Here is a 72,089-nt window from a genome sequence, read left to right on the forward strand (position 1 = left end):
GAAGCAATATTTGAAAAGAATGATGGCAAGGGAATTTTTCTGACCTAATGAAAGACATGAAGCTACAGGTTAAGGAAACCATACCCAAGAAAGAAAGGAAGGAAGGCAGGAGGGAGAGAGAAAGAAGAAAAATCTTCATTTCAGAAAATAACAAATTATCAAAGAAAAGGAAGATCATAAAGTTGTTTAAAGAGGAGAAAAAAGTTTATCCACACACACAAAAATTACATTGATGTTAGACCTCTCAACAGTACAAATGGCTGTGGAACAACATTTTGTTGTAAGACAGACAAAGAAAAGGAAAATAAAATCTTATGAACCTAGGTTTATGTATCTATTGAAACCATCCTTCAAGAGGAAGAACAAATTAAGTCATTTTTGAGACAAGCAAAAACAGGGTTTTTAACCAACATTCTCACTCAGGTTTTCTTGTGATTCTCAGCAACATCAGCACTACTTGGGAATATGTAAGAAATGCAAATTTGGAAGCCCCACCCAGACCTAGAGACCAGAAACTGGGGAGGGGGGTGCTCAGTAAGCTGTGTTGGATCAAGCTCTCCATGGGAGCTAATGCTACTTCAGCTGGAGAATCACAACTCTACAGAAAATATATGAGACAGAAGAAAGATGATTTCTGATGGAAGGTCTCAGATATAAAATGGAATTTTGATCAAATTATTTAGTAAGCTTTAGGTTAAACTAAACCAATGTTGACTGAGTAAAAATATAATAATGTCAAATTTGGGAATAAAAATAAGATAGAACTAAAATATTGAACGACACAAAATGTAAAACATAAAGTGATTGTGGTTAAAATAGCCGCGTCTTTAAGAAGGACAGAAATTGGATAAAATTTTTCTGATTATTATATTCAGAATGAATGAATAATTATTAAACAATGTGCTCTAAATGTTAGCAGTGTTAATGATACCTGTAATGTTTTATCTAAAAATTTTATGTTAATACTTTCCTAATGCTTTCAAATGCATTATCTTATTTAATCTTCATAACAATCTTGTTAAATGAGTAGATCAAATATACTCTTTTTTTCATCTTTAAAATCTTTTATTGTTATTCAATGTTATGCAATTCATTAGAAGACAATTATAATCTTTATGATACCCATAATTCCATTTGACTTTTAAACAAGTTTGTTTTAGTATCACTTTGTTTTTTTAAAACTTCTTAAATTTTAATTGTGAATTTTTTAAAATTTCAGAATATTATGCAGGTACAAACCCTTTGGTTACATAAATTGCCTTTGCACCATCTAAGTCAGAGCTACAAGCATGCCCATCCCTGGGACAATTCCCACCATATCTGTTAGGTATGAATTTCCCTATCCTCTTGTTCTCCCTCCCACCTGCCTGACAACACCCTATGAATGGAGTTGAGGGATGTTACAACTTAATCAAAATCACATGATTGGGATGTGGCAGAGATAGAGGCCAAGTCTTTGGATTCTGGGCCACTGTCCTGGCTTTTTCATTTATCTTACTGCCTTTTATCATTAACAAAAATTTCATGTAAGTGTGCTCTTTTGTTAAAAATATATATATATATATATATATATATATATATATATATTTGGAAACAATTTAAAAACATTTTTATCATCTTTTATATAATACAAATAGGAAACAAAGCTGATTTAAAGAAAGAAAACTTTTCTTTTTTAACCTTGAATGTAACAAAGCTGTAGTCTCACTGTACATATGCTTCCATGATTTATATGGCATTTTTCTTTCCAGAGGAATAGGTTCAGAGGGAGAGGATAGAATGATAACATTTTTCCCCAGTATGAAGTCGAAGAAGACTTGGAAAAAGTTCCTCATAATAATGTTCTTTTAAAGATACAACTGGTCTCCATCAGTCAAATGGAGTGGAGAATACAAATGACAGAGTTAATCAAGTTCATCTGCTTTGGAATATCAGACTGAGTGTCTCTTGAAGTGTCTTTCATGGGTTCTGTAGGATGGTGACTATTATGCTGGTTCCTCTGCCTGCAAACCATTGCAGAGAATAAACAGGTAATTCTCCTTTCACAGATTTTAGAGACAATATATGTCTGTGTCTAAGGTTGGCCATTATCAGAACCCTTGGCCTTATATAGTGCTGCAGAATTTTCTGTAACCTTTATCTACAATTAGATTTATATTTTAAAACTAAAAGATCTTTAGATTTTAAAATTTATGAAGGGTCAAAACCTGGTGAGACATTTATGGAATTTTTTTCCTATAATAATTGAAGGAATTTTCCAGTTGAAACAAATGCCAGGATGAATTTCTTGGCCTACGGTGACATCTTTCACATAAAGGTTTTCATGTGCACTGCAGACAGGAGCTCATTAGCTTCCTGACAGTCTTGGGAGACAGGTAAGTGCTATCAGATGTGGAAACTGAGGTTTAAAGAGATTAACATGCTGCCAATGCTGGTCCATCTTGGATTCAAATCAGGAACTCAGCAGCTTTCCTTGGAACACAGATTTTTATTTTTACAGGGCTTTATAATTACATATTTTAGATTGCTCAGTATAGTTTGAAGTGACTCAAATATGGAAACATTCATTACATCTTTTGGGAAGCGATTTTGATCTTGTGGAGGACTTTTTCTGTCTAACTGGGTTTTATATATTTTGACTCATTAAATCTCATTCCATCTAAGAGAGCTATTTTTCTCCCTAGGGGAAGAGACTGTTTTCTTTCTAGTCTCTCTTTAGCTTAATAACTTTTTGAGACATATATTTATTCAGTTTTCTTGGTGAATATTGGAGAGCACCTACTATGTCTTAATTCCTTTGGTACATCTTGGTATCTAAAGCTGAGTTAAACAGTCTTTTCTGTATTGGAAAAGAAGGTATGAAGTTAATTCTGTAGATTGGTTGAGAAGTAAGGGGTTGAGAGGTAAGTAGCTCTGGCTCAAAGTAGACTGTGAAAAGACTTTTTCCAGTGAAGAGTATGACTTTCTTTATGTCTTTGCCACAGGAGAAGGTGGAGGTTATCTCAATGCTCTGGAACTTATGAATATAGTTTAGAGCAACAAAAATAAAATGGGGCCCATGACTGTAAGAAAATGGGGTAGAGACTGGAGACCAAGATGCCAAACCACTTAAGTTTTCAGGGAGAGCCTTTCACTGCTGGGTAAAGAAGGAAAAAACAGAAAAGCGTTTGAAAGAGGAGATAGACGGACATCTCCATGGCTCAATTCTGCATTCTGACACACTGTTTGACTAAGTCTGCAAGATGTGTGTACAGCAGAGTTAGTGGAGCCAAACATTTGTTTATTCATTAAATATTTATTGTGGACCAACTCTGTCTCATGCAGCTTATGTTTTCCTCAGAGGGTATAGAAAATAAATAGTAATGAGGCAAGATAAATTCAGATAGTGATAATCAGCACAAAGAAAATAAAATAAGATGATGTGATAGAGATTTGAGGAGGTTTAGTTTTATAAAACATAGGAGTCATCTTTTTAGCTTAGACTTTCATAATAAGGAGCCAGACATAGGAGTTACCAGGGACACAGTATTCCAGACAAAGGCAACAGTCCCTGGAGAGACTCTAAGATGGGAGCTAATTGGGTATGTTCAAGGAATAGATAGAAAGTGGAATTGTAGCCAGGGTGGGGCAAGAGGGGAGCGGTATAAGATAGGGGCTCAGAGATTATAACAGCTAGTAGATCATAGTGAGGAGCTTGGATAATATTCTAAGTCTGGTGGAAAGTCATTGAAGTATTATAAGCAAAGGGATGACAGGAGTTTTAAGTGACCTGATTAGGAGTAGAAAAGGTCATTTTGAATGTCATATATAGAAGGGTTGATTGCAAAGAGGCAAGCAGGGAAAATGAGACACAGGTAGCTGATGCAATATTTTAAGCAAGGGCTGTGGCATTTTGGATCAAAGCTGCAACAATGGGGATGGAGGGAAATGAATATATTTGGTGAGTGCCACTGACAGCTTGTTTATATCATGTTCTGTGGTCTGAATGTGTCCCTCAAAATTCCTGTGTTGGAAACTTAATTCCCAATGCAACAGTGTTGAGAAGTGGGGCCTTTTGGAATGTGTTTAAGTTATAGGAGCTCCGTTCTCATGAATGAGTTAATGCTACTTATAAAAAGGGCTTGAAGGAATGGGTTCTCCCTCTCCTGCCCTTCCACTTTCTACCATGTGAGGACACAATAGGAAAGAACACACCAGAGTCTGGCACCTTGATCTTGGGCTTCCCAGCCCCCAGAACTACGAGAATAAATTTCTCATCTTTATAAATTATCCAGTCTGTGGTATTTTGTTATACCAACACAAATAGACTAAGACACCATCTCTTTGTGTATATTAGAAAAAGGTAAGACTTACTCAAGTGAAAATAAACTTTGAGTTAGAATATTATCGTAGAAACAGAACCACTTTTTGGACTGCCTGGAATCCAGGTTAACTTTTTAACAATCCAGGTGGGCATCAGCCTTGGCTGGGACTTACTCACACCCACTCACACACTCCATGGGTATCAGCCGCATTTCCCTTAAATATACATCCCTTGCCCCCAGGTGAGGAATTCACCCAACTTTTAGAGTTGTATGGGTGAAGGGGTGTGTGGGAACCAAACTTCTCAGAATTCTATTGGGATTGGGTTTAACTGCTTATACACAGGTGTTTTGGTGAATTTGTGTCTGTGTTCTCTTTTGTGGGTGTGTGTGCATGTTTGCGTGTACATGATGCTGTGTACTAATGTGGGATTATATAGGAGGAAGCTCAGCTTTGCTGCTATAGGCTGTGGCTAGCAGGCCACAAAGAAGCATGTACTTCTTCAGAAGTATGAGTTTATTCAGGGAAGGATGAACTGTTCTGAGGAAATGATCATTGGGCTGAAATTTGAAGAATAAATAGGGTTTAGGTATATGTAAATGGTTCAATTGTGCCCCCACCCCCCAAAGATATATCTAAGTCCTAAACCTTAAGTGATTTCATGTAGAAAAAGCAGTCTTTGCAGATGTTATTAAATTAGGGATTTGAAGATCATCTTGGATTAATAGGGTAAATCTTAAATCCAAGGAAAATTGACCTTGTAAGAATAAGAAATATCCCAGAAAGGAAGATAAACACAGACAAAAGAGGAGGAAGGCCATACAGAGGTGAAAGCAGAGGTTGGAGTTATTCAGCTACAAGTCAAGTAATGCCAAGGAGCCATCAGAAAAGGAAGAGGCAAAGACACATTCTCCTCTGGAGACTTCAGAGAGGGCATGGCCCTGTCATCATCTTGATTGCAGATTTCTGGCCTCCAGAACTTGAAATAAAAAGTTCCTTTTATTAAACCACCAAGTTTGTGGCCATTTGTTATGGCAGCCCCAGGAAACTAATAGAGTGGTGAGAGGGGTGTGGGGAGATGATTAGTGTTTAGAAGCCAGAGACGAGAGAATAAAGATGGATTCTGTGGTGGGATGAAGCACAGTGTTTAAAAACAGAAAAGTAAGCATGACTGGAGCAGGTGGAGATGAAATTAGAATGGTAGACAGGAGCAGAGAACTCTCAGCCTTATAAGTCTTGCTAAGCACCGTAGTTTTTAATCCAAGAGTCTCAGGTGCCATTGAAGTGTTTTAAGTGAGGAATGGCAAAATTATATTTGTTTCTTTAACACATCACTGTGGCTTTATTGGGGAGAACGAATTGGAGGGAGACAAGAATGGACAGTGAGACTGGTTAGAAGGCCATTGACTGCTACAATCCAAAGTGGCATTAAAGGTAGAAATACAGCACAAATCCAAGACGCATTTTGTGAGAATAATAATATGTAGGTCTTGGCTACATTTAGGACAGGGAGGGTAAAGATGATGAGATCAAGGAGTCAAAAATGCTGTTTCAGTGGGTGGTGGGGACTCCCATGACAGTTAAGCCACAAGACTTGTTGAAGAAGGTTGAGAGATCAAATGGACATTTTGGGGTTGTGGCCTCTAAGACATCCAAGCAGCTGCCGGAAGCATGCTATTGGATATGTACGGCTGGAGATCAGAGGAGAGATCTAAACTCTAGGCATAAATTGAAACCTATTTGTATATAAATGGTCACCAAAGCACATGTTGGTCATATTACTTGGGAAAGAACAGAAATAGAAGAGAGAAGATCTATCACAAAGCTTTGAAGACCTGTAATATTTAATGGATGGGTGGAAAGGCATGGGAAAGCCAGAGAATGCGGATCATGGAAAATTAGAGAAGAGAGTTTCAGAAAAAAGGGAATGTACAAAATTCTGGAAATACTGAGAAATCAGATAAGATGAAAATAGAAAGTGACTTCTTGGCTTAGTAATATCGAGGTCTCTGGTGGCCCTAGTGAGAATGGTCACGTGGAGTCACGGGTAGTGAGTGCTGAGAACCATCAGGACCTATGGACATCTGTGGTTGCCAAGAGGGTTGATGAGTTTTAGTTGAGAGAATTTATTATCACATAAAAGCTATAAATGGTAACTTTAAGGAAATGATATGAGGACAGGGATTTCAAGGCACCTCAGTGCATCCCCATCCTCACCCTTTCCTTACTACTGTGAACAAAAGTTCTCTGAAAAGGAATTTGGAGGAAAGAGACTTTATTCCAGTGAACAGTTTGCAACTGGGGAGACATAGCTTTTGGTGTAAACCAAAAATCAGTTCCAGACCACAAAGCGAGGGCTTGTTTTTTATAGCTGAAGTTCTTGCCCAGGTTGTCAATGAGGTCCATTTATGTAAATCAAAGATTAAAACATGCTTAGCTCTGATTGGTTGACACGGTTGAGTTTAATAGGTTGATTTAGCTGAACTCTGATTGGCTGAGGCAGATGAGCTCTGATTGGTTCAGGTGAGCTCTGAAAGTTCCAAAGTTAAACAGAGGTGTGGGTTTTCAGGGAACTCAGAGTATGTATGTGACCACTACGTGGTCCCATTGTGGCCACTTGGTCCCATTCTAACTTAGACCCAGTTAGCAACTCAGGATCCACCTTGAAATACTAGCTCTTTTAGGTTCATACTCTCATGCCCTCCAAATATAAAACCACAGGCTTTCATCATTCCAGTGACTAATACCAAAATTCTACCAGCAAGAATACCATTCTTTGGATTCACATTGGGAGTCAAATGCCCTAGGGAGAGAGAATCTTAATTACATTATTAGATTCATTTCTGCTTTTTTAAATGTCCTGATTCTATGATTTAAGCATTGATTAAGGCAACGTATGAGAGTATATGTGATAGCAGGAATTGAAAAAGAAAAGAAAAAAGATCAGTCCCTTGAGCAGAAATGACAGACACTAAGAGCAGAAAGTTATGCAAAATGGGATTCTGTGGCTGCTTCTGGCTCCATCTGCCAAGGGATCTATTACATTTAGGATATTTTGAATGTTAACTTCCTAGAGTAAAGATCGTCTGAATATGCCACTGGATTGGACTATGTCAGAAAGTGGAGGGACACCAACTTCATTCTGGAGAATGTTTTTTATACACACACACACACACACACACACACACACACACACACACATACAATATATGTACATGCCTGTCTATACAGTATATATACATATGTAGTTTCATTAGATTTACATCATGGTTTTATGATATCAGTATTAATATTTCCATTTTACATATGAGTAAATTGGGAGTTTTTTTAAAAGTCACATACTCTCTACCTATTCTGAGTCTTGGTACTATATTTCTTAAATTCCAGATTATTAACCACTGTTTAGTTATACTTACTGATGAAAACTTGCTAGAAGTACTTTTCTGTGGGCAAAACATGTGCCCAGTTCTTCTAGGACAGAAAGAATGAAGTAGAAGTTTTCAGATGTATCCAGGAGGGTGAATTAGGAATAGGTTCACATAGCTCCTGGCAGAAGGCTTAGCAAATCCCAGGGTAGCCAGCATGCCCAGCCAATTTCTTTCCATGAACCAGAAATAAAGAGCATAATTCAATATTTGGGGTTGTGTGGGTCTCTCACGGTCCTGAGCCCCGCCCCTCCATCCCTGTTCGCGTTTTGTGGTGCAATCTCTGTGCTAAATTGCCAGAGGCAGACGAGCCAGAGTGGGAAGCAGAGTTAAACAGTCAATGCCATAGTTCTTGGATTTTCCAAGTTTTACATCCAAATGAATTGATGTCATTGTTCCCTTTTCCTGAGCAAGGAGAGAATGAGTTGCTTTATTCCATGCCCCTCCAGCCCTGCTTGAGTGTTTTTTTTTTTTTTTTTTATTTTTATTTTTCTGTCCTAGCGTTTATTAGGGCATGTACATAGAATATGGTTTTGTCAATAAAACATTTAGGCAGAGAATCAAGGATGCTAAGTTTCTTTCTTGGCTCCTTCTCCGACACTGAAATAAGAAGAGAGAGGATTTATCTCACTTTTACTAATTAGGATATTGAAGTAAGGAGAGATTTAATGATGGAATCAGGATGATAAAATTGTCAGTAACTTGTGCATGGACTCTCATATCATTTCCTCTTTTGGAGCCTCAATTTTTTTCAGACTGTTATTATGAAAAAAAAAATTAAGCACCTTTATCACAGAGGTGGGGTGAAGAATAAGTGCAAGCAAAGGTAAAATGGTAAAGACAATTAATGTGACCATTAACATTGTCACCATTATTCTCCCAGTCTTCTTTTACAACTTGCCTTTAAGAGAGAAACAAGAGCTCTTAATGAAAAAAGTAAATCTCTGGAGACAGACAGCTCTGGGTTGGCATCTCAGCTCTATATCTTCAACCTTATTCATTGGTTGAGATGAACTTTTCTCAGCCCTTTCCTTTATCCAGAGATAGTAAGAGCTACCCACAGGTTTAATGGTAAGATGTAAGAAAAAACAGGTGCATTTCTGACAATAACTGTATATTTTAGTTGGATCTGAATTTGATTATATAATTTTGTATGCTACATCTGGATGCTTTAAATCTGGTTTGCATCTAGTTTGAGCAAAGAATCTCTTTACACACTTTGTGTCTTATGAAGGCTTCTGACTGTAGCAGGTTTTCATGCTGCTTTAGAAGAGGTTTCAGAGCTGACATACAGGTTGTTACTATAAGCCGAGGGTTTGGTTCCAGACCACTGCAATAAAGCAAATATTGCAAGAAAATGAATCATGCACATTTTTTGGTTTCCCAGTGCATATGAGTTATGTTTGCACTATACTATAGTCAATTAAGTATGTAATAGCATTATGTCTAAAAAAACAATGCATGTACCTTAATTAAAAATTTTATTACTAAAAAAAAAATGCTGACTATCATCTGAGCCTTCAGTGAGTCATAATCTCTTTTTGGTGTAGGTCTTGCCTCAATGTTAATGGTGGTTGTCTGATCGAGGTGGTGGTTGCTAAAAGTTGGGGTGGCTGTGGCAATTTCTTAAAACAGGACAACATTGATGTTTGCTGAGTGAATTGACTCTACCTTTCACAAAAGATTTCTCTGTAGCAATTGATGCTGTTTGAAAGCATTTTACCCATACCAGAACTTCTTTCAAAATTGGAGTCAATCCTCTCAAACCCCACTGCTGCTTTTATAACTAAGTTTATGTAATATTCTCAATATTTTGTCATTTTAACACTAGTCACAACATTTTCACTAGGAGTATATTCCATCTCAAGAAAACACATGCTTTGCTCATTCACAAGAAATAACTCCTCATTCATTAAAGTTTTATCATAAGATTGAATTAATTCAGTAACATCTTCATGTTCCACTTCTAATTCTAGTTCACTTGGTATTAGCACATTACTTCCTCCACTAAAGTCTTGAACCCCTCAAAGTAATCATGAGGGTTGGAATCAACTTCTTTGAATCTACTGTTAATGTTGATATTTTGACCTCCTTCCATGAATCACAAATGATCTTACCGACATCAAGAAGAGGGAATCTTTTCCAGAGGTTTTCAACTTACTTTTCCCACATCCATCAGAGGAGTCATTATCTGTCGCATCTATATCCTTACAAAATGAGTTTCTTAAATAATAAGATTCAAAAGGCAAAATCACTCTTTGATGGGCTGCAGAATTCATGTTGTGCTAGCAGACACGAAAACAACTTTAATCTCCTTGTGGATCTCCATCAGAGCTCTTGAGTGACTAGGTGCATTGCCAGTGGGCAGTAATAATTTTGAAAGGAATCTTTTTTTCTGTGTAGTAGTTCTCAACAGAGTGCTTAAAATATTCAGTAAACCATACTGTAAACAGATGTGCTGTCATCCAGGCTATGTTGTTTCATTTATAGAGCATGCGCAGAGACTATTTAGCATCATTCTTAAGGGCCCTAGGATTTTGGGAATGGTAATGAGCATTGGCTTTACCTTAAAGTCACCAGCTACATTAGCCTCTGACAAGAAAGTCTGCCTGTCCTTTGAAGCTTTGAAGCCAGGCATTGAATTTTCTCTAGCTATGGAAGTCCTACATGGCATCTTCTTCCCATAGAAGGCTTTTTTGTCTACACTGAAAATCTGTTGTTTAGAGCATCCATCTTCATCAAGTATCTTAACTAGATCTTCAGGATAACTTGCTGCATCTTCCAATCAGCACTTGCTGCTTCACCTTGAGCTTTTATGTTAATAGGGACAACTTCTGTCCCCAGACCTCATGAACCAGCTTCTGCCAGCTTCAAATTTTTCTCCTGTGGCTTCTTTAACTTTCTCAACCTTCATAGAATGGAACAGAGTTAGGGCTTTGCTCTAGCTTAGGTTTTGGCTTAAGGGAATGTTGTGGCTGGTTTGATCTTCTATTAGGACCGTTCAAACTTTCTGTGTATCAGCAATAGGGCTGTTTCGGTTTCTTATCATTCATGTATTCACTGGAGTAGAAATTTTAATTTCCTTCAAACACTTTTTCCTTTGCATTCATAGCTTGGCTAACTGTTCCATGCAAGAGGCCTACCTTTTGGCCTATCTTAGTTTTTGACATGCCTTTCTCACTAAGCTTAATCATTTCTAATTTTTGTTTTAAAGTGAGAGACCTTTGACTGTTCCTTCCACTTGAACACTCGCTGCCATTGTAGTGTTCTTAATTGACCTAATTTCAATATTGTTGTATCTCAGGGAATAGGGCGGCCTGAGGAGAGGGAGAGAGAGAGAGGAATGGTTGGCTGGTGGAGCGGTCGGAACATACACAACATTTATCAATTAAATTTGCTGTCTTTTAGAGGCACAGTTTGTATACCCTCAAACCATTACAACAGTAATATCAAAGATCACTGATCATAGCTCACCATAATAGATATATAATAATGACAATTTTGAAATATTGTGAGAATTACCGAAATGTGATACAGAGACACGAAGTGAGCATGTGTTGTGAAAATGGTACTACTAGACTTGCTTGACGCAGTTGCCACAAATCTTCAATTTGTAAAAAATATAATATATGCTAAGTGCAATAAAGTGAAGTGCAATTAAAGTAGACAGGCCTGTATATCCTTGGGAGAAGGCTATGGTTTTCCTATGCATACGTCTATGTTGACTCAAAAAGCAAATGGGCAGCTGCATGCAGTGTGTGTTAGTCAGCTCTGGTTGCTATAACAAGATAGACTAGGTGGCTTATAAACAATAGGAATTTATTTCTCACAGTTTTGGTTCTGGAGGCTGGAAATCCAACATTAATATGCTAGCCTGGTCAAATTCTGGTGAGGGTTCTCTTCCAGGTTGCAGACTACTGACTTCTATTGCATCCTCCCATGGAAGAAAAAGAGAAAACTAGTTCTCTGGCCTCTTACCAGGGCACTAATCCCATTCATGAGGGTTCCACCCTCATTACCTAACTAGCTCCCACCTGTGCATATCATCTCACTAGAAATTAGATTTCAACATATGAATTTTTTTGGGGGGACACAAACATTCAGTCCATAAAACAGGGCTATTTTTGTGTATATGAAACCAAAAGGAAAGTCTTTCCATCTGTAGGTCATTTGGAAAGCATTGAGTGTATACGATAGAATTCAGTGCATATTTACTCTTTAACATCTTCCCTTGGACATGGAATGGACTCAAGTCTTGCTCAAATAATGAATTAGGATCTCCCCCTTTTCAAGGCAATGCTGTGACCAACAGAGTGGAACAGCCCAGACAGGAATAATGCTTAAATGTTGTTTGTTGCTTCCAATAGTCCTAAAAAACAGCATAACTTGCATGATCCGTATTTAGTTACTTGCTATTCACACCACCACCTTCCTGAGGATGATTATAGTTTTTCTTCTGCTTTAACCTTTGAAACCACTTAATTGACTTATTCCCAGGGTTGGCCAGTTAGCACTGATTTGAAACTAGAGGTCTCCAAGCATCTCAGTGATGGAGGCACTGCACATTGGCACAAACCATCAACCAGGCAGCTAGTGTCAGGCTTTCTAAACTTAATGATTCAACCAAGTGGTGGGGTGAGGCACTGAAGAAATCATTTATTAGATATCTTAGTGACAATTACCAGTCGTATTAGTTGGTTGAGGGCCAACCAAAATGCAGGCCAACTAACTTTTCCAATTTGCAACTTGTTATATCATCCTATAGGTGAAGTAATAGGCTCTAGTTTCTAGCCCTCTTCTAAATTCAAACTAAATTACATAAGCATTAAGAGAATCTTTATCACCTTGGCTTATTCTGCCCTCCAGGGCACAGATACAGAAAAAGGGAAACCACCAGATGTTAAGCTCATCATATCTGTAGAAAAGACATATCCAAGTGTTGTGTGCCAAGGGGTTTAGAGACCCTGCAGTCATATCACTTTGGCTACAATCTCATTGGATCTTATAAATAAAACAAGTGCAGACCAAGCCAGCACCTGGATGGCAGATGCAGAATCTCCTGGGGAGATGCAGTAAGTAGCTCTAGGAATCCAAGCATCATTTCTCCCTTTGTGCCTATAATAAATCAGTACCCAGTAGGAGGCAAGAGATTGGCTTTTAATGGGCTCTGTCTCTATACCCGAGTTTCTTTCTAGATGGTCCATAAAAATGACTTCTGCCTTTACCTATATTTTGAGATGAATTGCTTATTCATCTCCAGATAAAATTTCCTTTTTCTTTTCCATCATTTATCATTGAAAGAAATTATTTGATCACATTCTTTTCTTGGTTGTGGCTACAAAGGTGGGTCATGACATCTTTTTGTTTTTCCAAGGAAATGGTAAAGTTTTAAGGTGAATGATTGAATTTCCCCTAATATAGGTAATAAAATGCCTTTGATCATTGGATGTAAAAATAGCTGTAAAAATGCAAGTGTTGCTCTGATGGTCCATCTTGCTTTTTTATGGGTTTCTCTACTGCCGTTGCACAGGTAGAGTTCACATTGAACTGCACAAATTCCCCCCATTCACCTGCCTCTTAGAATCATGAATGTTTTATTCTAGTTTGAATTAGGAAAGCTTCTGATGGTTTAACTTTTATGGTAAAAATAGCTAACCATAACCACCTATACCTTTACCTGTGATGATCTATTATTTGAACAGGGTTTCAGTGTATCACTGAATATTTAATGCTATGTCTTCTTAGCTATGTCTCACATAACCAGCTTCTAATTTCAGTCTCTGCCTAGTTAAAACACTTTGTCAAACTTCCCTATCACATTTTTTTTCCTCACACACATCATTTCATCCTCACTCCTGAAAAATCTGCTAGTGACAATTCCAATATTGGCAGGGTAAGAGTGAAAAAAAAAACTATAAAAAGGGAAAACTGAATTTGAATGTCATCATTGCAAAAATGAAACGTTGATTGAACACCCCTATAGAAAGGGCACATTACATTCAAGATATGTGTGGGCTGTTTAGCAAAGAATTATTACATAAAGGTTAAATAATATGTCATGCATTAAAATAAAATGAATCATTTACGTATTTATTTAAATAGATACTGCTCCAATACTTTTAAGCCTAATTTACCTATTATTAATTAATCATGATAAAGATTCTGCAACAACATAAAGCATGAAGAACTACTGCCAATTAAGTTTCAATAAAAATGAAGAGCACATAATGCTTAAAATGACAATGTTATTCACTTGAAAAATGTAATTCCATTTTTAAGCACCTTTTTCGGGAGCATATCTACTACAAAAAGTACTATGTGTGATTACTTAGTTAAATAGCTTTAGACGATGTAGAATGTATAAACAGCATATTTGCACAGGAAGGACATCAGGAGACTTGGAGGTGGTATTTAGTCTGGATTTATTAAGTAACATCTTTTAGATGATAAAATGAATTCTGGGGGTGGAAATATGTGAGGGAGAAAATAACAGATCTGTTTACAGAGTCGATAAGAGCTTAAATACTTATAGCAGAGCTTGGGAAAATAAGGGCTCAATATATATTTTTTGTTGAATGAATGAATGAAGAATCTCCCCAAAGATACTAAAATGGGAACGATGTTTGTTTAACTTTTAAATGTTACTAGGTTTTCATTCATTCGACAAATATTTATTGAACACCTACAATATGCTTGGCACTGTACTAGGTGCCATGGATACCAACTGAATGAACAAGAGAAACTTAATACTCCAAGGAGACGACGATCCAGTTGGGAAGACATGCACGAAAGGTGTCATAACTAATGCAATGATTGCTACATACACTTGGTTTACGCAGAGAGACCTAGCCAAACGAGGCATCAAAAATGGTCTCCTTGAGAACATCACCTTTGGGTTGAGTGCTGAACCATAAGAAGGTGAGGAGGATAAACTTGGGGGCAGAGTAAGCATCACGTGTGGAGTCACAAAGACCAGTGAGATCATAGAATGTTAGAGGAACTAGAAGGTGTCTAAAAGCTAAGCCTACAGAGCAGGAAGGAAATTGGACAGAGGTGAGCTGAAGGGCAGCCAGGGGCCGGCCAGGTGCAAGGAAAATGAATGCAGTTAGGTGCAGATCTTTCCTAATTAATTCTGAAACATAGATTTTTGGAATTTACCAAAAGGAATGTACTTATAGCAATATTTTTACACAAATACTATTATTTATATCGAATTAATTACTGTGCTTTGATATTTTAAGCTCATTTTTGGGGAACCATTGTTATGGGGTACATTTGTTTATCGATTTGTTGATCCACTTACCTATCACTACACACGTGCCAGATACAAAGATAAATAAGACAGTCGGTGCGTTCAGGGAGGTGATGTTGTAGTGTGGCAGGAGTAGGAGACAGTAGAAGACTGAACCAGTTAGACTAAGGAGGTGGGATGAACGTCATTAGATCACTGTTGTCTTCAAAACTTCTTTGTGGCCAATACAAACAAAATTGCAGACCCCTGCCATGGCGCTCTCATCAGTAGGAGGAGACTTCTGTTTTAACAACTGTTTACTTTTGGGGCATCTCCTAGTTCTTTTTGAGAGTTAGGGGATGTGAGAATAGGGGAGTAGCCTGTGAAAGCCATTCGCTATCAATAAGTTGCTTTATACAACTCCCGGGGCATCATTCATACTCCATTCTGTCAATGGGGTTGTTGTCCACAGGTGCTGTTTTCAGATTATGGGCAAGAAGTCCCTGGAGTTTGCGGAGCTAACCCACATTCCCCTCTGCCTTTCAGGACACTCTTCTATAGTCATTAGCCACCATACCTAGGCCAAGTTAAATGGTGAAGAGTATATTTGTGGAGTCAAGAGTTATCCATTAGGTAGAATATTCTGGATTTCTTGTTTAGTGCTCCGAGTTAGGCCTCTTTCAACTCAAAGTTGGTCATTTTGAGGGAACAGCTCTTTTGTATAGATGGAGGCACATACAAACTTGTGCACGGACACTGCCCTCACTCACATCAAGCCTTGCCTAATTAACCCCACAGAATCTCATGCTCTCTTGGTTTACTGAGACTTTTCTTTAGTTTTTCCTTTGCTCACTCCCTCAGCATACAAAGTCTTCTGGCTGCTGGTTGACTTTTTTTTCCAGTCTTTCTCTCCCTGATTGCACATGAATATTTATAACCAAATTTTTATCATAAATTACATATAATATTAATAAATGGCCCTAGCTTATAGCCAAGAGAAGTACACTATTTAATGGAAACAAGAATATTTATAATATTTCCCCTGTTGGTGCTGGTACACAGAAACAGCACTTGACCTTACTATATGAAATCACCCACTAGTCAGATTTATTGAACTTTATGACACTGTTATTAACCATTTTGGTTTTACTGATTTTTCTTGAGACTTTTCAGAATTTGTGTGTGTGTATTATTAAATATATCCATATCATCAGAAACTGTTTAGAGTAAGAGTAGACCTTGAAAAATGGGATATAGGGGTGGAGTTGGGATGGGGGGTAAGGGGTGATTAGCAGCACTGTCCTAACAGTCTGGGTGGGATGACAGTCCAGATGTGATGCAGCACGAACTGGAATCATGGCAAAGGCAGTGGGAATGGAAAGAAGATATAAAATGGAAAGAATCTTGCATAGGCTAAAATAGAAAGGGACCAGCAGCCAGAGAGGAATTCAAGTCGTGCTGATGTTTTGAACCTAGGCCAAGGGAAAGATGAAGTGACACTCACATAAACTAGGTAGGAAGACAGAAGGATTTAAAGATGGGATGCAAAATGACAAGTTCAAGTCCTCTATTTGAACTTTGAGGTGCTGACAGGAAACTGTGCTTTGAGGGCTGAGCAGAGGCTGAAGCCCATCCAAGCTATTCCCTCTCCCTTTCTTCCCCCTACTCACTCTCCTTTGACTACTGTCTTTTCTGGAGAGCTCTCAAAAAGGTGATAAGGCCTGGCTGCACTACCTCCTATTCCAGTTGGAGCTCAAGGGCATTTGAGTGCTTGGGCGCCGCGCACACCAGACCCAGCTGCAAGCTGCAGCAGTCTAGCTTTGCCAATTGGGAACACTATTAAATATTTGGGAATTTGGGATTGGAGCTCAAGAGAGAAGTCAGATCTCTACTTAGCTATTTAGAAGTCCTCTGCTTAGAGATAATTTAAATGTTGAGAGTAAATACATTTTCCTAGAAGACAGAGGATAGAAAAGAGGATGGAATAGACAACTCCAGGACATCTATGATTAGGGCAGAGAGGCAGGGAGATATGAGGGATTTCTGGAAAGTATCCAGCTATTGCTAACATAATGTGTTCATATTACCTGGCTGGGTACTTTCTGGACAGCCCTCATAGACCTGAGATAAAGCCATAGAAGCAGCAATTCTAGGGAAGGAAGAAAAGAAGAAGAAAAAGAACAACAAAAAACCCTAAGGATGAAGAGTGCAAGGAAAGAGATATTTCTAGAAATAGGTGCTGCTCAGTGTGATGTTGCAGAAAGAAAATGCGATTGAAAAGGTGGGTGGGTTCAGTAAGGAGAATGACTGATGTCTATTAAAAGTGGGGTTTCACGAGTGGTTGAATGCAGATAGTAGAACGTAAAAAGACAGTAAGTGGTAAAGAGTTGAAAATAGTGAATGAAGAAGAATTAGAGACTGGAAGGGTGTCTTGAGGCATTAATAAGAAAGTATGTTAAGTGTTCAATGCTTATACACTCTACAGAATGCATTCTGGCTAAGGGGAAATATGCAATAGAAAGGAAGAATTTAAATACATAGTGGAGAGTGGGAATTATTGAGAGATAAGTGTGGGTGTGTTTGTGTGTAGTTATCCTCCAATAACTCATATATTATCTTTGTGCAAATTAGACAAATGTGCCTCTCTCCTGGATGGATGGGGCCCCTCATCAGAGTGAATGGCTTGGTGAATAGAAAAATGAAGGCCTCATTCAGCCCCCACATGCAACTTGTAACCTGTTCAATAGTACATAGAAAAACTGTTTATAGACACCCCATTAAATCCCACTTAGAAAAAACTACCCCAGCCTGGCACAGTGGCTCATGCTTGTAATCCCAGCTACTTGGGAGGCTAAGGCAGGAGGATCACTTGAGGCAAGGAGTTTGAAACCAGCCTGGGCAACATAGTGAGACTCCATCTGTAAAAAAAAAAAGAAAGAAAATTAAAAATTTTCTGGGTATTGTGGCATACTTGAAGTCCCAAGCTACTTGGGAAGCTGAGGAAGAAAGATAGCTTGAGGCCAGGAGTTTGAGGCTGCAGTGAGCTGTGATCATACCACTATACTCCAGCCTGGGTGACAGAGGAAGACCCTGACTTAAAAAAAAAGAAAGAAAAGAAAGAAAGAAAGAAAGAAAGAAAGAAAGAAAGAAAGAAAGAAAGAAAGAAAGAAAGAAAGAAAGAAAGAAAGAAAGAAAGAAAGAAAGAAAAGAAAAAAATTTAAAAAGAAGAAAAAGAAAAAAAATGTCCAAGGACATTTTACTTGATTTTTCCTCTGTGCTCAGCCACATTCATTATTTTCCTCAAGATACATGCTTGTTCTTATTTATAGCCAGAAAATCAGTTAGTCAACGTCCAGTGTTGAGTTCTTTCCAAATTCTCCCTCCCCAGGGTCCACAGACGCATTCGTGTAGAAAAGTCCACAGCTGAAGTGTGTGGTGGCCAATAATCACATTATTAAGGACACTTTTTCTTTGTTGATGTTCCCCATCAGCTCCAGTTCTGCCACTGCTCACTAGACCTTAGGGACAGCTTTGTGATGTTGGTTATGTTTTGAAAACAACAATTTTTTTCTCAATATGAGTACGTAGCTTATAATTAGAAATATACAGTTTAATCACAGTTATGCTAGAAACAGGAATTATATATATATATGCATATATAAATTTTCCCACTTGGTAGTTAGGGAAAAAAAAGAGTAGAGATAGTTATGGGTATTATTGAATTTTCTTGAGAGGACACAGGCCATCAAATATTTAAAAAAAAATTTTAACATTTGTGCTTTTACTTTGTGTGAAAATGTCGCATATATATTTTTGGTAATTTCTTCAGGGATTTTAAAGAAGAAATTTTCTATTTTAATGTATCTTGGTGACAGTGATCTGGATAAGAATCCACTGGGGAATTTAGCAAAGATTCTGTCAATGAACAAAGAAGGTGGCGTGAGCTCCAGAGCTCCCCGGCTCCAGATAACACGGCCACTCTCCTAGCTCCCTCCTCTGTCTCTGTGTCACCATTTGCCAGAACAAAGAAGGGACTCCAAAACTGTGAGCTATCCTGCTTGAATGACATCCCTCCCTTTCTTGCACATGCACAGCCTGGCCTTGAGAGTGTGATTCATTCTTTATGTCACATAGCCCTGTTTACATCAGTCAGCATAAGAAGCTGAGAACTCCAAGTCATGTCTCATTCCCCTCATTTTAATATTCTTTGCCCCAACCCCTGCAGGACCTATCCTCTTCACCATAAATATATTTGGCATTTTATTTATTTATTCGTTTTTGTCTTTTTTCCTAATTGCAGTGTAAACTGGAAGTTCTGTCTGTTTTGCTCACTGCTGTCTCTCAGTGCCTGCGTCTGTGGCAGGTATAGCTATTCTCATAATTATTTTTTGGGTGAGCGAATGAAAAACAATTGATACAAATAGCATTTGAACTTGACATGAGCTTAGAGGTGGTCTGTGAGAAACCACAGAGACCAAGCAAGAACGGCAAGACTGTGGGCCTGAAATGTTTGTAGGGTCATGTACACACTAGGAGAGGCAGTAGTACCAGATGACAGGCACAAAACTAAGAGTTCTCTTACTGCAGAAATTGATCTGATATTGTGAGTGGCCATCTTATCAGTGCGACATTTACTACAGGCAAAATATTGTTTAAAACCAACAACAACAATAAAAACCTTCCAAGCTCTTGAATTGCAGCTGCTATCTATGCAGTTCTTTCCGGCAAGGAAAATTTGTAAGTGTTTTTTTAGGTCAACATTTGCTTTCATGGAAGCTAAAATGGTATGAACAAAATGCAAAACTAACAGAAGCTCCCAGCATATAGATGTTGCTCAACAGAAGCTTGGGTAATCAGAGGTATTAAGGTCTGGGCAGAATTAGGCAAAATCTATCTTCCATTTCAACTTTGCAGAGCTTTTCCCCCTCTGGGAACTTGGGTCTGCTCTTCGGGTCCCTCAACAGACTGTTCTGAATACTACACATCCTGACAGGGTCTTTCCCATACAACCTAACTTCTCCCTTTCCTGTCTTCCTTCCCAACATAATTATTTGACTTTTAGACTCTCTTCGTGCAGAACCATGCTTTTTTTTCAAAAGTCAGCAATATAGGCTTAATCTGACAAAAGAATTCCTGCAAATTCCTTCCTTGATAAACCATAGTGTTCAAGAATGACAATGCCTAAAACAAAAAATGATAAGGTTTCTTATGAGGTTTTAACCTCATAAGAAATAATGCTTATATCAGAAATTCAAGCAATGTAGGAAGATAATGATGTAAATATTTATTTAAGAGTGATTGAACTTTTTGGATTAAGAATTTAAAATTCAACCAAAAGGGCTAAAGGGGTGTGTAGATGCAGAGGCCATTTTTTCCTAAGAGAAGGGTACATTATCCTTTCATTTCCAGTAAGAGATTTGTGGAGGACAGCCAGGCATCCTGGTATACACTATAATCCAGTATTATTTTCATATATTCTTCTTAATATGAGAAATTTCAAGTTTAAATGTCGGATCTCCCCATATTCCTACAAATGAGGAGTAGATTGAGCATGTGTCAGACTCCCTAAGATGCATGTTTTGTGATTTCTCTAATGTGGAAAGAATCAGTGCATAGAACACACTCTTAGATAGATGGCCAACTGAGAATGTCAGTTTAGATATAATTTTCCATAGTTCTTGTTATATGGAGGTGGTAGACTGAATTTCATCATTTAGGGAAATTGCATGGACTCACAATCCATTTCTGCAGCATAAAAGAACTGTGGCACAAAATTTTATTAGAACTATGTGTGGCACTTTGGCTGTACTCTCCCCTCTGTGCAGCAGATGAAAACAGTACAAATATATTTTATTTCATGTTATCTCAGAGAAAATTAGTAAATTTTTCTATCAAAATTTGTTTTTATTAAGAGATCATTTAAAAATGTTTCAAAATGTCTAATATATTCTAAATTTCCTAGATGACAATTATGGTTCACAAATGGAAAATGTAAGGGGAAAGATAGTGGGTAGAGTGGAGAGAAGATAAAAGAATAAACCGTTTTGTGTAACTTTTAAGTTTTAGGTACATTCTCATATATTCTCGGAATTGTCACAGTGTGACTTTGTGGGGTAGGTTTGCTTAGAACTTCCAGGATGTCCTACCCCTCATTTAGGAGGTAATGTCCCCTTTTTAGCTGCCAACCTCCCTGAATTTTCTCCCCTCCCTCTCAATCAGTCCATTACACAAAAGTTTATGAGAACAAAACTGGACAACAGGAAACTTAGGATTTCCTCTGTTCAAAGAAAAATACTTATTTTAAAAATGTGATGATGATTACTTTTTATTTCATTATTATTATTATTATATTTTGAGACAGAGTCTTGCTTTGTTGCCCAGGCTATAGTGAGTGCCATGGCGTCAGCCTAGCTCACAGCAACCTCAGACTCCTGGGCTTAAGCAACCCTGCTGCCTCAGCCTCCCGAGTAGCTGGGACTACAGGCATGCGCCACCATGCCCGGCTAATTATATATATATATATATATATATATATATATATACACACACACACACACATTGGACAATTAATTTCTTTCTATTTATAGTAGAGATGGGGTCTCACTCTTGCTCAGGCTGGTTTTGAACTCCTGACCTCAAGCAATCCGCCCTCCCCGGCCTCCCAGAGTGCTAGGATTACAGGCGTGAGCCACTGTGCCCTGCCGATGATTACTTTTTATAATCTATCTTTCAATTGGTCTATAAACATTAACAGAAAGAAAATCCAGTCACCCAGAAACTCTTATGAGAGCTCTAAAAATGAAGACTTGAGTGTTATAAGTTTCCCCAAACTGTTATCATTTTCACTAAAACCTGCCTCACTGGAGGAAAAGTGGCAAGTTATACCTAAGAGCCCCTAATTATCGTATAACTTTTTCTTAATTAAAAAGAATTGTACAGTCCCCAAAGGAATGGGACTGTGAGTTAAATAGGTGATGATAGTTGCTACTCATGTTTTATGGAATTCATTATTCTGTAGGGGATAAAGACATTTTAACAGATATTTGATATAGTTTAGCTAATATTTCCAAGATTTTGTCTAAATTGGTGGGCAAAAAATATTCAAGATGAAAATTGCCACTTTGGTGAATTCTGTTATGCCCAATAACATTGCAATGTAAAGCAAACAACACCAACATCCTTATTACATTTAGGTTTATTACTTCTTTGTTAATTGGGCTGAGGGTACACATTTCCAACTTTGAGTCTAAATCACTGATTCTTGTCACTTTCTGTAATTCTAATTTAGTTATCATTATTTAAAAAAAATTGTTCTAGATGATTGTGATGCGAAGTCAAGTTCAGTGGAAGAGTAGCAAAATGACAGGTGAAACAGTGTGTTCTGAGCTGCCATGAAATCAGAACTAAGATGGCTAAAGCAAGGAGACCAGATAGGAGAAATAGACAACTTACAGAATGGGAGAAAAATCAAGCAGGTGAGATATGGGAAGAGGGGATAAGTAAATACACACCTAATGGATACGTAACTTCAACACAAACTGTACAAAAGCAATTTATGTAATCAAAACATTTATACCCCTGTAATATTCTGAAATTTTAAAAAAGGAAAAAAAAAGGATACAGACATAAAATAGCATACAGATATTGTGAATATAAAATAATTATTAGAAACTAACAAAAAAAGAATGGAAGAAAATATTTACAAATGATACATATGATAAAGGGTTAATAACCAGAATCTAGAAAGAACTCAAGCAAATCAGCAAGAAAAAAAAATCAAACAATCCCATTAAAAAATGGACAAAAGACATAAAGAGAAGCTTTCAAAAGAAGATAGACAAATGGCCAATAAACATATGAAAAAATGCTCAATATCACTCACCATCAGGGAAATGGAAATTGAAACCACAATGAGATATTGCTTTACCCCAGTTAGAATGTCTTTTATTAAAAAGCCCCAAAAAATAGATGCTGGCATGGATGCAGAGAGAAAGGAATGCTTATACACTGTTGGTGGGACTGCCAATTAGTACAACCTCTGTGTAAACCAGTCTGGAAAGTCCTCAAAGAATTAAAAGTAGACCTACCATTTGATGCAACAATCCCACTACTGGGTATTTACCCAAAGGAAAATAAGTTATTTTATCAAAAAGATACCCATGCTAGAATGTTTATTTCAGTACAATTCACAATTGTAAAGGTGTGGAATCAAAATGCCCATCAATTCATCAGTAAATTAATAAAATGTGGTATATGTATACCATGGAATACCATTCAGCCATGAGGAAGGATGATTTAATGCCTTTTGCAACAATCTGGATGGCCCTGTAGATCATTATCCTAAGTGAAATATCTAAAAAATGGAAAAACAAACACCACATGTACTGACCATTAAATTGGAACTAACCAATGAGTACATACGTGCATAGAGGGAAGTATAACTCAGTGGGAGGAGGGGAGAGTAGGGAATGGACAAAACCCTACCTAATGGGTACAGTGAACACTATCTGAGTGATGGACACTCTTATATCCCTGACTCAAGCACCATTTGTAGCTCCATGATACTTTAAAATTAAAAAAAAAAAAGGTGGGGGTGATGGAGCAAGCCATTAAACTATCTGGGAGAAAAGTATTTCAGGCAGAGGAAACAGCTGCTCCTGGCAAGGCTCAGAGGGAACAGCGTGCCTGGAATGTTCTAGGAGCAGCAAGGAGGCCACTATGTCCAGAATGAATATGAGAAGAGTGGTAGGAAATCTGCTCAGAGAAGTTAATGGAGGACCTTGTAGGTTATAGGAAGAGTTTTGGCTTTTACCCTGACTGGTATGGAAGCCACCAGGGGTTTTGAATAGAGAAAGTAAAGGTTCTGACTTGGTCATGCTCTGGGCAGCCACTCACCTCTCCATGAAACTGTCCATGATTGTATTAACTAGCATTTATTTGTCCCTTGTGGGTTCTTGCAGTATTTCTTTCTATTAGATTACCACCCTTCCCTTGTTTTTGATAACAATGGGTATAGTTTTCCTTCTTTTTTCCTTGGGTCACAAATATCTTGAAGGTGCCTCGTTTATATTTATATGTCCAGTGGCATCCAGTGTACTCTCTTCACATAGCAGGTGAAGGAGTTCAGGAAATTTTACCTCAAAATATGACTCCTTCATATAAAGAGTATTTTGAATTAAAGGCCCTTAAAGATCAATAGGTGTTGGAAGGGGCTTTCCCTCCATCTTCAAAAAAGTTTCATTTTTATGAAGTTTCCCTTTACCCCCACATAGGCAATTACCAAATATTTGCTGTCTTTATGTAACTTTTCAACTTTGTTTACGGTGAATCCAATTATGAAATGTCACACAAGCACAGAACTAGTGATGATGACTATAATTTGTTGACATGACTGAATAACACTCGTGCATCATTTATTTTAAAAATTTTGCCTGTACTGTTTGTTTTTCTTAAGCAATAAATTAATATGTTATTCCACGGATAGCCATAAACACTCAATCAACTATCTCACAGTCAGGGTTTCATTTATAGGCATTTGAAACAACCTTGCTATTCCTCTGGAGTTCATTCTGTGAACTATAGCACAGAAATTAGTCCTGTGAGTGTGATTTGAAGGTATTGAAAGGCCTCACTTGCCCTAAAGTATTTCCACTATAAAGACTGCTCCCCCACCCCCACCCCACTCAGACCTTCAACATTCAGTTCCTGCCCCTGGTGCAATTCCTTTCTTTCTTAACAAAGGAAAGCATGCTGCTCTTAGAAAACCTCTACAGAATGCACAACTGGTCCTAAGCAATTGGAGTCACTTAGAGCACAGCCTAGTGAGGACTTCATTAAAAACTATACTTCACTTGCACCTCTCTTAACCAGCTGAAGACATGACTGGTATTTTATATATTATTTATTTATTTATGCAAGATCCTCTAACTCTGCAGACTGCTATTGACATAGTGAATGTCCCATTTCTGCATGAACATCTATTGGATAAAATGATTTAATCAGCTTTGATGATTTGGAATAACAGGACTTTACCAAGAGACTTGACTATTCTGATTTGAAAGTAAATGTCTTAACCTCCCTCGACATGACATTTATTTTCCATAAATGGTGCTGGCTTTGCCTTGGCATTCTTTTAGCAGCAGGAGACCATTATCATGTGAGAATGTTCTCTCCCCTTTCACATTATCTCTTAATTATTGCCCTCTTTTCTATAGGCATTGCCCTTAGGAATTTTCATGTAATTTCCCCGCCTCCATTCCTCCTCTGACTTGTCCTGCCATGGGAGAGGATTTGGGTGTTAACCCCAGAAAGTCCAGAATAATGAATCTTGTAGACAGTTGGCTCAGTATCCAAGGAATCCTTTGAGAGGGGGCTGAGATACTGTGAGCAACGTGCAAGGCAAATGCTTGGGAACTAAAAAATTTGCATTGAAGCCTTCCAGGGAAAGGAGAGGATGACAATGGAAATCTCGAGGCTGGCAGGAGGAGGATGGAAGGTTTAGTTTTTCCCACATGCTAGTCTCTCAAGACCATCCATTTTATTTATTTATTTTGAAGAAAAGGTTTCATCCTTCCCACTAACAAAAATAGCCCTCCCTTTGTAAAACCCATCTCTGCCTTTTTGTTGAGTCTGTAGCCAGCCCGGTTAAAACAATGGCTGCAAAAAAAACTGAGAACTCCCTTGATGCATCTCAATGGCTGTTTGTTAACTTCAAAGCTGACCATTTAAATGCAAACCCTATTAAGTAAGTAATCTCAAACATAAGCACTCAGTTTGAGTCATATAGCGTTTAATTATCTAACATTGTTTGTTTTTAATTTACACTACAGTATATATATGTATACACATACACACTTTTAACATTCACTTTAGAATACAAGTTTACGTTCAGGCATAAATGCTTCTCTTGTATTATTTATGAATCTATGGGACCCTGGGTGAAGGTTACTATTTTCTACACAGGCACATACAAAACCTATTAAGAAGAGGTTCCCCACCCCCAACCCCAGTGCATTTGGATGTTAGCTGAAAGGATCCTTGGAATTCTGTTAAGTTTGCCATCAATATTTATTGACTATAATTGTGATGTCATATAACAAGGCACATTAGCTCTGATTGCAGGCATTTCTGGCAACAAAAGAGTAGGGATTTAAGTCTTTTTCCCATTTCTTTGAAAATGCAGGAAAAAAAATTTCCTGGTGTTTTTTCAACATAATATAAAGGTCACTGACAATAGCCCACCTATAGATGCTGATGTGTGACATTTAAACTGAATACAAAGAAAGCATGATAAGCATTAAAAAGAACTAGTTGCTCTCAAGATAATGCTATTTACACAATCATTTCTCCTTGGGAAAAAAAAGTAACATTCCAATTTATTTCTCAGATATCGCTTGAAAGATATACATATATAGCACCTTTGAGAATGTGAATAAAGAAAAAAGTGTCTATCACTGACATTTAATCTACCAATTCATAAATATTATTTAAAAAAATATGGCCTGGGCTGTGCAAACTAGAAACTGGGGAAATATTCTTTGGATTATATAGTCAGTTGTTACGTTTTAGTGAACAAAATTGAGGTGTTTATGTAACAGGAGCTGTGTGTACATGTTGCCAAAACTACCAGTTGAAAAGAACGAAGTCATTTAGAAAATTGTTCTATGTTTCCCATATATGTAGGACATTAATAACTGGCTAGACTGATTTGATTTCTGTGAAATGAAATTGTTTAACTATGTTTATAAAATTAGCCCTTGTTTTAGCATTATGTTGCCATAGTTGAATCTGAGTTTGGGTGAGTGGTTAATAGTGTATAAGTCTGTAAAAGAAAATAAAATTTTCTAACTCTCTAAACATATTATGCAAGGAATAAGACCTGGAGACCAAATCATGTAGCATATTTGCGACTTCTGCTTCTTAGATTATAGATTAACTCTCTTTTTCATGCTACCAAAAGTTTGGCACTTGTCCTGGAGCCTGCATCAGAAGAATTAGAGCAAGTAGTTTGAGAAGAAGGAAAGAGAAGTTGATTAATTTTGTTGGCAAAGGAGGAGGATGGAGACTACTGTCTGAAAAATATCATTGTCCTAATAATAAGCAGAAATACAGAGCTTTTTAAAGGTGGGTTCTCAGCTTCAGGCAATTGCTGTTGAACTATATTGGATGACCCTGATTGTCTCATCTTCATCCCATGTCCCATCTCTGTCCCATCTCACTGAAGACAAACCTGTGGCCTCCACCCAGCACATCTCTCTACCAGGTCTGGGCTGAGCCATCTCCTATAGCACAAAGAACAAAAGACATTACCTTGCCCCTCCCAACTATTGGCCTGAGGCAGAGAGGCAGATTTTAGTTCTCATAAAGGGGTGGAGGATATTTTAAAGAGAAAGAAAATATTTTTGCCATTTTTTTGGGCTATTCCCTCTGTTACATATTCCCTACTCTCAATATTTCCCTTCCATGTCTATGGGAGGAGGAGTGACTACTCTGTTACACTCACTGTTCTGACTGAGGAATGCTGTTACTGAAAATGTGGCACTTGTCCCCAAGGCCATATCAGAAGAACAAGGACAAGTGGTTTGAGGAGAAAGAGAGGGAGGTTTATCAATGTGCTGGCAAATGAGGAGAATGGCAGACTTGTGTCTTAAAGTAACATATTCTTATTGTTAAGCAGAAATACAGGGCTTGTAAAGGAAGGGTTTTCAGCTTCAGGCCATTGCTGTTTAATTAGAGTTGATAGTTCTGATCCATCCCATCTCCTGTGAAGACAATCTAGTGACTTCTGCCAGGACAATTCCATTGAGTCATCTCCCATGGTACAAAGAAAAAGGAAACTTTCCTGCCCCTCTGATTACTGCCCTTGGACATGAATGCAGGTTTTAATTCTCAAGAAGAGTAGAGGAGGTCTTAAAGACACAACTTTTAAAACGTTTTCCCCTTTTTCATGCCATTTCCTCTGTGACAATGCAACCATATCTGGATGGACTTTTTCACAAGATAATATATGTCTCTTGGGCTCATTCAAATTCCACAGAGGATCATTTACAAGTTAATTTACCTCTCCAAAACAATACTTTTCTACCCTTCAAAAGAATAGTCTACATTCCCCATCTCCTCTTTCCCCTGTGAAGGGTATATAAGCAACTGTACCTCTCAGGGTTATTGGGCAGTCATTCTCCTGTGATTACTCTGTGCTTATGCACATTAATATGCCTTTTTTCTCTTAATCTGTTTACTGTTAATTCATATTAAAACACTTAGACTTGAACTTTCAGAGAAGTTTGAATTTCCTTACAAAAACACTAACATAAGAAGTGTAAGAAGAGTGAATTACCATGGGCAAGAAATTCTGGATTTGCATAGAGCATAGATTCAGACCAAATGGAATTAAAATCCTCATCATGATGTTGTATATTTTCTTTGAACTTTACATCATTTCGTTGCTAAACCTTCCTAATAGCATCTTGTCTGTATTATGTAGTTGTACAAAAATTTATGCTAATTTGAAAGGAAAACACAGTGAAATGTCACTCTGAGACCTAATGCTCAGAATGATTACAGAGGAAGGGCAGCTCACAACCTCTGCAACAAATAGGAGTCCCAAGTATAAACAAAATTCTATGCTGACAAAAGTTTAAATTTCTAAAGCTAATGACATATGATGGGAATTTTAATATTTTATTGTATAATAAAATAAATATATTTATACTTCTCATTTCAAAGCCCTAATGCAACATCTTCTATGTGACCTAGGTTTGATTTGTGAGAAGTCTCCTTTCACATTGACACCACTGAAGTTGTTTAAGAGAAGGCTGGAGCAGCAGCAGATTGAATTTCTATTAGTGTAGTAGGGACACAGGATAATCTATTTTGAAACAATTGCTGTTACATTTTTCCTTTCCATTTTCTCCCCCATGCAACCCTTTAGCTTTAAGATTTGGTTATGGGATTGCAGGGTGCAGAGGGGGCTTGCCTGTGCCAGAAGCCCTCTGAAAGGCTCATGTCAGAATTACTCCACTGAGAGGCAAGAAGGCTGCAGTATTTACCCATTGACTTGGGTCCCTTTTTGGCTGAGTTTTGCTCCAGTAACACAAACTGTGATTTATCCTGCTCACTCCTTGGCTTTAGGCTGGTGGAAGCCATCAGCCTGTATGGGAGCTCTCTGGGGATGACCTTACTATTGACAAGATCATATGGGCAGGACACCAATTGTCAATCAGTAAAATTGATTATTTAGTTAAGAATACTGATTAGCAACTTTTGTGTGCATTTAGGCATTGTATTAGCATGCTAGGGTTGCCATAAGAAATACTATAGACTAGGTGGCTTAAACAACAGAAATATTTTCTCACAGCTCTGGAGGCTGTACATCTAATATCAAGGTGTCAGCTGGGTTGGTTTCTCTTGAGGACTCCCTTCTTGACTTATAGATGGCCATCTTCTCTCTGTGTCTTCACATGGTATTCCCTTTGTGTATGTCTGTGTCTTAAATCTCTTCTTATAAGGACACCAATCATATTAGGTTAGGGCCCAGCAAATGATCTCATTTAACTTAATTACCTCATTATTAACTAATAACCTCTTTAAAGGCCCTGCCTCCAAATACAGTCATGGACCACATAATGACCTTTTTGTCAATGAAGAAACACTTACATGATGGTGATCCCATAAGACTATAATGTAGCTGAAAATTCTTATTGGCAGAATGTCTTAGTACATAGCACTACTCACATATTTGTGGTGATGCTGATGTAAACAGACCTACTGCCCTGCCAGTCGTATAAAAATATAACACATACAATTATATACAGTACATAATACTTGATAATATTAATAAATGAGTATGTTTTTGGCTTATGTATTTTACACTATAATTTTAGTCATTATTTTAAAATATACTCCTTCTATCTATTGAAAAAACGTTAACTATAAAACAGCCTCAAGCAGGTCCTTCAGGAGGTATTCCAGAAGTCTGCATTGTTATCACAGGAGATGACAGCTCTGTGTGTGCTATTGCCCCTGAAGATCTTCTAGTGGGACAAGATGTAGGGATGGAAGAGAGTGATGCTGATGATCCTGACTCTGTGTAGGCCTAGGCTGTTGTTTGCATTTATGTCTTAGTTTTTAACAAAAAAGTTTAAAAAGTAACAAAAAAAATAGATACAAAGAAAGAATATTTTTGCACAGTTATGTAATGCATTTCTGTTTAAAGCTAAGTGTTATTACAAAATGGTCAACAAGTTTAAAAAGTAAAGTTTATAAAGCAAAAACATTCTTAGGGTGGGGAACCTGTGGCCTTCTGATTTCAAGATTGTTCTTTTTTAAGTACCAAAGGAGACAAGAAAACCTTCATCTTTACTGCATGCCTTTTAATAAAAGGATTTGTTCTGTAAAATTTGGATTCAGTCAAAAAGCTGCACTTAAGGACCTAAAAGGTCACAGGTGGCTTTAAGGCTGCAGGTTCTTCACCCCAAAGTGACTGACTCACTCAGAGCAAGTTCTTGTCCTGCAAGCTCCATTGTGGTAAGTGTCCTTTACAGAAGTAGCATTTTAAAAATCTTTTATACTGTATTTTTATTCTACCTTTTCTATGTTTAGATATGTTTGGATACACAAATACACTTGGTCTTCCATATCCGTGGGTTCTGTGTCTGTGGATTCAACCAACGAGGGATGGAAAGCTTTGAAAAAAATAAAATCGTGTTTGTACTGAATGCATACAGACATTTTTTGGTCATTATTTCCTAAACAATATAGTATAACAACTATTTACATAGCATTTAAATTGTATTAGGTATTATAAGTAATATAAAAATAATTTAGAGCACTGTATATGAGAAGATATGGACAGATTATATGCAGCTACTATGCCATTTTATATTAGGGACTTGAGCATTTGCAGATTTTGATATCCATAGGAGATCCTGGAACCAATCCCCCATGGATAACTGTACTTACCATTATGTTATATTTGCCTACAGTATTCGGTACAATAACATGCTGTACAGGTCTGTGTTTCATAGGTGAGACCATCTAGGTTTATGAAGGTACACTCTATGATGTTCACACAAGGAGGAAATTGCCTAATGAGGCATTTTCTCTTAACACATTCCCATCAATAAGCAAGGAATAACTGTACAGTCTCATTCTGAGAGATTGGGGGTTAGGACTTCAACATATGAAATTTAGGGAAAATACAATTCAGTTCATAGCAGGTATTATCAAATGCATAAAGAAAACAAAAGATTACCCAAATCTTAAAGTATTAATAACTTGAGTAATGTGGGTCACTACAGAGGGATGTTGGTCACTTTTTGTGTAATGGGCTATTTTCTTGATGCTTCCTCTGTAGGAACAGTTAGAGATTAATTATAAATCTACATACTGAATGGCAGCTTCTCCCACTCCCTCCATCTACTTTTTCTGCAACTCATACCCCTGAGCAGAAATTTGGAAGATTTTTCTCATGAGAAACTAAACAGCTATAGGAAATAATAAATATTGAATGTTGGAGGTCTTCCAAAGAGGAATCCTGTCCACATCCTAATTTTCCTACAAATAAAATCCATAATCCAAAAAAATTGGTCAAAAAAATCTAGGACATCATATCAAATTTTTAATGCCTCATTCTAAAGTATATATGGATATAAAAGAACCACAAGATAATTAAAGAAATCCTCCAAAATGAAAACCAACCTAAAGAAACACAGGAGAAAGTTGCAGGTAACAGAAACAATGCAGAGAATATAATTTAAATAACTAAAAATTATAAAAATGCTATTAGAGAAATTTTTCTCAATTATTCCCTCAAATAGGTTTTCTAACCCTAGTGTATTTTGTTCTTCACTCTCAGAGATGCCTATGATTGTTATGTTAGGCTTCTTTACATAATCCTATATTTCTTGTAGGCTTTGTTCTTTCTTCCTATTTCTCTGCTGTATCTCTTTGACTGATTTGCTTAATGTAAAGGTGTTGTATTCAAGTTCTGAGATTTTCTTCTGTCTGATCTCACCTATTCTTAAAGCTTTCCCCTGTGTCTTCTATTTCCTTGAATGAAGTTTTCATTTCCAGAAGATTTGTTTGATTTTTCTTTAATAATTCACTTTCTTTAGTGAATTTTTGATCCATTTCCTGCATTGTTTTTGTGGTTTCTTTGTGTTGGGCACACTTAAAACTTTCACTCAAATGATACAAAAGCAATTTATGTAACCAATATGTTTGTAATCCCATGATATTCTGAAATAAAAAAATAAATAAAAAATAAAATACAATGTCAATATTACAATATGTCAAAAATACTATCAGAAAGACTAGAGACTTGTGAAGAAACCAATGATAAAAAAAGAAAAAAAAAAAACAGGTGAAATAGAAAAAAAAGGAAAAAAACTGAAATAGAAAAAAATCTAAAAAAGGAAATGAATAATAGAATAGAAATAATCAAGCATTTATGGTATTAATTAGGAGGGAGAAAACAAAAATAATAAAGAAAAAATTATCATAAAAATAATATTAATAGGAGGCTGTGTGCATTGGTTCATGCCTATAGTCCCAGCCATTGGGGAGGATAAGGTGGAGGATTGCTTGAACTCAGGAGTTTGAGATTTGCTATGAGTAAGCCATGATAATACCATTGTACTTTAGCCAAGGTGACAGAGCAAGACCCTGTTAAAAATAAATAAATAAAATAATAATAGGAAAAAATTCACAATGGGGAAGGACCCAGAGAGGGCTTCCTATAATGAATAAAAATAAACTTTGCTGGGGAAATTACTCAAGCCTGTAATCCCAGCACTTTGGGAGGCTGGAGTGGAAGGATTGCTTGAGGGCAGGTGTTTGAGACCAGCCTGGCCAACATAAAAATAAAATAAACAAATAAACAAAAAGTCTACCAAAAATATTTTAAAAATTAGCCAGTCGTGGTAGTGTGTACCTGTAGTCCCAACTACTAAGGAGGCTAGAGCTAGAGGATCACTTGAGTCTAGGAGTTTGAAGTTGTAGTAAGCTATGATCATGCCACTGCACTCCAGCCTGGGCAACAGGCTTGTCTCTAAAACAAAGAGGGGGGGGGGAGATATTTGTATTAAGGCACTTTATTATATGATGATATATATATATATCATTGGAGATAAAAACTTACAGAGAAAAAAACTCAAAGGGGCAAAAACAATAAACTGGGAGAAAATATGGCAATATGGAATTGACCCAGGAGGGTAGGAAATATTAGAATGATATCTTCAAATTCTGGTGAAAAATTATTTTTAACTTGGGATTCTATTCACAACCAAACTGACATCAGATGTGAAAGGGAAGACATTTTTAAACATGCAAGAACTCAAAACATGTACCTCTTATTTTTGGACTGTGGTTCACTATGGGTAACTGAAACCACAGAAAGTAAAACTTCAGATCAGAGGTGACTACTGTATGTACACAGTTTTAAAAGAAATTAAATGAACAATCATATAAAAAGTAGCAGCTTCCTGGGTACATTACTGCTACTTATCTATATTTTAGCGAACTGTTATGTTATTTATCTTCATCACTAAAAAATTCATATATTTCTATTTCTTAATGTATCAATTTTAGACATTTTTCTACTGAATTTCTGTCTGTACCCTTTCTCAGGTAACTGCTGAAAGAAGTCTATCACCAAAATGAGTCAGTGAGCCAAGAAGGAAGACAACTTCAGGGCCAGCAAGGAGTCTAGATCAGCTGTGCAAGTTCTCTAAGGGAACCGATAGTCGAAACTCTAGGAGGAAGTTCTCTAGGAAAAAAAGTGAAACTGATATGTATGCCATAAAACTGATATGAATGCCATAAAAATGATTTGAGCCAATCATTATTATACCTTTCCTGTTGCCAATGATTGGTTTAGAAATGGGCATGTGACAAAATTCTAGCCAACAATGTGTGAGAGGAGTTTACATTTCGGGGAAAGGTTTTCAGGATCTTAAAAACATATTTAGGAAGAGATGTTATATCACGTCTAGATTTGATGTCTATATAATTGTGGCATCAGTTTTGTGCCCAGGAGAGAACAATTCTAAGGGCAAAGCTGCTGAATTAAAAACAGTTCAGCAGAAGGATACATTTTTGGTGATGTCATGGAGCCACTGAATTAAGCAACCCTGGAACTGTTTACATCTGTATTTCTTGGTCTGTGAGAAAATAAGTTTTCTCACTGTTTAAAGTAGCCAATTTAGGTGCTTGCATTAGAGAGCATCCTCAACGAGAGAAGTGCATACAGGTGTATCTGAAAGGCCTGGAGCCTTGATGGAAGCCAGACTGAGATCTCTTTGGTGAAAATCATGAGGGAGGCTGGCAGATCAGGCTGCAGGAAGGAACAGTGTTTTCTAGTAGAATATGAGTCTAGGTTTGATGCACCCTTACCTGTTCCTTTCACCACTGACATAGCTTCCCCTGGAATACCTCTGTACTCTGTAAAGGAGGGATATATAATGATGTAATGCAATGAAGTATAATTCAATATAATAGAATAAAATAGCATAATAATATAATGTAATATAATGCAATACAGTATGATACTATTACAATATAATATTTTTTAATATGCTAATATATGATACATCATAGGAGGGACAAATAATTCTACTATGTAAACAATTAATAGATCAAAGAGTTACTGCCATGTGGATAATTTGTCATGGATAGCATATTGTATTATTTTTTTACTACTATATAACAAATCACCACCAAATATAATGACCTCAAATAACAGCTATTTATTTGGACTACGTGGGACGGCAGAGTGCTTCTGATACTGTCTGTGAGGAGCTATAGGCCAGCTAGGCAGCTCTGCTTCTGGGACCTGGCTGGCTGTCACCTGTGCTGAAGGAGGTGACTGGTCCATGTGGTCTCTTACCCTTCACCAGGCTAGCTGGGCTTTTTCTCTTGGTGGTTGTAGGTAGGGTATGTTTCACATCTGCTACGTTCTGTTTGGTAAAATAAATTGCAAGGCCATTCCAGACTCACGGGGCAAAGAAATTGACTCTACCTCTTGATAAAAATGTCATGGGTATAGGAAAGGAAGATTAGAACCATTTTTGCAAGCAATTTACCACACACATCCCAGTGGAAACCTGAGCAGAGAGCCACCTACATACCAGGCAATGAGCAAAAGGGCCTCAGAGGTATGGGCAACAGCTTGGATTGTATGAGAGGCAAACCAACCACTGGGCCATGGACCACTTTTGAAGGGTAAGAACAACAGTTTGGCAAGGATAGCTGTCCCTAGTGGTCCACCATTCTTGTGGGGAGGCCAGGCAACCTGGGCTGCAGTAAGTCACCTCATCAGTACAAAAGAGAATATGAGTTAACTCCTTTTTCATATAGGTGTGCCACCCTCTTGGTGATTTCCCAAAGTAACAGGAGGAGACTGTGCCAAGGCTGGTGTGGTGGTGTTGGGCTGGCCTGGGGTGGCTGGGAGCCAGGGTGTCTCAGTATTGAAGTGTCACCTTTGCACGTGTCACTAGTCTTGTATAGACATAAAGTACTCATGGAATTCATGCAATGTGATTCTAATGATTTCTATCTAGTCCTTTTTCAAATGAGTTAATCAGCCACAAACAATCTTTCTCTGCTCAGGACCTGCCTGGACTCTCCCTCTTCACCATCCTTGATCCTGGTTGGTCAGGATCTCTGCTCTTCTACATCCACAACATTTATATTGAAACTTCAGTTTCCTGGCATCAGACTCTTTGTATTGACTATATAGATTTCTACTCAGCCGAAAGAGTCTGTAATTCAACTACCAAGTTGACATTTGATCATTTCAGTGATTCCAATTCTTATCAGGTGATGCATAGATTTGTGGAACTCTAGACCTGAAAGAATTAGCTCTTCTATAATGCATAGGATTGTACTTATGCATGAGAATTATGTCACTGTGCTCTGATCTCTCCCTTGATTCTCCAGTATGTGTGGCAGTTTGAGGAATGGTTGTGAGGTTCATCTTATTCTTTGACATCTGGAGAGCAACTTCCAAGTTCATGGGACGTGAATATCTCCTTCACTATGGAAAAATCACTGATTTTTCATTTTATGTTATCAAACATTTGTTCCATTCCTTCTTTCCTCCTCTACTGCATTTCCCAAATCTATTTAACTATCTATTGTCCAGTGGGGGTTACACTTACAATTTATCAAGGATAATTAACATACATGAACTGATAAAATAATTAAATGCCAAGTCTTGTCTTACTGATGGAAAACAGACAGGAAAGGGGTCTCTCAAGAGGTGTTGTCCTAGTTGTAGAAGACGAAGGCATGAGCTATGTTGGGACAAATGGAGGATGGGGAGGTGGCCAGGGAGAACATCAAACACAAATCCTACATTTATGGAGCTGATGAGAATAATGTCTTTTGCATATATTCATAAAATGTATTAAATGTGCATATGTATTAAATGTAAAATGTATTTTAAAATCATAGATTTCTTATTCTACTTTTAGAGGAAAGGTAAATTGTAACACATGCAAAAGTGCTAACTTCTAAATTAATACATATGAGAGATTATTAATGCTTATTTGTAAAATTTTTCCCATTGTGTTAAAAAGTTCTGTGCATAACAGTTTTTCAAATAATAAATAATTTATTAAGTTTTCTATAAATATTCATCAATGTTAAAACTGATATAGTCTGTTATATTTAATAATGAGATAAGTTTTGGGAGAGATGGCTCTTAGGGACAAACTTCAATCAGGAAAGGCCCCTTTTCCCTAGATTTGGTATTGAGTCAAATGTTTTTTTCAAGAGTACTATAAATATATTATTTATGAGTATGGATTGTTATGTGAAAATCATACAGTGGAAACATATTTGTATTCATTGGAATATATATTTAGATAGATGGATGGATAGATATATGCTATATAAATAGATATATGTTCATCCTTGTAAACTTCTAAGCTGATAATAGAAGAAGGTCTACTAAGAATGTTCAACTTCCCTTAAGGGCTGAAATAGTGTCTGTGTTACTAAGTGCTGTCCCTATATATCAAAGTGGGTTGGCCAGAGCACGGCGAATATGAGTGGAGTGGCCCCGCAGAGACATGAAAAAGAGAGAGCGCCACTCTAGGCAGAAGTTTTAACAGCTGAGACCAAGATACCAGACTTCTGGTCTCCTTTCATACAGTACCAGGAGATTCAACTGTTGGGTGAAGTTTGCAGGCAACCAAAGGAGAACCATGTCTCCCATGAGGTGCATTCATGCAATCCCTTTGTCCACCTGTGTTCCTAGCTTTCCTGCTGTCCAGAGATCCCTTCTTACTATCTTTCCTCTTTTTCCTACATCATTTTGTCCTCTGGTAAATTAGAGGTGGGGAGAAGGAGGACATAACCATAAATACCCTTTCAAAAAGCCTGAAATCTCTGTCTTTCTCTGCGTCCTTTCCTGAAAACAAACAAAGAGATAAAAAACTTGAGAATTGTTTGGTTAGGAGAAAGTTAAGGACTTTTAATTGATGTTTCAAAAGTCAAACCAAAGTCATCAATATTCAAAATATTATATAAAAGTTATGAGATATTATAAGGTATGATGTACAATAGAATTTTCTTTGTTGTAATACTTCCACATGTCTTTATCTGCTCCTGTATATCTAAATTTATCCATATTTTAACAAGTTGATCTCTAATTATTATCCATAATATTGAGATCATTCTTGTTCTTGGAAAGGTACATTTCTCACGCCTTTATGTAGCCCTTTTCAATCTTGCTGTTAATAAATTGGTGTTTATTTTCTTTCAGTGTGCTGCTTTTAAGTGTTTTATTTATTTAAAGATTCCAAAAGATTGTTTAATGTTTTACAGAGGCTTATATTTTCCATGAAGTATTACTACAGGAAAAGTTACCTATTTTAAATTTCAGAAAGTTTGGTTCATGCCTTTCATGTTTTATTCAGTTTTGTTTGCTGTTTTTTATTTGATTGTTAGGGCTCTTAAGTATGAAGTCTTTCTAAACATGGATCACAGAGTGTTAGCCATTATTTTGAGAATGTTACATTTTGCAACACTATTACTCTCCTCAAAGAAATAACTCACATGAGATTGCATTCTAAGATGTTAAATTATGAATAGTTTCTGAGGGTTCACACTTCCTCTTTTTCTCATTATCTTTGACATGAATCCCCTATAACTGAATAAATGTAGTTTGAGATGGTAATGGAAATTGTAGGTTCTACAATCCCCTAATTGCCTACAAAAATCCAACAAGTGCTGAAAACTGATGAATTTTTCATAACTAATTTGGTAGTATCCTGGCCAATTCTGAACATGTTCAGAATAATGTGGCAAAACCAAACCCGAAATGACATGCGGCTGTTTATAATCTTCTTTTTTATCCTGTTGGGTGTAAATATTTATATGATTCACCGAAAAAATATTAAGATGTTTGCATATGGGGTGCTGTCCCAGATGCTGCTGAGAGTTATCTACATATATAATACAAAAATATATATTTTATATAATATACATCCCTACACTTTTTAAAATCTGATGAATTCAAAATTCCAAAACACATCTGGTTCCAAGTATCAGACCAGAATCAACTCAAAAAAGTAAAAAATGTGACTCTCATACAAATGTAAATTGAACATATGTCAAAGATTTTATTTAACTCATTAATTGATGAGGAAACCAGTAAGATGGCAAGGCTAGTTCAAAGGAGAAGTTAGGAAATTAAAATTTATTTAGCCAGGCAGTCAAAGGATGCTACCATAAATTTGCATAAACAGATTTAAAAAAATGGTAAATGACATTCAAAGTAGAAAAACTGGGTTATCCTTTCTACCCAACAGGAGTCTACAAATTACCATGTAATTTCAATGTCTTTGGACTCTAATAAAAAATATTAAATCTCAAAGTCAAATAGGGGCACATTCATATATATATATATATATATATATATATATATATATATAATCTACAGTTAATGACACTGAAAGGACATGAAGTTATTCTTAAACTTTATCTCTAAGTTTTGAATAATTCTCTCAAGGCTGTCCTACTCCCACCATGATTATAAATAACCTCCAAAGTTTATTCTTGGTAAAACAAAAAGGCTAGCTTCATTTAATTTGGGCCTGATTATTTACATAGGTGCAGCAAGAAGTATAAATTCACACATATAAAGCTTTTCAAGCATACGGCTTTTGCAAACTAAAATAAGAAAATTAAATTCTATATGAAATTTTTCTAAAGAAATTTTGGCTTAGACTTTCAAAAACTTCTATTATTTGCTCTTCTATCCTGACTCTAGGAAACCAAGACCAAGAAACTCTCTCAACAAAATTTCACCTGCAATTTCACCTGTAAGTCAGGGTAAAATCCTATCTCATAAATATTTCCAATATTTTATAATGTTCTGCCTATCAATAGCTACCCTTCCTTGCTTCTGTGAGTCTGGGCCATTCCAAGCAATAGAACAGGTTTCAGGCTAATTTTTCTAGGAGGGCTTTGCTGAGTATTTGTGCTGCACATCATATATAATCTTTATTCTTTAATGGTGGGCCTGTTAAACCATATCAAATAAGAATCATTCTCATATAGGACACTCATGGTCATGGGTACATAATTAATTTGAGCAATTATACTCTAGCAAAAGAGAGGACAGACTCTCATTGAAAATAGCCATGCATTCATTACAAGTAAGGAGATTCTGTAAAAGTATTTGAATTCTGAGAGGTTAATAAGAATCAGATATCATTTAGCAAATGTTTCATATCAATTGGTGGAAGCGTCATCTACTCAATCGAGAATTAGAGATAGATTTTAGAAAAAGAAAGGGGCTTTTTCATATACTAATTACAGAACAGTAAAAATAATACCAAATGTATTCCAAAATAACTAACTACAATTAAAATTTTCTCATTGTTTCATTAAGTCCTATGTAATTAATTTTTGTTTAACTTTCATGAAATTGTCTGCTTCTGGAATAAAGACTTGTAAATCTTGACTCTGTCTTCAAGAACAGTTAGTAATCTAGTTAATGTCATCTTTAAGCTCCAAAGCCTGACTCATGAGTCTTGAAATCTCTGGTATAGAACTTTCCATGAGTTGCTGAGACTATCCTTTGTTAACGATACAAATTCAAAACTGTAGCTTATAGTGGAATCCTCAGGCAAGCATCAGTGTAGAGCAGAACCATGTTTGGTAATGAGATAAAATTCTATGATTAAGTTATTATAGTAACCAATAATATAAAAATGCAGCATTGTAAAATTTTCTATTGCAGTAAGACACATAAGTCTTTCATGAGAATTTGACCAATGTTTCTCCTGAGGTTAAGAATACAATATGGACATTGAGGATATTAACAAATTTTCATGGATTTTCAATCTATTATTAACAAATTTTCATGGATTTTCAATCTATTCTGTAAGGCAATGGTTTTTAAGCATTATCAGGCATCATTATCATGTGAAAGGCTTATTAAAATACAGATTGCTTGGCTCAACCTCCATAAATTCTCATTCAGTTAGTCTGAGATAGAACTCTAGAGTTTGAATTCTAACAAGTGATGAGGATTGAGGACCCCATGTTGAAAAACACTGCTGTAAAATTTTGCTAATAACATTTAACCTGTACACATTTATACTTTGATTTGGTAACTTACAATAGTATTGAGATAATTAAGAAATATGGAGCATAATGAACACCTATCATTTCTAGCATCCCTCTTCTGCTAAGGCAAAAAAAGAAGACATTTTTGTGATTACTCAGGGCAGAATGAGAAATCTCAAAGCTTTAGATAACAAAAAAGTATCTTAAAAATTTGTCCTTTCGTGATCTAGGAACATTTGTCTGGGTAAAGATTTCTTCTGTAAGACCTCAAAAGCACAGGTAACCAAAAAAAAATAGAGGATTGGGCTTACACCAAGCTAAAAAGCTTTTGCACAACAAGGGAAACAATTGACAAAATGAATAAATGACCCACAGAATAGGAGAAAATATTTGCAAACTATCCATCTTATAAGGGATTAATATCCAGAAGATATAAGGAGCTCAAACAACTCAATAGCAAAAAAATAAATAATCTAATTTAAAATTGGCAAAAGAGCGGAACTGACATTTTTCAAAAGAAGACGTACACATGGCCAACAGCTTTTTTACCAATTAACTTAAAAATGTGTCCAAGACTGGGCAAATTTTGTCAAAATTTTAACTTATTTCATTGTTTTTCTGACTTGTGTATCACGTATAAACCAGAGTAAAGTTCAATTTCCTCAAAATGCCTACAACGTGCTATACAAACTTAAATTTTGTTATTCACTATGCTCTTTTATATTCTAGAACAAGCTGATACTTTCCTTTAGGACAAAACTTCTTTTGTTTTCCTGGGAAAGCAAAAATGCATTCCATTATCTTTGCATGCACAATTATATTTCTCCAATGCTCTGCTTCTGCTATAATCTCAGTTACTCATACTAAACATAACTTTTACAAGATAACTAACTTTAATTTTGCTGAGAGGTAGGCCATTGATAATTGCCACACAGGCCATTTAGCAAATAAACCAGCAAAGCTCAGTCCCCGTAGCCCTGTGCATCAGTTTTATACATTCTCAAAATATCAAGGATATGCACATTTAATAACATGACCCCAAATTATAGCCACTTTATATTAAAGCAGCAAAGGTATATATATTAAGCTTGTACTTAGATTTCAATATTCTGTTTACTTAGTAATTATCTAGATGTCAGAAGATTATCCAATAATTAACTCTATAAAATTAGTACAAGGATTTTTTTTTAGTTAACTAAGAATTTAAAAATTTACTTTTAGGTTGAATTTCTACAGAACATCAGAATATAATTGCTGTTTATATCCAAAAGTTTATCAGAATTATAATTAATTTTAGTTGAACACAATTTTGCATTTTTAATATTGTTAAAAATAATGTAGGAGCAGTGTTAGCTTATTTAATCAATAAATCAATATAAGAAGATTTAAAAATTCATAAAAAATTAAATATTAAAAAAATTCTTATATAATATTGAACTCTGATGCAATTATGGAAGACATATGCAACTGCTTTCTTAACCAAAATTATCAAACCAGTCTTATTTGTCCAATGGTTCATCTTGACTATGTGAATTTGGATTCTAATATAAAACACATTTTTGAGCTAGGAGTGTTTTTGTTTTATTGTAAAAGGCTATCCCACTTAAAAATTCAGTTTATTAACAAATGCTGGCGTGGATGTGGAGAGACAGGAACACTCCTACACTGCGGGTGGGACTGCAAATTAGTGCAACTTTTGTGGAAAAGAATTTGGAGATACCTCAAACAGCTAGAAATAGAAATACCATTCGACCCTGCAATAGCATTGTTGGGCATCTACCCCAAAGAGCATAAGACATTCTATTATAAAGACATCTGCACCTGAATGTTTATAGCAGCACAATTCACTATTGCACGGTCATGGAAACAACCCAACAGCCCATCAGTTCATGAGTGGATAATTAAAATGTGGTATATGCTCACAATGGAATATTACTCAATCTTAAGAAATGACAGTGAGCTAGCACCATTTATGCTATCCTGGATTAAGCTTAAACCAGTTATCCAAAGTGAGGCGACACAAGACATGGAAAATGAGCCCCACATCTACTCGCCATCAAATTGGTACTTACTGATTAAAACTATCGTTTTCAAATGGTGGCAATGCTCCCCAGGGATTGGGGGGGGTGACCCAATCTTAGGGATGTGGCGAGCATTTTGGAGGGGAAGGGCATAACTCTAACCCTTCTTAGAGAGAGACAAAGACATACAATGTAACCAAAATGTCAAAAACAAAACAAAACAAAACTTTTTATCGGGTGGTGGGCAGGCGGTAGGGGGGAGGAGGAAAGGGGTGTATCCTTCCATAACGTGTGTGATACACACCACCGGGGGATTGGATACACCGGGAGGAGGGGGATGGGCAGGGGCAATATTTGTAACCCTAACAATATTTGTACCTCCATAATATGATAAAATTTAAAAAAAGTATACAATGGAAGATTTATATTAAAAAAAAAATTCAGTTTATTTTCTGGGAGAACTTTAGGAATGTTCTACTATGTAAGCATTTATTAATCTCTACAAGCCAATACAAAACAAAGCTCCTTTATTTTGATGGATTTCATTTTCTAATTTATTAATACCCCTCAGAGGTAGGAAAATATTTCAAATTCACACAATGAGAAGTGACGGCTTTTCTCAATTATATACACACAGACACACATTTCACTTGCATAATCTATGCCACAGGTCAAAATAAACAGAAACACAGAAACTCACCAGTTTCTATCTCAAAGAGCTGTTTTCCTTTTTAATGCATAACAAAATATTTACTTAATTGATGTGAGCACATGAAGAGGCAGATAGAAAAAAAAATTTTTTTTTCTTCTTCAGTCTCTCCCCTGACAGAGGGCAGCTGTCTGGCATCATCTTGATACAGATAGCCACACTGCCAAACCATGAAAACAGGTCCCCACTGCCGCCCCCAATGGGATATACCATATTGGCTGCGCAAAAGCTGGGTTCAGAACTGAATGTGGCCAAGAACCAGAAACAAAACAAAAACACAGACAGGAAACTAAAAAGAGAAAGGGAGAGTCAGAAAGAGAGTCTACTGCTGCTTGAGATTCACTCAGGGAGCCAAGAAAAGACGTGTCCGGGCTTAACGCAAGAAATTGTACTTCTTGGCCAACATGGTTTAATTGGCTTTGGCAGGTAAGTCCCTGCGAGCATCTCAATGGAATCTCCAAAACAGTCACAGCACAATTCTGGAAAACTTCAAAAACATTAACTCTCATCCAAACATGAATCGAATACATGTCAAAGCTTTCATTTACCCCATTGCTTAATGAAAGAACCAGTAAGATGGTAAGACAGGTTCAAAGGAGAATTTGAGAAATGAAGATTCATATGTAGTCAGACAGATAAAAAATATTGAAATAAATTTGCTCATAGATGCACATCTAATTAAGGATTTACAGGGCGACACAACTCTAACTTTTGGTATTATCTTTCCTACGGATAGATACAATTTTACATGTAACTTCACAATGTCTGGGCTCCAATTAAATATTAAATTACAGATACTTTCCCTTATTAATTAATATTCCTTGGATGAGCCTGTTAAACAATAGAATTGAAATGACATGCAGCCCTCCTCTTGCCATTTCTAAATTTTGATAACTTTAATTAACAAAAAGTTTCTGATAAGAGACAATGGATCTGTATTTACTTTGGCAAATTTGACTATATTATTGTTCAATGTATTTACATAATAGGCATTGGTTTGTGACTTATTCTGTGATATTGTACTTTTTCCCATTATGATACCACAGTCATCAACATAAAATGAGCTCAAATTTCCAATAAGCACTAGTTACTCTATTCAGTATTTCAAAAACAGTCAAAGTTTCAATATGGCATCTATCTAACCCAAGTCCATGGAATAATTGCATTGGAATCACCTAACTGACTTCTTAAAAATGCAGATTCCTGGTGAGAACTTAGATTTACTGAATGCAAATCTCCAGGGATGTGGCCTGAGAACTTACATTTTATAAATGATTCTCAATGATTCTTATTGTCTAGGGGAAAGAAAAGAAGCCTGCCTAAGATAAGTTAATACCAAGAAAGGCTCAGGAAAAACAGATCTAAATCATCTGTGCCTCCAGAGATCAAGTCACTGTTTGAGAAAAAAAGAGTTCTTGTTGACAGACTAGTCCAGGGTTAAAATCCTATATGTACTTATGGGACCTCGTATTTCACTAAGGTATTGGTGCTACTGAACATTATTTACGTAATTTTAAGTGTGATATTGAAAACTCTTGTTGGTTTACAATCTTTAATTTAACCTTCATGTAAAGTTAATAGTAATCTTTGCTGCAGAACAAAAACCATGGCCTCAAAGTTAAAGGGGTCAATTTGTCACAAAATGTATGTGTGCCGTGGGAGAGGCAGAGAGGAATTTTCTCTAAGGAAGGTACTGGCAGACTTTTCGTTGTACTTTACTTGTGTGCCTGACTACATATAATCTGGACCATCAAATTTTGCGTTTTAATGGAAAATTTCTAGAAGCTGCACCAGAATAAAAGTTTGATATTTTTATAAAAATATGTTGATCGTAGCTGGGCATTCACTTCAACAGTGTAATCGTTTATTATATGATGTGTATCAAAAGTGTGTATTTGCTAAGCTTATTATTTATTAATAGTCAAATATAGAGGTTAAACAACATGGAATATTGCAATTCTCATCAGCTTTTGATTTATTGGTGTGGGTATGCAGTATGTGTGTATGAAGGATTAAAGAAAGGGAGGAAATAGGTAAAAAGTGAAGGACATACCTGTTAAAAGTTTGAACAAATAGAATTATGAAGAGAAAAAAAAATCATAGTAGCAAATCTTATTCCTTATCCTAAGTCATTTTAAAAATGATTTCTTTCTGGTCAAAATATTTAGGCAATAAAATCAAGATGATAGCAAATGGTATTTTGACTTATATTTGTTTTGCTTTTTAAAAAAATTCATTTTCTTTGAAATAGATCTCAAAGTGTCTCAAATCCCTTTATTTTAAAAGTCCTTTATCAACAGATGTAGAACAAAAGAGGCTGGAGGATGTATCTTCAGCAGAAACTGAGGTTAGGAGCAGGAAAAAATATAGCAGATCTAAAATCTTTCCATTGAACTGTCAAAGTAGTCCTGAGTTAATAGGAGCTGAATTTTATTGGCTTTGACCTGATTTTCCTGCTGGAGCTAATCAGTAGAATGCTGGTAGTGTGAATTCTTGAAGCTTGGTGGTTTCCTGTTAGCCACTTGCTATAGCTATGCACCTGCTTATTGTTATGTGGGATCCCCAAAGCTCACACAGTAAGGGGAGAGCTTCCTTTTCCACTCCATCAGAGTCTGAGGCCCCAGATATGCAGGTCTTTAAAGTAAGACCGAAAGAGCAGAAAAAGTCTTGTAATTGTCAGGGCTGCTCTTAGACCTGGGTAAAAGGAATATTTTTTGGAAGTCCTTGCCCAGGCCCTCCTCAGGCTGGGGCTCTTTCCACCAGGGGATGAGTCTTTACACCGGAGGTTAAGGGCTCTGTCCACCAGGATCCTGTCCTTCTTCCTATTCTAGACAGACCTTTTCTACCCATTTATGGGTAAGATCCACCCCCCTTTAAAAAGTTTCCTATTCTTGGCCAACCAATACTTTTGTAAACTACAAAACCCTGTCCTTGGATGTTATAGCAATGTGAAACTGCTATGAAGGTCTCTAAATGCTTACTTTCACTTTCTGTACTTAATTCCATGCAGACTGGGAACAAAGAGTTCAAGGACCAGGACAGGTTCAAAGACAGTGCTTTGAATAGCACATTAAAGCCCAATGCTCTGGTCCCCAGGATTCCCTGTCCAAAGGGACTTGAGCTTACTTCAAGGTCTTGTGCAGGACTTTTCCCTAAACCTATACTCTGGAGGTGGATCACAAGATCAGTGGCCAAGGGACAGCCGGGTGGGGGTTGCGGGTAGAGCTTGGACGTGTGGGATGTGGTGACTGCATAGATGCACGTGGGCCCCTTGTACCATGGGACAGAGCAGGGGCTTGGAAGAGTGTGGGGGTGTGTATAGGGGGAGAGGTAGGGTGTCATGCTGAGAGCTAAGGGATTCTAAATTTGAACCTGACCATTCAGTCATTATAAAGTATATGTATCAAGGCAAGAATGTAGAACATATTTTATTTAACAGCTTGTTGAATTGATTCATTATTTTTAATATTGAGACATATGGTATATGGACTTTCATTTCTATTCTTGTTCAAAGCCTTACAAATGCTAAAGGCAGGCCTGGTTATGGTCCAGAAGTCTACTTCCCAGATCACAAAGTCCTCTTTTATAATCTCAGATACTGTTAATCAATGCTAGCATTTAAAAGTCCTTGGGAGAGCTCCATTTCTCTTTGAGATTCTATACTCTTTGGTGCATTAGAATCCAAGCTCTTCTACATGCAACATACGAAAATTTACTTCTTCTCCCTGATTCTTAGTTTATTCATCCGTAAACTGGGCATGATAATTTACTATCTATGGTAAATGGTTGTGTTAAGATTAAACCAGCAATGTTTTTAAAGTGCCTGCTACATAGCAAATAGTAAATAAATGGTAGCTGTCATGTTTATGAACAGTTCTTCACTGTTGGCAGTTCTGATTCCAATTTCATATTTTCCGGATGTAATTTTAGAGGAACGATAGGCTGGGGACATACTTGCCAACAAGTGGAATTTATTCCCAACAGTCCTTCTCACCAAGACAGATGAAAATTTAGTCCTGTGTTGAATATGGGAACCAATCACAAGATGTGACAGTCTTCGGTGGATTGAAGAATTTACCAACCCTGCGAAATGGCAATTTTAATTTTTTGAGTTTGACGGTCTGTTATAATTTTTACTTGATGAAAATCTTTTGCCTATTCTCACATTGACTCCCTCAGCCTAGCTTTTAAATTGGGATTAAATTTTAACAACCTCCCAATTGTATGTGCTTATGTTATCACAGAATGTTATATCAGGCATTATAAATAATTCCTAGGCAATATTTAGAATGGCTGCAAACCATTTTTAGAATTGGCTAAGCATTATTTACAATACGCTGCTCCCACATTTTGCCTGTCATATGTTCACTATGCATTTTTCTTAAAATCCTTTAAAGCAGTAAGGATATCACTGCTACCCAGGGTGTAATCCTAATCCAAGTCAAGGATGGTGGGAAACATGTTTTTCTCCTCCAAAGTCTAAATGAACCACTTTCAGTTCCTTGAACTCTCCATGATCTAACTGGCTGCCAGGTGATAGCTTGTGCCATTTCTTCTGTCTGGAGCCCCTTTTCTCTTGTCTTCACACCCATCCTTCCCTATCTCTTTGCAAATTCCTACTTTTGCTCCAGAGAACCTTAGTGTCTCTTCCTACTAGCACCTCCTGCTTATCTTTGTTCTGTTTCCTAATCTGCCTTTACCATTGTACTAAGAGCTTATTAAGAACAGAAATTATCTTTTTCTATATTTTGTACTACAGTGATAGTAAAAAGAGTTAACAAGTGGTGGTAAATATTAACAAGCCTGGGAAGCCTATAGACTAAGGATCTGAAGGCTCACGCTATGTCAGGGGATAAGGAGACATTATGAAAGACTTTTTTTCCCTTTTTTTCCAACTTGTCACTGACTTGAAGAAAGGATTTAAATAAACCAAAAGATTAGTAGATATGTTGAATGGAACAACAATGCATGGTATTGAGCACATTCTTCTGGGCTATCTGATTCTATGGAGTTTGGATCTTTCATTATCTTGAGCTACCCCACAGTTCTATAGAGAAGTTAGCTTGTAGAAAACTGATAGTAATGTAATTAATTTGTGTCTATAGACATGCAAAAAATATTGTCTGGTGGATGTTCAATTGATTTCCCCCCACCAGTGTAAAAGAAGCCAGTGTTGCACCTATTAAGGAAATTAATTTCAACATATGTAATGGACTCATATATTTTACTAGTCTTTGAATTTCCCTTTGAATTAGCTGTAACACCTTTTCCAGATCCCTTGTTAATTAATTAATGAGTTAAATAAAATCTTTGATATGTGTTCATGTCTGTATGAGAGTTATGATTCAACCTTTTTTCTTTTTAAAATTTTGTCTTCAAATATTAATAGCATGCAGAACTTCCACTGAGATTATTTGGGGGAAAAAACTAACAAAGAGCATAGCTTGACTTTCATGAAAGACTAAATTTCTTCTTAGTTGTGTTACCTTTATGTTTACATTTATTTTTTGTAATTGATGAATAATAGATGTACACAGTTTTAGGGTATGTTCATTTTTAAAGGCTTTGTTGTCACTTTGACTAAATGAGTAATCAAGGATTATTTCTTAGGTACTTGGATGAGATCCTGTCTTAATCATATGTCCAAATTTTCTCGGATATCCTTTTTGATTTTGCTTTCAAAAAATAAAATCCTAAATATATATTTAAAAAGATTTTTAGTATATCTTTTGTATCTAAACCTATCTTTGAGATTGCCCAAAAGATAACTGGAAAATCAGAATGATCAGTTCTTATAAAATGATACTATAAATAATTTTGTTAAATGAGTTGCCAAGTCAAAAGGCATCCTCAGACTTCCTGAGGTTAAATTTGAATGCACACAATGTATTAAAATATAAATATTTGCAAAATTGTGTGTTTTCATATAAAAAATTCCTAGAGATCTGTCAATGCCACATCGTCTATAATATGTTCCTACTGATCAGAATTCTGGTGGTAGTTTGCTTGTTAATATTGGAAAAAAATAGTATAGTGTTATTAGTCAATTTAAGTTATTATTTAAAAAGCTTACTTGGAACAAACTTATTTATTTAATTTGAATCTAGCATTATCCAATGGTTCTAAATTGGAGATGAACATTAAACTTACCCATAGAGTTTTATAAAAATACAGATGTGTAGACCTTACTCCAGAGTTACTAAATGTCTTTACTTAATATTCTTGGTATATTATGTATACAACACCTCAGAATTATTATATATATTGTATCTCAAGTTTTTACTCTATAAAATTATATTAATGCATTTACAAATCAAATGTATTATAACATGTGAAAATAGACTTAATATTATCCTTAGAGATATTTTGTCTTAAAATATTTTTTAGAATGGGTGTATTATTTTGTTTTATATACCATAGAAACAACCAAATTTCCTTGTTATTTGCTTTATTCTGAACTCTATCAGATCTTTTATACTTAGATAAATATAATACTTATATTAATAAAGAATGTAATAAACAATGATCAGTAATATATTTCATACTCTGTCATCTGCAGATGGTTTTTGTTTTACTCTGATTCTCACCAGAGTGAGCAGAAATGTGTCAGAGTTTATGTCTTCAATGACCAAAGGCCATGTACTTCAAACTATTGACTCTTCTAAGAATAAACCCTTGAGATAAAAATGGCCTTGTTTACCAATGGGCTGAGTAAGGATTTCCAAACTCCTTTTAGCCACGAAGCAAATAGCTTCCTGAGTCTCCTAACCCAAGATCTAGTAGACCATAATTTATTTACATAGGACTGTATGAACTGATGAAGAAATTTTTAGTATGGATCTTTGTTTGGAATACTATTGATTTTTAAAATATTCTCTCTTCTAGATATGTAAGCCAGCCCCTGTATTTTTTTTTTTTTTAATAATCTTGAGCTATATATAACCAATACCAGTTTGGTAGATGCTGCTATTGTAAACAAAAAGCATTTGAAATGAAGCATTTTCAAATGATATGTGATTCTTACTAATCCCTTTATCTAACTGTCTCCTCCCCCCACCCCCCACCCCCCATTGCCTGAAATGAGAATTTCTTACTAAATCTCCTTACTGTTCATGGCAATTTAGCTATTTGAATAGGCTCAGTAAGAATCTGTCCTCTTTGTAACAGGATATAATTGGAAAAATCAGGCAACTGAATTCTTGCCTGGATGTCATATTTGAGAATGGTCCTTATTTAATCAGGTATGACAGCCACTTTTAAAGAAATAAAATTTACCTATTTTACTTTAATTATGACTTTCTCACAGAGCCAATGCCTACAGAGGCCTCTCAGAAAGTCTGGCCTGGCACCTGGCTTGCCTTATACGTGGTGAGGAAGGCTAGCTTTGGTAGCCCAGGGACCTTGAGAATGGAAGCATTCACACATGTTTATAGGTACAGCAGGTGAAATTTGATGAAGAGAGATTTTTGGGCTTAGTTTCTTAGCTTTTCCATAGCAAATAATAGAAACTTTAAAAAGTCCAAACTGAAATTTCTTATGAAAACTTCCCAACAGAGGTTAATTTTGTAATTGTTCAATATGTAGAGCTCTAGATTTCCAAAGGAAACTGTAGAAGTTCTCTTGATGCATCTATGCAAATGACTGGGCCAAATGTAATGAGACTAGTCTTACTAAAATTCTTCTGTATGATCATTCTTGATCAAGAGAAGAAGATTGTACCAAAGAGTCATGAAAGACGTTTAACTGGACCAAAAAAGATTGCCAGGTATCAATAGTGGAAAATACCATTGAGGGTTATCTGATTCTATGAGGTTTGTGTTTTTAACTGTCTTTGAGTTGTTTTATAATTCTATAGAGATAACTAAATGTAGTTAACTCTATAGAACTTAACTTGTACAACACAGGTACAATGCAAATAATTCTTTTGTCATAGAATTCAGTTGACTGGGAAAGAGTTTTTGTATTGTAGAGATTCAATTAACTTCCCTCTCCATTGTGGAGGAAGCCAGTTTTGTATCTATTAAGCAAATTTGTCTCAACATTCCTTATGGGCTTATATATTATATTTGTCTGCTCTTTGGATTCTCCTTTGAAGTGTTGTGACAGCTTTTACAGTTACCTCATTAATTAATGAATTAAATAAATCTTTGTCATTTGTTCTTGTTCTGTCTGTATGAGAGCCATGATTGTATCTTATTTTGAAACATTATCCTTTAACTAGGTATAAACTTTTCTGTTGCTGGATAATGAAGCATCCTGGGAAGTTTGGGGAAGTCACTGGGGAGCATAAAGTAGTTGCTATTCATAACTAGTGAAATTATTTTAATACCTTAAGAATGGGCTTGTCTGTACCTGGGCATGTTGCCTGAATGTCAGCCCTATCCCAGTATTTGTATCTACCTGGAGCAAGCACTCTAAAAGCTGCTCCTCCCTCCCCCAGTTGAATTGAATGATAGATAGAAAAAAAGACTTGTTGCAGATGGATGGATGGCATGATATTTATGTTAAAATTTGTGCATGATTCCACAACAATTCCAGACAACGCCTAGAATTAAAAAGCACAAAAATAAAGATATAATTTTTGGGGAGCAAAGTTGGTAGCTCAGACAGTTAAGGAAGTTTTATAGAACTTCCTTGAGCTACTTCTGTGATTAAAAATAACTAACATTTAATAAGCATGCACTATATGCCTGGTACTATGGTAAGATTGCCACTCACATTCCCTAATTTAATCCTAAACAGACCTAAGAACACGGTATTCTTATTAGATCCATTTTTTTTTTTTTAGGTGACGAAAAGGTGAAGCATGGAGCTATTCACTTGCTCAGGTTATATAGGCAGTTGCACTATCAGGATGCTAACGTAGGCATTACTAATTGTTCCACTATACTACTTCTCATGAAAAGTGAGTTTAAAAGTTTATAGTCATTTAAATATATCATAGTTCTTCTTTAACTTTAGAGTTGATGTAAAATGAGTTGGTCTTCTGATCAAAATTTTATTTTCCTCTGGTTTTCACAACAGCCCTGTAAGAGAGGTGTTCTTATTCCCAACTTGCAGATAAGAAAACTGAGGCTACATGGCCATAAATGTTAAATATATCACAACAAAGTAATAATTGTCATGACATATTTTTTGCTGAATTAGCCCATAGTCTTTTCTACTGTGCCCATGCTTGCTTTGCCTAGTTTTAATCAAAATAATTTCTTGAACCATCTTTTCCTGTGTAATAGGAATGTGGTTTCAGATGCTTGGCACCACTAACTAACTACCTCTTAATGTCCGGAGTGCTCAGCTCTGGCCCTGGTGGAGTAGGTGCACTCTCCTCCAAGAGGGGCACTGGGGCAACTGTTAGTAGAAGATAGAAAGAACATGGCCGAGCTAATAAAACCACCACCCCAAGACAGGCATGTTTTACAGGGGAGTGGCCTCCCTCTGTATCTTTGCCTTATCACGCAAGTGAGTACTCTTTTTTTTTTTTTGCTTTATTGCCAGTTTTCCTGCATGCCCTGTCCATCCCTTCTGAGCTGGACTTCTGGCAGAATAAGAATCACAGCTCAGCTGCTCCCGAGCCAATCCCGGGATGGCTCTGTAATGACTTCAGCGATGTGTTCTTGGCCGTCTCCAGCTTGATTTCGGCTCCTTTTTGTTCGCTCAGTGGCAGATTGTTAAATAACATGTGTTTCTTATGCACCAAGTTCCTCATCCATGTGGCATCTGACATTTTCATTACTGCTTGTCACAAACTTCACAGCGTCTACAGTTGCAGTCTTTAGCTATTAGCTCGGCATTTGCTTATGCCGGGTCTTCGCTCGCTAACACATGGAGACGTTGCCAACGCTTGGGGACTCAGATCAGTCAATGTGAAAAATAGGTTTGTTGTTTATTTCTTGTAGCCACTGTGTGTGCTAAAGCTCGGGCCTTGTTCCTCTGTCTGGCACAGGAACACAGAAAAGCCCAGCCTCTGCAACTCGAGGGGTGGGTGGAGGGGAGAAGCCACACTCCCTCTGGAGATCCAGCCTCTTATTTCCAAGTGCTCGAGAAGGCGATGCTGATGCTCTTGTTTCAGCGTGTTTAAAATTAAGCCCATTTCTCTCTAAATCTTCTCTCATTTTCCCTGTTTCTATTAATGTAGTCCCTGTGTCTACATTTATTCCTTCTTAAAACCTGAAACTGTTTTCTCTGTCTCTTTTCATGTGTGATATCTAATTGATTGCAAGCCCTGCCCATTTACCTTTTCACCTCTCCACTTCTTATCAGCCCTTCCCAAATTCTCCATGTGCAATTCCTGAGTATTATAGAAGGAAGACAGTATAGCTAAATTATGGCAATTTCTTCAAACATTACATTTAGGCTGGACCCCAAATCCTTACATTTTCAGGCAGTTGCTTACCTTATTAAGTTCTAGAGAGATCTTTGCACAGGGGTGATGGGTTTTCCCAAAGTGTCTTCTTTGTTACTAATTAGGGGTTTGAATTTCAAAACATTGTCAGCTCTGCTCCAAGGAAGAGGACTGAGCTGTAGTTGAGTTTTGCAATCACCTTCCCCATCACACTTCTACTCTCTCGGGGCTTAGAGAGGATATACTTTAAGCCTGCAGCCCCCAATCTCTAGGCCTCGGATTGATAGCATCGGTGGCCTGTTAGGAACTGGACTGCACAGCAGGAAGTGAGCGAAGCTTCATCTGTATTTACAGCCGCTCCCCATCATCACTCGCATCACTGCCTGAGCTCCGCCTCCTGTCAGATCAGCTGCAGCATTAGATTCTGCATTATAGTGAGTTGTACAATTATTTTATTATATGTTACATTATATATACTATATATTCCATTATATATATCATATATTACATTATATATATTATTCAGTATATATAATTATTACATTATATTATATAATGTAATAGTAATAGAAATAAAGTGCACAATAAATGTAATGCACATGAATCCTCCCAAAACTATCCCCCCTGTCTGTGGAAAAATTGTCTTCCATGAAACCTGTCCCTGGGACCAAAAAGTTGGGGAGCTCTGCTTGAAACCACATGGTCCAGCTTTTTCCTACCTGAAACCTTAAGCTATTTGGCTTTTAAAGAGGAAGTCTGCCTTCCAAACAGGAGGAATTCCAGGCATTGCTCTACTAATCAGATGAATTAACACAGGAGCCAAATTATTTAAAAAGTAACTTTCAATACCTCCTGCCTCCCACTAATTCTTCATGCTACTGGGGCAACCTCATTTTCTAGCCTTCTGGATCCCATTTGGCCTTGACATCTCCGCATAGAGGTTAGATTGGGGGAGCAAATTCGGTGGGATGCAGCTTTCCTGCCTTCTGCTTCTCCCTGGCCCGTCCTGCAGCCCATGGGCAGAATTGGCTTCTCAAAGTATGAAGTCGCTACCCCTACCTCAGTCGCTTTGGGAACTGCTCATTACACTCTTACCTGAAACCTCACTCTATTCAGCTTTTTAAGAGGAAGTCTGCCTTCCAAGCGGGAGGAATTCCAGGCATTGCTCTGGCAATGCCACAGCAGCACTTCCGGTCTGTCCTCTGAGCCTCTGCCACCCGGTCCTCACTGCAGGGCTGTGCTGGAGACGCTGGAGACACCGGCCGCTGCATTGCTCAGCAGCTCTGTCAGGACGCATGCTTCAGCGTTCAGTGAAGTGCTTCTGCACTCCGTGGGCTGCAAACATGAAAAGGTTTTATTTTTACTCAATCATTGCTTTAAACTGTGTTCTGTTGATTCACTCTTTTGTCCCTTGAGCTCTGGAACAGCAGTCCATTCACTTTCAGTTATTAAAATGTGGATCAACCTGACTCAGACCTCCGGTGGCATGCGTTCCTCTGCCAGGGGCCCCACCTGCCAAGGGAGGGGAGGGAACCTACTCTGTCACACCCCTGTTCCTCCCCCTCCTCAGGGCCTCAAGCTCCTCTCAGGCTGGGCACCGGGAGGAGAGGACGGCAGGGGTGGCTTTATGTGGTCGATCCTCTCTTGACTGCTGCTGCCCTTCCGGGCATGCTGTTTGGGGCAGTGCTCTCCTCGGAGCACCCTCCACACTGCATGATGATTCCCTGTTGAGGGAAGGTAGAGGGCAAGTGAGATCCACCTCTAGATGTTCCAGAAAGTGTGAGAACTCTTCTCTTAAGTGGACTCCAAGCCTCTTCCTCAAAGCCCTAGAAAACCACAGCCCCCCCTCCCCAAAACAGGCCTCCACATCAAAACTGGCAGGTGGAAGTCCAGGAATGTTCTTGGAATTATTGGACTAGTGACCAAGAAAATAATTTTCTTTACTTCAAAATAGATCCTACAGATGTGCTTTGGGCTACACAGCTAGCAATGCATTTGATAGCTTTGTTCTTCATCTTGGGCTAACATTGAATCACGCAAGAGGACTAAACGAAGGGAATACTGTGCCAGGGAGAAAGTGGTCCTTTCTTCTGCTTTCTTCACTTAAATCGGGAAAATCAAGGACTGTGTTCCTGACGACTGCCTCCTTAGGTTTCAGAATCATTTGCTCAGAATTCCTGGATTTTAAAGATTTTTATTCTCTCTCTCCCTGAAAGCTAGTCTTGCCCTTTTCTCGCATGGATACAGTATCTTCCCTCCACCATCACTGCTCCCCACCCCTCTCCACCTTGCACATTGCAGAAGTTTCCCCAGTTAGGTTCAGGTCCCAGTAGAGGAGAATCAAGCAGAGTTGGTGTCTTCTGGGACCTTTTCAAAGTCTGGTGGTGCTTTTACAACTGCAGTTCAGCTCTCTTGGGCAACATCCTGGTTTTCATCTGAACTCAGTGCTGACTTGCTCAGCAATAGTTACTGCTGATCCCAGGGACATCTTATGCCAACTGCTAGTTCCTCCTTGTCTTCATCGGCGTGGTAAGTATTATGGCCAATGGGCGTTTTGTCTTTTCTCTTTCTGTAGCTTTTCTTGCAACGGGAAGTGATTTTACTCTTTCAAATTTAACGCTTCCCTTGATCAGGGATCAAGGCAAGTTTTCAAGGAACTGTGCTGGAGAACGCATGTGAGGCTGCCCTCGCTGACACTTGATGGGAATTTTTAGGGCCTTGAAGGAGATTATATTTCACTGAGTCTTTTGCAGTTTCAGGCAGAGTTCTGAGGGTTGAGAGTAAGACGTAAGCCCCCATATCCCTCAGAACTCAACTTTGACCTACCCCAATTTCTCTTCCTCGGCTCCAGGGCTCTCAATAACTCTCTCTCTCTCGAATGGAGCTCCTAGGAGCCTTTTATGACATGCCCATATTGTAGGTGATTTCAGATCAATAAAATGTATAGAAGTTTCTATGATAAGACTGAGTTTATGTCTAGCTCATTTAATTTTCATTGCAATATTGTGATGAAGGAGGAAGAGACTGGAACTAACATTTACTCGATGCCTACTATATACCAGGCATTTTAGATGTATCATCTTATTTAATCTTCTCTGGAACTTTATTTATGGAGTCTTTTTCTGATTTTCCAGAGAGTGACCTACAGCTTGGAGAAGTTAGGTGAATTGTCTAATGGCTGCTAGTAAGGAGTGGCATCACAATTCAAAGTCAGGTTCATCAAACTGCTTCTATCACACTCTCTTTAAAAATAGAAAAGGATATAAGAAAAAATAGAAAAGGATATAAGAATCCAAGATGTGAATATGACTTATGACTCAAAGTGGTGCATGAAATCTTTGTTTTTTAAGTTGATAGACCAACTTTAAAATAATTAATTATCTAGTGTTTTCTATTCTTACATGTGGACTGCTTGACCTCTTTTTCCTCATCCCTATAGCATCAGAATCATTACATACAATTTCTAAAATGCCCATATTAATTTTTTAGGGCTCTTGTAACAATGCACCACAAACAAGGTGACTTAAAACAACAGGAATTTATTTTCTTTCAGTTCTGGAGGCTGGAAGTTTGAAATTAGATGTTGGCAGGTTCATGCTCCCTCTGAAACGTGTAAGGGAATCCTTCCTCTTTTAGCTTCTGTTGGTTTGCTGCCAATCTTTGGCATTCTTGGATTGACAGCTATAAATTGCAGTTTCTGCTTCTGTCGTCACATGGGGTTTTCCCCATGTGCTCTGTCTTCATGAGCCCAGTGTCTTATATAAGGACGTTGGTCATGTTGGGATAAGGGCCCACCCTACTCTAGTATGACCCCATCTTTGTTTAACTAATTACATCTGTGACAGCCCTATTTCCAAACACAGTCACATTCTGAGATATTGGGGATTAGAACTTTAACATATTTTTTTGGGGGGGGGAGAACACAATTCAACACATAACAGTCACTATTGTGTATCAGAGCTGTACTGGGCACAAGGACAATAATTTAATGGAAGTATTAATAACTATTCCTATCCAACAGAATCTTTTACTCTCTTAAATTTGGCTCATTTTCTCTTGAGTACTTCATTTTAAAGTAATAATAACTTATTTTAATGTATGAAAATGCTTTACCACAGGAGTTCTATAAGGAATTATAATGGTCATATTCTAGTACAAACTTCATGATTGAGAAAATGGTTAAATTGACAAGTCCATTTTCCTTGTGAACAATCACATACATGGCAGAGTAAACTCAGGAATAAATTTTGTAGGTTTTAGATTTTGTTGTTTAGACATCTTTGCTGCTTTGTCTAATTTTTTTCTGTTCTTTTCCGGTTTTTTTTTTTTTTTGAGGTTCATCTTTTTTAGAGCACACGACACTTTGTCATTCTTGAACAAGACTCAAAATGGCAATTAGCAAATTGTATTGGCTATTCTTTTACTTATTTTTCTACAACAATCACATTGACTCAATGTAGCATTTTCTAAATGTTCTGTAAATGAGATTGCAAAGAGAAGACTCTCACAAAGCTTTCCTGTCACATCTCTTCATGATTTTTCATTGAGATTTTATTTAAATCTATTTTCTATGACACATGCCATTTTAAAAAACATTTAAAAAGTCATGTTATGGGCATTTTCATAGAAATAGAAAGTAATAGGAAGCTCATTGGCTATTGCTTTTTAAAATTCTGCCTTCCTCCAAACACATTTTGTAAACTGTCCCATGTGACTTATTGCCATGTTGAATTTGAAATTCCACCTTGCTAGACAACGATCATGTCTAATACACTTGGTTCACTTGTCACTCTCAATAAATATTTGATAATCACACACAACTATACATTTTATACCTCCCGTGCCTAAGTACTATCCCCATTTCTGTATAGAATCAGCTGAAACCAGCATCATTTCTAAAGATATCGCTAAAGAATATGCTCAGGTTCATTAAGAACACATCTAACACATCTGCTATGTTTAACAGAAAATCCAAGATGTGAATATGACTTATGACTCAAAGTGGTGCATGAAATCTTTAATTATTTTTTAAGTTGATAGACCAACTTTAAAATAATTATCTAGTGTTTTCTATTCTTACATGTGGACTGCTTGTCCTCCTTTTTCTCATTCCTATAGCATCAGAATCATTGGAAGCAAATGTAAGATATTTTATTTCCTACCAATTTTATGACCATTCTCTTCTCTCACTTTGTTTTCAACCAAACCTTCTCCTAATGCGGTAATGGAATATCACAGCACATTAAGTATTCCCCCTAGGGACACTAGGGATGAAAATATTTCCCTTTCTGAGATATTTTAGATAGTTTGAAGCAAGACGACTATCTTATGAAGATGAAATCAAGAAAATTACATAGAAATAAGAATTTTAGCATCTTAAGATTTTATTTATTTTTTACTTGCAGAACATTTGAGAATTCAATCTTTTCTTTTTTGACTATTGTCCCTCTATAGCTTTTTGTTCTATGCAGCAGTGAGCACCACAACCCTAAAACATTAGGCCTCAGCATTTTTTTTATTCATTCAGAAGCTCCTAGAGAAAGTTGAGGAAGGCCTGAGGTAGTTACCAAGAGTGCAGTCTCTGGAGCCATCTTGCCCACCACTAGTCATGTGACTTTGGGCCTCTGTTTTCCGGCCTGAGAATTAAATTGAGTTTGTGAAGTTCTCAGAGCAGTGGGTCTGTAAACTTGTATAATTCCTATACAAATGTTATTGTTGTTCTCCCAGGCTTAGTTTAGTCTATATTTGCTGTGTGATTTAGGGCAAATACATTAAACTTTCTTATATGAAATGTGAATAATACAACTTAACTCACAAGCTTTTCATGATGATAAAACTAAATATAGCATTTTATATAGAAATCAGGTGCACATGTAGCTTAATGCTATTAACCACACCAGGACACTTGTATGCTCTATGAATGTATTATTTAAGGCATTCTAGTGACCAAAATGATTAATGTCTTCAAAGTCTTTTAAAAACCACCATTCCCTGGAAGTCATTTAGACGTTGGGAGTATTCAGGAGTCCTCAAACTTTTTAAACAGGGGCCAGTTAACTGTCCTTCAGACCGTTGGAGGGCCGCTGGAGAGTGCAGCACACATTCCACACATGCGCACTGTGGGCCAGGGACAAGTCGGCTGCTAAGCAGGACAAGCAGTGCGGCAAAAACACCTGGCGGGCCAATAAATATCCTCAGCGGGCCGCATGTGGCCCTCAGGCCATAGTTTGAGGACCCCTGAATTACAACTTGTTTGACATGTTGCTTGATATTATTGCATATGTAATATTGCAATATATGTAATATTGAGGTATATCCAACCACTTTTTGTTGCTGTAATTCAAACTGTTATCATTGAATTAAAACCATAAAGTATGAAATTATCTTGAGGACAAATAAACTAAGTAGGAGAAAATGTTATGCATTGCCTTCTATTATTATGTCATCATCCCAAAACTCATGGCACAGGAGACCAGTTGCTATTAGTAAAATAACAATTGGGTTCTATAATTTATAGAATTATAGATATTTATAAATAAATATATTTATAAATAATTATAAAAATTATATTTATAAATAAATAAATTTATAAAGATATGTCAACTTAAAAATAACATTGCATGTCGTCCTATTTTTACTATGGGTGGCAAACTAATCAAAGAAGTCAAAATTATAGCCTAAAGTTTTGTTAAAAGGAAAATGTTAAACTATTTTTTTTGCAGTTTTCTTTGAAGTTCATGAGAACTACCTACATCCTTAAGGCTAATTTAGGGACATTATAAGACTTACTGACTTGAAGTGATAATACCAAATTTAGAAGATAATATTCTTTACCATTTGTGAGTGTAGTCATTTCAAAAGAGTGCTATAACCTTGTTCTGTGTTTCTAAGCAGGCTGGCTCATTCAGTTTTTGGTTTCCTGGTTCATTATGTGATCATCATTCCATATGGTGCTGTTATCTTCCAGCTCATATTTTCATCAACCAGCCCTGGCTTGTTGCCCATTTAATGATGCAGAAATTTAAATTCATGGATGGCTGTTTCAGATGTTAAAACACCATTGCAAATTTACCTAAGGAAAATGAGTCAAAAAGCATTTTTGTATTCAGAGCAAAATGGGTCTGTATGCTAAGGAAGAATTCTTGATCTCCTCAGTTTCCATACCACATGAAAAACATCACCCTATGCCTAAAAAGAATTTTAGTCTTCTTAACCTACTATGAGTTGAACTGAAATAGGGAGAGATGTACTTTAACTCCAATCATGTTGTGTTAGGTTTACAAAACTGCCATAAACCTCTATTTGTCAAAATAATTCATTTCAGAAAGAGAAAAAACCCACACATTTCCTCAGATGTTCCTGAGTTTGCCCCCAATTTTTTAATCATCAAAGCTTGATTTTCTTCAATCCATCCATAATTTTCAGACTCTAAACATTTGTCACATGCTAGATGATCCCCTTAAATGTGGGTGGCAGAATCCAACACATGAGTCTGGTTATTTCTGTGGGTTGATGACAATCCAGAGCCATATCAAGCTGTGGCACTCAGAGTCACCAAACAGAATTCATGGAGTCCATGAATCTTGAGATAAGCAGCTAACAGGGAGAGCTGGAGCGAAGTGACTGCTGCTCATTGTCTTTGAAACAATTACCAGGCAGTGCTGCTGCTGTTAGCATCCTTCACAGATGTAGGAAGGTTGCCCAATTTCTTTGGCAGGCTGGTGAGCTATTGTGATGACTTCTCAGCGGGTTCCTTTTCAGGAACAGGTGAATACGGTTTCTGTGAATTGGTTTCCTAGCTTAGCTTCCTCATTACTTCTATCTGGGAATTAGTCTTTTTCACACAGTAGGTTGCATTACTGGCACACTTTGATGTCTGCAGTGGTTCCTTTGGGGTAATGAAAACAGATTCTCACCAATCCATTGAATGTCACCTTCAACAGTTCGGGATAGCCAGGAAATATTCAAACTTGTTATTAATAGAACTGAGATGTTAGCCATTGACGAAGTAGAGTAGCCACTGAGTAAATGGGTGGTTTATTTTCTTCTGAAGCTAATAGCCATCTTTGTCACACAAACAATTAGGTTCCAGATGCTTTATAAATGGCTATCTTCAAAATAAGTTAATAGTAAAAAAAAAAAAAAAAAAAAAAAGAGCCTCATATATCCCATTTGATTTGAATAGGTATTGAGGCCATTCTTGATTCTTTTTCTGGTTTTATAGCACTGCTTACAGACAGCTCCTGCCTTATAGTAAAAGTTCATACTTTTTATTCATGATACAAAATCATGCTTCTAGATAGTTCCGGATGCTTAAATGTTTTGTAACATGTAAAATAAAAATGTGCTTACTTGCCTAAAATTTAGAAAAAAAGCCTGCATATTTGTTGTCACCTGGAACATATACACACATGCAGGAAAAGTATCATTGACCCTTATTGGTCAGCTACTGTATCATCTAAAGGCTGAAATTAAATCTAAGTGTCTGGGAGAAGGAACTGGGTATAAACGTTTTAATTTCTACCTCTAGCACTGACTTGCTCCAGTATCTGATACTGATCACAAATCTTCTCTGCCTCCTTTTTCTGTCTCTGAATGGCAAGCACATATCCCTTTTCTTGCAGGTTAGCTGCAGGTTTAATTAAGCCTGGGAGGCAGCTGGATGCTTGGTCACTAAGCAAGTAAGAACTTCAATTTACCCACCAAACACCAAATGCCAAGTGGCATTACTTTGCTTTCTCCCTTTAGCCTCATTCTTTTTACATCTAACTTTTAAAAACTTTTATTCGGAAAAAAAAAGAAAAAAGGAAATTGCTTTTTTCTTTACGAAATGTACAAGACTGATATCCGTGTATATGATTTGCTCCCAAAGGCCGTGGTCTAACATTTTGGAGGGAATGTCTAAGGAATGAGGGGCACCGATACAGGTATTGTGTTCATTTAGACTAGGAGCAAATGATTTGGGGGGTGGAGAGCAATAGTGGGTTGGGGGCTCTGAGTGTGGGTTTTTCACAGCTCTGTGTGAGGACAGTGACAAGGATCACGTAGCAGTCCATGATGATGTTCTCTTTGTGCACTGGGCAAAGGCATTTCTTTTCACATAAACTCTCCTCTATGATGTCAGAGAGTTCCTCCCAAACACAAATGAAGCATAAAGAAATGCAAGGGGAAGAGTTCACTTTCTTTTCCTATGGACTACTGATATTCTGGGTCACGTAGTATCTGAATGGGGGGGGGTGGTGGGGGAGGAAAGGGCCCCCAATCACAGCAGTGGGGAGAGTGACTCAGCAGTTGGTTTCTGAATGTTCCATTGTGCAGTTGATTTGTTTCACAGCCCTAACCCAAGACACTCGGAGTAGTTTCTCCTCCTCTTTTGGCAGTGAAAGGCAAGCAGGAGCTTTTGTATTTCCAAAAATGTAGATGGGTAAAGACTGCTTCCTTGTCATCTTTCTGGTTAAATGTGTGAACCCGAGTCAAATGTCTCCGTGTCATTTGGGAGCCTTCAGCTGAAGGCCTTTCCACTGAGTCGTCAGCAAGGATAGACCCATTTCAGATCTACAGATCATTGCATAAGCCTCCTCCAAATGCCAAAGTTTGCACTAATCTTCTTGCCCATTCTCAGTTATTTCCCTGTGCACGTCATGCTTATTTACTTACTTCTAAAGTTCAAAATAGTTAATTGTTAAAAAAAATAGGCCTTTGAACATTTCTTTTCCAGATCATCTTATGTGCTCTATAATACTCTGAATTATTAATACTTTCTACCCTTTAGGTTTCTTTAATGATCCTTTTGTTCCATGGTTATTATTCATGCCCCAGAATCAAACACCTCTTAATTGTTAATTCTGCCACTGCTACATAGCTCATGCTTAGGCATTTAGTCAATAAAGAATGATGTAGATTTAAAAGTGAGCAACAGTGTGGTCAGATGAAGGCCATGTGGCTCTCTACCTACAAGCTCCCCAAGGTGCCATTATGTTGTGATATTGTTGTAGCCCATGGTCAGCCGTCCTACTTTGTTACATGGAGCTGTATAGACTTCGAAAGGCTGACTGATGCTAACCAAAAGTGATGTTAAAGCATATCAACCATAATGAGCATTTAGACTGGGGATATATTTTTCTCGTGAAGAAGATGAGTGTAATGCATCACAATCCCTGAGAAATGGACTTAACCAGAGTTGCTCAGTGAGTGCAGTGAAGAAGACAGCCTTGAGAAATATCTCACCAAGGCTCTTTTGAACTTGTTGAATCATCCATCTTTATCGATTACATCACTATATCAACTAAACAGTCTATGTCTTTTCTGGGATTTGGTGAACAAAGTCAACTTCGAGCTCCTGGTCTTATTGCTCTATTTTTGAGGCTGACTGTCCTTCCTCGGTTCACACAGTTTTTCTCCAAACTGGGGAGGGTTATGTTCCTGCTTTCAAAATTATAATCATCTTCCATGTCTGCTTTTCCTCTATTCAGATCTTCCTAGTTTCGTGAGATACAAATTTGGAGCTAACCTCCTGGATTTACTACAAAGGCGAATCCCATTAATTTTGTGTGTATTTTACTAGTTTGCTGACTACTAGTCAGTTTTTGGATGGGTGACTGATTTTTTTCTTGAAGTCTCTGTTGGCTACCAACATATGATAAAGTATTTATACTACCATAATTCTTTTACTTTTTCTTTTGGAGACAGGGTCTTACTTTGTTGCCCAGGCTAGAGTGCAGTCGTGTGAATGTAGCTCACTGAAACATCCAACTCCTGGGCTTAAGATATCCTCCTGCCTCAGCCTCCCAGGTACCTAGGACTACATGTGTGCACCATGGCACCTGGTTAATTTGTTTATTTTTTGTAGAGACGAAGTCTCCCTATGTTGCTTAGGCTGTTCTCAAACTCCTGGCCTCAAGTGATCCTCTTGCCTTGGCCTCCCAAAGTGCTAGGATTATAGGCGTGAGCCACTGTGTCCATAATTCTTTTATCAGTTGCAGACTGACAAAGCACAGACACCTTTCAACCAACTTTTCTATATGTGGTGCATCATAAAACAGAAAAAAAAAATGCAAGTATTTAATGTAAATACTTCACAGTAGGGAAATTGAGGAGTATGGAAGCCCAGCTGTAATTATATAAATCAATAATAAATCATTAATCAAACAAACTTGCATTTTATGGGAATTATCTCCACTGTATCCTAACTGCTAACCACACAATGGGAGTCCACACTGACAAGAAACTCAGTGTTCTATGGAATAACCTAATGTGTTTTGCGATGACTCTAAAAGTTAAAAAATCTTTCCTTTTTATTGAGGTTATTGATAAAAGTTTCTAAGTTTTTTATTATGAGAGTAGTTTCCTATGCTTCTCATAATCATTGTTCTTTTCCTTTCATGACTTTTAAGTTTTCCAGTGTTTTTAAATGTTAATTTCCAGAATTGAACAAATATCTGAATTTGGTTTGGAGGTACCGTCTTTCGATTTAAAAACTCCAGTGATTTTTAGTGTTTTCATCACACTACACTTACAACAGATTTAATGAACTAAAACCCAAAATATTTTTTACAAATCTTGATGACAAACAAGGTCTCTTCATCCTGTAATAATACAAAAGCTCCCTTTGATTTGAAGTGGAGAACATTCCATGTCTTCTTGTGTTATGTCATTTTGTTTTAAGGGTTTTACTTTTCATGTCTTCAGGCCCTTTTGAATTTTTATTTTATCATGCAGTGTATTTATGCAGTCTAATGTAGTGAGAAAAACTAAAACAAAGCAAAAACATAGATCTTCTTCTATGTCTCCATGAAAATATGGAGGCCATATTATAAATATTTATATTTATAATATTATAACTATGATAAAAACATAAAAGGCCAAATAGAAGATAAATATTTGTATTTATAATGTTATAAATTTAATTATAATTTAATGTTATAAATTTAATTTATAAAATTTAATGTTATAAAATTTAAATTTATAAATTTAATAAACATTTATAATGTTATAAATTTAATAATATTAAATTTAATAAAATTTAATATTCCAAAATTTAATATTTTAGAATATTATATTCCAAAAGGCCAAATAGAAGATATGGTGTCAAGACTTAGGGTTGCATTTTATTAATTTATTCACTAATTCATTCAAATATTCGTGGAAGCCTAGTACATGCCAGGCATTGTTTTAGGCCTTGGTGAATAAACGAACAAGGTCTTAGCCTTCATGTTGCTGATATTTTAGTGGGAGAGATGGAAAATAATCAGAATGTACTAGGAAATAAACAGAAGGATAGACAAGAAAATGGCAAGGTTGGGTAGGTAGCTCTCTACTTTGGAGATAACGTCTAAATAGATGACATTTAAACTAATGCCTACACTTTGAGAAGGATCCAACTATTCAAAGAGCTGGGAGAAGCACATCCCAGACAGCAGAGTACAGCAAATGCAAGCAGGAAGCAATGAGCTTGGCCTGGTTAAGAATAGAAAGTCTCCAACTCGACTGAAGCTTGGTAAACAGGAGAGAAGTAGGTGGAGCAGATTACTTAGGGCATTGTAGATCACAGTTCAGAGTTCAGGTTCTTGTTTTCTTCTTTCTGGATTGCCAATAGCTTTTGTTCAGTTAGTAAACAATCCATCTAACGGTACTACTTTCCAATCTACAGCTCATGTCATCACAAAGATATCATGAGAAACTCGGTTTTGGCAGAATCTTGGTTTACTCTATGGAGTATTTTTCCAATGTATAATGAAAAACAAACAAACAAACAAACAAACAAGTTCCTTTAGGATTGTTCTTAGTGAACTGGGTTAGTTTGTTTGTTCAGTTCTTCTAGACCACTTGTCGATGCATCCATTATAGATTGTTATCTGAGGTTAGAATCAAGCTGAGAAGTATACAATTTCTAGAATATATGTTCTTAAAATTTGGGCCAAGGCAAGGTTTTCCCCATCTTCTGTTTATTCAAAATTCTTTCATTTTTTCTGATTGCACAAAGATGGTCACAAACCAAGCCTACAAGATGATGCAATATTCAGTAGTATAATTTGCTCTGTTTAGAGGAACTAGATTCTTTCTGTATCTCTAGGTATATATTAAGATTCTCTCTGCTTCACTACATTTTAAGGTTAGAGGCACATTTTCTTAATAAAGAAGGGGGAAGCAGAACAATACTTACCTGGTTCTGTCTCTGTCATCTGACAACTTCACTTCAGTGTCCCAATAGGTGGGCCCCCATGCTCAGGTCAACTCTCTGTCTCTACACCTTCCTTTAAGCATAACTAATATATAATACCAAATAAGAGTCCAGTTAGCCTTTTTTTTGACAGAAATATTTTACTTGAACAACTAGAATTCCTAAAGTAATTCTGTTGTCAGCAGAAGCAAAAAACTTTTCTCACTTGCTTCTGCTGAGAACAGCAGCCCATGATATGGAGAAAGTAAAAGCAGAGACAAGACATTGCACTTCCCTTTCAAAATTGGGATTAAAAGGAAAGAAGGGATGGTGTGGACATAAGCTTATTGAGACCATGTCGTATGCGATCATAGGAGCTAGAACCTACTTGGCTGTGACTGTTAGCTTTCCAGTTATGCGTACTACGCAAAAGTGCACACTCTTTCTCACTTTATGGTTTACATAAATGAAGCAAATCCACAACACAGATTAGAATATTTGAATGTCCAAGGTATGTCTTAGCACCTAGAGAGCTAAGCATAAAGATGACCATGAGTCATTTAAATGATCTGGGCCCCAGTCTTCCTATCTGTAAAATTAAGAGGTAGGAAAGATAATCCCTGAGACTCAGATTTGTGTCTTAGAGCAAGGTCTCTTTTCTGATACAATACACTGTGAGTATAAGAACATGTTCTTCTTCCTGAATAGAAAGTTTGATCTTCTTTGTGGTTGTTAAAGCAGAACTAAAATATTTCTTTTTATTCTTTAGCAATTTTATGTGCAGATTTTACATGAGACATTAGAATATGGTATCAGTTTTCTTTGGAATTTCCAAAGAACTTTTAAAATACACTCCATTTATCAGTTAATGTCTCCTCTATGCTGTATGAGCTAGCGCTGTGTTGGATATTTAAAATGACAAAAACAGGTGGTCAGTCCTAGGCCATTTTCCCAGTTGAGTAATTTTTTTCATACCGTATTTAGAGTTTCTTGCAGCCAAATATTGTATGTGGGATGTTCATTAAATCTCGTGTTGTTGTGTTTGAATAAATAATTCATTCTATGACAGCAACTTATCTATGTATAATTTGGTGAACAATATGTGATTTTAAGCCTTGCAAAATTTTAGGAATATCTTTGAAGAAATAGTGCTAACCTCTTTTAGAGATTGGTTACTTCTTTAAGTTGACTTCATTTTATTCAGGAGTTGCTACCAACATCAATTACAGCAGAACTTAATACACTTTTTTTTTTAACCCAGAGGCTTAGAAACAAAAAATATTCATATAACATGTATCATACAAGTTGGACACTAAAGGTAAAGGTATTTCTCTCAATGTACTTTTCTTTCAGCCTCCTTCATTTTATGGGATATATGTGAAAACATCATTTGCCATTCAGGCTATTCCTAACAAGGAACAAATATTAAGATTAAATTTCCAAAAGAAAATATTCAGTCTTTATAATTTATACCAAGGCATGGACAAAAGGTATGAGAGAAACAATAAAGATTGTATAAGGTCATATTCTGATTTGAGAGAGATGAAGGGGGACAGAGGAGAGGAGAGAGATGAGGAAGAAGGTTTTTTCCTTTTGTTATTTATTCTATTCATCAAATACTATCATTATCTCATTTTTATGAATACTTCTTTCTTCTTGGTCTTAACCAATCAACTTCTGCCATACTGTCTTTGAATACTGAAGAGTAATTTGCAGGTGTTTTATAAATCTTGACAACGGAATCTGATTCCTGGTGATCAGGTGACACTGAAACAGGGTATAACAGGATACATTCAATTAGGTAAGTTGATTGATACATTAACTCAATTAATTGTCTAGAATACAAATGGAAGTTTGGACTTGAATGGATTTGGAGACCTTGATTTATTCTCTCACTCCTAAGGGCAAGTATAGATGAAAAAAACCACTATTTTTTTTTATAGAAACCACTATTTTCTATTTTTCTCTTTTTTCATTAAAAAATAGTAATATCAAATTCTATAAAAAGCAGAAGTGTAACACGCATATTTGTTTTTGGTGTGAAATAACATGCCACTATCCTTCTGTGTGTGTGTGTGTGTGTGTGTGTACAGGCACACATCGTATGTGTGTTCATATGCACACACCCGCTATATCACCACCACAAACCCTGAAACTTTATGACTGCATTTCCTTCAAGGCTAGTAAAATGCTGAAAAATGTGGGTCCTAACATTAGCCCATAGCATTTTCTATTCCAACACAGACACACGTTGTTGAACTTCCTTCTCTTTAGCTGGCTGTGAACACAATGGGTTATCTGTTATTCTCCTTAATTCTCCAAGAAGTAAAAGAGATGCCCTTGGCCAGTTTGATAGGGAACAATCCATATTTGTTGAGGAAGAATAGTTAGGGGTGTGTCTTGCATGCCTTCGGTCTCTGCATTCTGCCAAAATGTAACATCTTTAGGACCATTCTAAAGGAAGGATGGGCTCCCACCATTCTTTTGTGGCTACAGACTATACTTCTAATAGAGAAGTGATTCTTTTTCTTCTGATAAATTTTGTACTTTTGTTCAATGTGAACTGAAACTGCCTCTTTACCATCTCACACTTAATTGTTGTGAAAACTTATCCCAAGGATTCTCCATATCTAATTTTCACATTTTCTTCCAGAAAGCATTTGTTTCATGCAGGTACTTTTGGTCATGTTATTTTTCCCCCTCTTTCTTTCCAGGAACAGCTGGTGTCACATTTATTAGGGGCATCGATGTCCCATTTTTGTGGCATGACAGTGTGGTATGTTGCCAAAGTGAGAAACTTCAGGGTCGGGTAATCTAGCTGCGTAGCACTTTCTGATATTTGTGCCGGCGCCTGTGAGTTCTGATGAAAGTTGTGATGAAGAGCACACCCAGGAGCAAGGAGAGCTGTGAGTAAAATGTGTTCCTGAAAGGCTTCTGAACGTGGCATATTTCCCATGATTTTCTACAATTACAGAAAAATACAATCCTGGTCAAATAATACAATGTGTTCTGAAAAGAATAATTGTAAAGGGTACAAAAATGCATGCAGGGCAATGCTTGCTTTCTTTTCTCTCTATTCTTTCTTTCTATTCTCTCTATGCTTTTCTCTCTATAGCATAGGAGGAAACATGGCATTTGAGGCATCTGTTCTTTAATGAGAGGGGAGTCAAGACTAAACTGAAAGATTTCAGATTGGGGAACAAGTGTAACCTTGTAAGGAAGAAAGAAGGACTAGTTACTTCTGGAAATGCCGGCTTAGAAATGTGCCTGAGTTGGTGACATGTTGACAGCAGAGTAGCTACAACCGAGCTGACCAGGGCAGCATATTCCTTTTTTGAATAATAATTAACCCCAAGTGATCAGCATTAAGAAATTATGGCAAGAAAATCCTCAGAGAGCCCGAGATTTCTAGTTTCTCTTGGCTAAATAAATCACATGCATTATTAACAAATTAATAAGTGATAGCTATTGTCTGCTATAGGAATACAGGATGTGACTGATGAGGGTTTGCTAAAAGTCATGGAGTTGTTGTCTCAAATCAGTACAGCTGTCCCCAAACCTGCCTGCATATCAAAATCACCCAAGAAGGAGGGTGTAGGAAATTTTAGAGGCATAGCCTCACCTCTAGAGCTTTTGATTTGGTAGGCTTGTGCTGATGCCAGGAACCTGTATCGATCAGAGTTCTGCAGGACTCTAATGGGAGTTGAAGTCCAAGAACCTCTCCCCATAGCAGCAGGTGGCAAAGGGGAGGGACGAAGCTTGGAGAGACATCCGTTCTCCTCCCCATCACTCCTTAGAAGGTCTCTTTACTAATCTTTTCTTAGTCATGTCCCAAAAACAGATTCAGAAAGGATTCTGTGAAAGGATACTGTGAAAACCACATTTCCTTTCTGTATTTACAAATGCTAAAAAGTTATTTCGAGCCAAAATCAAAACAAAGTCAAACAGAAACCCCAAAGCCTAAAGTTTTCTGCATATATTTGAAGACACAGTGGCTTTACCTGGCTGAATTATCTAATTATCTAATTATTATTAGATGTGTTTTTTTTTCACTTTGCATGCATAAAGGTAAATTTTCATTGAATAATAGCAATCCCAATTGCAAATATTATAAATGAAAAATATGCAAACAGATTTAAATGGGTTCAAGAGTTCTGATATGCAATTGCTTGGGGTATACCTGGGTAGATCTGTTTTCTACCAAGTCACTGCTTTTAACTCTTAGTAGGCAACTGCTGGTGCTGTTTTATCACCTTCCTCTATGCAATGGGGTTTTCTCAACTGCTATGAAAGCTCATTGCACAGATCAAGACCTCTCTTTCCTAGGGATAGAGAAAGAAAAGAAGGGAGGTGATATGGGTAATTCTGTCTTCCAAACATATTTTGTAAACATTTGGGACTTGAAAATATTGCACCAAAAAAGTAAATAAATAAAAACCAGAACACATTGAAGGAGGGTGGGGGAGGAGCTGTGTGCAGGAGACATGGGCAATGTGCTCTGGAATATAAAGCATCTTCTTTCCATGGAAAGACAGTCATTAGCAGCAAAAGTGGTAATATTGTTTTTTTCTCTTTTCTGCTAATATTAAGCACTGTATGAAGATAAGAAGGGGCTCGCAAATATATCAAGGAGGAAAAATTCACAAATATAAAAGGACATGCTTTTGACTTGATTATTTTAAGACCTACTTCAACATTGTGAAAAAAAAATTTCAGATCATAGATATTTCTTAGGCAAACAAGAGATTCTGCCGTCTCATGGGAGGTTCCAAAGAAGCAAGGAAAGAGAAAAAGAAGTAGCACTTTGTTGACTTCTGAATAGAGAATTCTAAGTTTTGATGTTTTGAATTATTGTCCTAAAGTTGAAAATTACAGGAACTAATTCTAACTAGTTAGAACCTCGTTAAAACTGGTGCTGGATCTGTGTGAATCTATTTTTAATTAATAGTAAAGGACAACTTCGCATTAATGTAGGCGGACATTGATTCTTTAACTTTTTTTTTTTTTTGGTTAAAAACTTTAAAAAGAGATCCATCCCATCTTAATTGTCTGGTTAGGAATGTAAATATAGCATAAAAATAAAGAGTTATGGTTCCACTTTGAAAATTATGTACACGCACAGATTTTTGCACAATTCCTTAACTTGTCATGTATATGCTACCATTGTGCATTCTCAGTGCTTCTGCTAACAATGAATGGTAATTGAGTGAACAAATGAACCAAATGAGTTAAGGCTGTTAAGGGGCCTGGGTGTACTTCAGAAACTTAAAAAGCAGTGACTCAGAGAAACAGGTGGCAGAGAACAGGAAGTAGTTTGAC

At 36.8% G+C, this 72,089-nt stretch overlaps 1 long non-coding RNA gene across 4 annotated transcripts; it reads left to right on the forward strand.

Moving 5' to 3' along the window:
• The first annotated feature begins 14,701 nt into the window (after positions 1–14,701).
• On the forward strand, positions 14,702–30,678 carry LOC109729743 (uncharacterized). 4 transcript variants are annotated; one of them, XR_001146825.2, is made up of 6 exons: positions 14,702–14,780; positions 18,834–19,002; positions 19,259–19,321; positions 22,276–22,433; positions 26,918–27,081; positions 30,559–30,678. It is a non-coding gene; the product is annotated as an uncharacterized LOC109729743 (long non-coding RNA). The 4 variants fall into 4 exon arrangements; XR_002222025.2 differs by having other exon boundaries at positions 14,708–14,831; XR_012912846.1 differs by lacking the exons at positions 18,834–19,002; positions 19,259–19,321.
• Positions 30,679–72,089: the final 41,411 nt, after the last annotated feature.

Source organism: Microcebus murinus, chromosome 17 (assembly GCF_040939455.1).
Source record: "Microcebus murinus isolate Inina chromosome 17, M.murinus_Inina_mat1.0, whole genome shotgun sequence".
Taxonomy (NCBI): Eukaryota; Metazoa; Chordata; class Mammalia; order Primates; family Cheirogaleidae; genus Microcebus; species Microcebus murinus.